At 43.6% G+C, this 71,586-nt stretch overlaps 5 protein-coding genes and 1 pseudogene across 6 annotated transcripts; 4 read left to right on the top strand and 2 right to left on the bottom strand.

The window, feature by feature from the left end:
* The first annotated feature begins 14,833 nt into the window (after positions 1–14,833).
* On the top strand, positions 14,834–15,689 carry lrrc3 (leucine rich repeat containing 3). Its single transcript, XM_029755011.1, has one exon. The coding sequence runs from the start codon at positions 14,844–14,846 to the stop codon at positions 15,576–15,578; it is 735 nt and encodes a 244-aa protein (XP_029610871.1). The 5' UTR covers positions 14,834–14,843; the 3' UTR covers positions 15,579–15,689.
* A 9,799-nt stretch (positions 15,690–25,488) lies between these two features.
* Positions 25,489–25,904, top strand: LOC115195158 (ubiquitin-like protein FUBI pseudogene; annotated as a pseudogene).
* A 13,806-nt stretch (positions 25,905–39,710) lies between these two features.
* Positions 39,711–48,374, top strand: LOC115196313 (protein FAM171B). Its single transcript, XM_029757009.1, has 8 exons — positions 39,711–40,292; positions 41,572–41,805; positions 42,764–42,856; positions 43,007–43,165; positions 43,619–43,789; positions 44,243–44,359; positions 44,534–44,657; positions 44,903–48,374. Exons 1-8 carry the CDS (start codon positions 40,082–40,084, stop codon positions 46,239–46,241), a joined length of 2,448 nt encoding a protein of 815 aa, XP_029612869.1. The 5' UTR covers positions 39,711–40,081; the 3' UTR covers positions 46,242–48,374.
* A 7-nt stretch (positions 48,375–48,381) lies between these two features.
* LOC115196315 (P2Y purinoceptor 8-like) lies at positions 48,382–54,151 on the bottom strand. The gene is made up of 3 exons (XM_029757010.1): positions 54,013–54,151; positions 49,711–50,048; positions 48,382–49,416 (listed from the first exon to the last, which is right to left on the bottom strand). The coding sequence occupies exons 2-3, from the start codon at positions 49,954–49,956 to the stop codon at positions 48,595–48,597; spliced, it is 1,068 nt and encodes a 355-aa protein (XP_029612870.1). The 5' UTR covers positions 49,957–50,048; positions 54,013–54,151; the 3' UTR covers positions 48,382–48,594.
* Positions 54,152–55,164: 1,013 nt separating this feature from the next.
* Positions 55,165–57,897, bottom strand: LOC115196312 (chromosome alignment-maintaining phosphoprotein 1). 2 transcript variants are annotated; one of them, XM_029757007.1, is made up of 2 exons: positions 57,753–57,897; positions 55,165–57,131 (listed from the first exon to the last, which is right to left on the bottom strand). In XM_029757007.1, exons 1-2 carry the CDS (start codon positions 57,791–57,793, stop codon positions 55,895–55,897), a joined length of 1,278 nt encoding a protein of 425 aa, XP_029612867.1. In that variant the 5' UTR covers positions 57,794–57,897; the 3' UTR covers positions 55,165–55,894. The 2 variants fall into 2 exon arrangements, with proteins under 2 accessions (XP_029612867.1, XP_029612868.1); XM_029757008.1 differs by lacking the exon at positions 57,753–57,897 and adding an exon at positions 57,530–57,714.
* Positions 57,898–61,294: 3,397 nt separating this feature from the next.
* Positions 61,295–65,662, top strand: LOC115196311 (F-box only protein 36-like). Its single transcript, XM_029757006.1, has 4 exons — positions 61,295–61,401; positions 64,038–64,146; positions 64,615–64,787; positions 64,970–65,662. The coding sequence occupies exons 1-4, from the start codon at positions 61,306–61,308 to the stop codon at positions 65,156–65,158; spliced, it is 567 nt and encodes a 188-aa protein (XP_029612866.1). The 5' UTR covers positions 61,295–61,305; the 3' UTR covers positions 65,159–65,662.
* The last annotated feature ends 5,924 nt before the right edge of the window (positions 65,663–71,586 follow it).

Raw genomic sequence — 71,586 nt, 5'->3', positions numbered from 1 at the left:
GTCTCATCTTGAATGTCTCATATTGAATGTCTCAACTTGATGGTATCATCTTGAATGTCTCATATTGATGGTATCATCCTGAATGTCTCATCGTGATGGTATCATCCTGAATGTCTCATCTTGAATGTCTCATATTGATGGTATCATCCTGAATGTCTAATCATGATGGTGTCTTCTTGAGTGTCTCATCTTGAATGTATGATCTTGAATGTTTCACCCTGTATGTCTCATGTTGAATATCTCATCTTGATAGTATCATCCTAAATGTCTCATATCGTTGGTATCATCCTGAATGTCTCATCTTGAATGTCTCATATTGAATGTCTCATCTTGATGGTATCATCCTGAATGTCTCATATGGATGGTATCATCCTGAATGTCTCATCTTGAATGTCTCATATTATATGTCTCATCTTGATGGTATCATCCTGAATGTCTCATCTTGATGGTATCATCCTGAATGTCTAATCTTGATGGTATCATCTTGAATGTCTCATCGTGATGGTATCATCCTGAATGTCTCATCTCAATTGTCTCATCTTGATGGTATCATCCTGAATGTCTCATCTTGATGGTATCATCCTGAATGTCTTATCTTGATGGTATCATCCTGAATGTATCATATTGATGGTATCATCCTGAATGTCCCATATTGATTGTATCATCCTGAATGTCTCAACTTGATGGTATCATCCTGAATGTCTCATCGTGATGGTATCATCCTGAATGTCTCATCTCGATTGTCTCATCTTGATGGTATCATCCTGAATGTCTCACCTTGAATGTCTCATTTTGAATGTCTCATTGAATGTCTCATCCTGATGGTATCATCTTGAATGTCTCATCTTGATGGTATCATCCTGAATGTCTCATCTTGAATGTCTCATTGAATGTCTCATCCTGATGGTATCATCCTGAATGTCTCATCTTGAATGTCTCATTGAATGTCTCATCCTGATGCTATCATCTTGAATGTCTCATTGAATGTCTCATCCTGATGGTATCATCTTGAATGTCTCATCTTGATGGTATCATCCTGAATGTCTCAAGTTGAATAATCTCATCTTGAATGTCTCATTGAATGTCTCATCCTGATGGTATCATCTTGAATGTCTCATCTTGATGGTATCATCTTGAATGTCTCAAGTTGAATAATCTCATCTTGAATGTCTCATCTTGAATGTTTCATCTTGTATGTCTAGGAGATACCACTAGAGGGCCTAGCGATGCAGGAGAAGAAGACAGTATCTATCAAATTCATTTATTTCACCATTGAGACCAGGGTCTCATTCTCAAGGGAGCCCTGTGAACATGAACACAATACAATACAGCATAAAGCAAAATAACAACATCAACACAATACAATACAACATATAGCAAAATAACAACATCAACACAATACAATACAACATATAGCAAAATAACAACATCAACACAATACAATACAACATATAGCAAAATAACAACATCAACACAATACAATCAATACAAGACCAATCAAAACAAACACAACTATCACTAGCTGCTGTATGGGATTGAACAGGAAATACAAAAATACAGTATGTCAGTGGTGCAAAAAGTACCCAATTGTCATACTTGAGTAAAAGTAAAGATACCTTAATAGAAAATGACTCAAATAAAAGAGAAAATCACCCAGTAAAATACTACTTGAGTAAAAGTCTAAAAGTATTTGGTTTTAAAAATACTTAAGTGTCAAAAGTAAAAGTATAAATCATTTTAAATTCCTTATATTAAGCAAACCAGACGGCACGATTTTCTTGTTTTTAAAATGTACGGATAGCCAGGGGCACACTCCAACACTCAGACATCATTTACAAACAAAGCATTTGTGTTTAGTGAATCTGTCACAACTTCCGCCGAAGTCGCCCCCTCTCCTTGTTCAGGCGGCGTTCGGCGATCGACGTCACCGGCTTACTAGTTACCACCGATCTATGTTTCCCTGTTCGTTTGATTTTGTCTTAATTATACACTCCTGTTTCATATTCCCTGATTATGTTCATTATTTAACCCTCTGGCTTTCCTGTTTGTCTTGTCCGTGATTGTTTCTGTTTTGTATTGTTGGAGGTGTTTCTCCCAACCATGTTTTATTGCTGTGGGAGAAGTTGGATTATGGTTTTGAGTAAAACGTTTTGTTTGCACTCATCCCTGTGTCCTGCGCCTGACTCCGCTACTTCTCCTACGAAAATCATTACAGAATCTGCCAGATCAGGTAGTAGGGATGACCACGGATGTTCTCTTGATAAGTGCTGAATTGGACCATTTTCCTGTCCTGCTAACCATTCAAAATGTAACAAGTACTTTTGGGTGTCAGGGAAAATGTATGGAGTAAAAAGTACATTATTTTCTTTAGGAATGTAGTGGAGTAAAATAAAAAGTTGTAAAAAAAAAAATTAGTAAAGTACAGATAACAAAAAAAAACTACAGAAGTAGTACTTCAAAGTATATTTACTTAAGTACTTTACATCACTGCAGTATGTCAGAAGTTGAGGTTAATTGATTATTACTTTGGACATCATTACAAGTCAAATATATCAGAAAAACAGTAGAAATGTACCTTAAGTTGTCTTTATACCTGTGTAACAAGACAATTGTAGTATTTTATTAGGATCCCCATTAGCTGCTGCTAAATCAGCACCTACTCTTGCTGGGGTCCATCATGGGTCTTTGTCTCTGGCTAAAATGACAGACAAGGATAGAGGACAGTAGTCCATGATGATTTCATTCCTTTGGGTTTTACAGTAATAGTATTACAGTAATAGGGATATTTTAATATGTCTATAAGCTTAATTGGTGTGAGATGAGTGTCATATAAAAGAGGACAGTTGCACAGGGATAGAGGGCCAGGTGACAGATGCCTGGAGAGAATACACTGTCTGCATGCCAAGGCTCTATATTAACGTCTAGATCAGGGGTATCAAACTCATTCCATGAAGGGTTTAGTGTCTGCAGGTTTTTAGTTTTTCCTTTCAATTAAGACCTAGACAACCAGGTGAGGGGAGTTCCTTATTAATTAGTGATCTTAATTCATCAATCATGTACAAGGGAGGAGTAAACACACGCAGACACTAGGACCTCTGTGGAATGAGTTTGATACGTGTGGTATAAAGAATGGACTCTCCATATACCCTGTGTCATTGGCAAACCAAGCATTGAGGAAAGGTCTCAGTGACCGTTCACACTGAATTAATGACATTTCCTGTGTTCCAACTTTTTTGTCCTTGACTTGGGTTGGCAGGGTAACAGGGAGAACAGGAACTGCCTTGCTTAGTTAAAGCTTTTTGACTGTAAACGATCTAACACAATATTCAAAAGCAGGATAGAAATGAGTTTTCCACACAAGAGTCTTGGCTATCACCCTTCAGTCCCACTCACAGTCCAGGACACTGTTCTACAGGATGCCCTGGACATCTAGCCCTGGGTTCCATCCATGTGATCAAGGCAAGGAAATGAATGCCAGCGGAAGTCTATGGAATGGATCTTACACAAAGCCCTTGGATATATCTTTACCATGTCATAATCCTCTCATCATAACAGGAGTGACACCTTCTCTTGTACAATCAGTGAAAACACACAGCGATGCATTGACTTTTTGAGTGGGTGTTGACCGAGGGAGGAAAGGTTTGTGCTCTGAGCGTGGTGGAAAACATAGAATGGAGGGGGGGTTAAGGGTGTCTTCGACCCAGACAAATGATCAGGTGTTCAGGGAAGCACGTCCAGGCAGGGCCCAGGCAAGGTGGTCTCACTGAAGCTCGATCCACTTTCAGGAGGTGATTGGGGTCTTATTCAATGCAGGCACACATTGTCCAGTCAGTGTCCACCCCCTGCTGTACCACCCACCACTACCAGGCCTATAACTAACCTCTCATCTCTCTGTCTTCCTTTCCTATACCACATCCAAATCACTCCTCTCTCCTGGCTTTGTCTCTCTCGTCCTTTTTCTCCTTCTCTATTTCTCTCGCTCTCATTCTCTCTACTATGCTCACTCAACCATAGCTCATTCACCTCCACTCCTTGCCCTCTCTCTCTCTCTCTCTCTCTCTCTCTCTCTCTCTCCCTCTGCACTGTACCTGGGGCTCTCTCTCTATGGGACATATCATTACTGTCGGTGTCAGGCAGCCAGTGAACTGCAGTAGGATACGCAAAGTCACCAAGTCTCTCTCTGTCCTCTCAGAGCTTAGCCAATCCACTGTACGGAAATGGAGAGTATTTATATAGATTTATAGATGCTTAAGAAACTGTGACATTTTAAATGACGATAAATGTATTTTCAGTGTAAGGTAGACCGATGCAGAGTTTGTAGATGATCATGATTCATGATTATGGGAGAGAAGTGGTATGTTGAGATTGTTTTTGACGCAGGTATCTTTTGATTGGCTTGTGAAAGAATGAGAATGTTATGACTCTGTTTTTTCCCAGGGTGCAGTATGAAGAAATTCCATTACAGGCTACAATCTGTGGTGTCCCCTCACAGTCAGTTGTCAAGGACAATATGAGTATAACTTTAAATAGAACATATTCTATTGTTTGACACATCTATATGCATTACACTCCTCAAAGACAAATAAAGGCTTTAGGAGTAAACCGTCAAGATAAAACTCCAACAACCGACGACTGATTGGGCATATTGAAGAATTGTTGACTGCGCCTCACAGTAGTCTAATGGCTCTGGAACGACCATTTGCAGAACGAGCCCATTTGATGAATACTGAATATAATATGATATCTCATGAGCAGACCTTATAGCTATTTTTCTTTCTGCAACAGCCTTCGTTGACAACAAACATTTTGTTTGTGTGTGTGCATGTGTGTATGTACAGCTGTGTGTGTTTGCGTGCATGCGTGTGTGTGTGTGTGTGAGGTGCAATATGCATGTTTGTATGCTTTCAGATGAGTACATTCTGATTGAAAGATTGTCAACGAAGCTTAATTAGAGGACATAAACATGGGCCCTCCTATAGGGAGTGGGACCACTCTCTGTCTTTGTCTCATCACAGTCATGCTTGAAGAAGAAAACCCAAAGAGAGAAAGGCAGGAAAATCACTCCCGCTGTTCAAGACTCCTGTAAATAGCTTCCTGAGGAGTGAATGCAGGAAGAATAAAGTAATCACCGGTGTATTGAAAACTAAATGGGCTGATCCCAGAAGAAAATTAGACTCTTTATTGTTCAAGCCTAATATCCACAGTCCTTCTATTGGTCCATCCTCGGTTTGGTCCAGCAGCCACTGTCAGTCAGAGACTCTCTCCTTGTGCGATAGCAGCTCCAGTGGGGATTTTAGCATGTAAATCTAAAATCGGCAGATGCATGCCAGCAAAGCCACAACACATCACTAAACAATACATTAATTGCACTATAACGGTGACAAACGGTGCCCGCAAACTGTTAGGGCCTACATAAAGCTGTCCCGACACTGAGCTTTCCTTTCAGCACCATGGAGTGAATCCTTAGCACCGTTACACCTGGCTATCAGCGGAGCCTGGCAGCGAAACAGTTCATTCAGCCTCATTTACTGACTGTTTAAAACCATAGCTGATATGGCTGACTAGCTGAAACAAATGTGGTTTCTAATGAATCCTTGTGGATTTGTGTAAGTCAATAAGAACCGCATTGTCTTTCAATAATAACGAATGCCAACATGAGTTTTAACTTCAGAACCAGACACGAACATTATTACATTTATGTTCAGTAAATTCACAATGTTGGTTCTTATATCATGAACACAGCTCTAAGTAGAAGCAATAGGCAAGCAATCGAGCTGCGACGAGGTAGGCATATTCCTTCAGCACTTTCAAAATGGACACCGACAGAAATTCAGATAGATATTAGTTCAGATAAATTCAGCAAGATGTTGAGGCCTTAACTTCACTCTTCTTTAAGTCACCACAGAGAGAGAAAGAGAGAGAGAGAGAGAGAGAGAGAGAGAGAGAGGTGGTTAGCCAACCATTTGAAGTATTGTATTAGGCCTATGTGGTCTAAAAAGGAAGGAAAATACAATCACGAGGATCCACTTTTAAAGACAATATAGCGACTCACAGACAGCGCATTGCGCAAACAAAACAACCCTCGCCATATCAACTGGAATCACATGGACCTATTACTGAATTCTTTATTGAAGACAAACATTTGAATAAGAAGAAACTTTGACATTGTTACAAACCCAACAACATTATATAGTATCCCCTCCTCGTGAAGAAAAGCACATGAGCTCATTTCTGCAGCAGCATACAAGACATTTTTAGACTCACCATTGTTGTGCTGTGCTCACTTGAACAGGAAGGTGGTGCGGTGGTCCTTCTTGTGGGAACATTTTGTCATCAACTATGCTTTCAATACAACTGGGAACTTGAAAAAAAAAAGTTGAATCATGATGTCAGGGATCTTCAGGTAGGAGCTCTAGAAAGAGGCCTGATTTCTCCACTTGGAAATCCGAGTTGGATGACCGTTCAAAACTTATTTTCCCAATCTGAGGTAATTCTTTTCAGAGTTCCCAGTTGTCTTGAACTTACTGAAGTCTGAGATTTCCCAGTTCCGAGTTTCCAGTTGTTTTGAACTTACTGAAGTCTGAGATTTCCCAGTTCCGAGTTTCCAGTTGTCTTGAACTTACTGAAGTCTGAGATTTCCCAGTTCCGAGTTTCCAGTTGTTTTGAACTTACTGAAGTCTGAGATTTCCCAGTTCCGAGTTTCCAGTTGTCTTGAACTTACTGAAGTCTGAGATTTCCCAGTTCCGAGTTTCCAGTTGTTTTGAACTTACTGAAGTCTGAGATTTCCCAGTTCCGAGTTTCCAGTTGTCTTGAACTTACTGAAGTCTGAGATTTCCCAGTTACGAGTTTCCAGTTGTTTTGAACACGGCAGAAGTCATGCTGGATTGACAGCATGGTCAGTGTCTTCAAGATTTTCTGGACCATGTTATTGTGAGTGAATGTTTATCTTTTTAAGCTTGAAAAAGATACCATTTCAGACAGGTGTTTTAAATCCTTAAACCCAGACTTGGACCACACACCCTCCACCGAATAGCAGGCAGGGAAAGCAAAATAGTGATTGCTTTGCAACGCTTGTAGTTAGCCCCTGATTCCTTCCAAACCAGTCATTGTTGAATTTGCGATTTCCAACTTGTTGTGTAATGTTTATGTCCAATGGCCGATGAGCACTGATACCTTTTATCTATAATTAATCTTCATATGACAAGGATTGATAAGGATTTGCCAGTAGATTGTCGACGTGATTCATGACGATGACCGCTTGCTAGCTAAGATTTTGAAAGTAACATGATCAGTCCAATCAAAGCTACAGTAGATATAATGTGATTTGACGTCATTTTATCTGTGGCCAATGACCTTGAATCGCCTCGGATGGGCACTTCTAATGTAAATATTTGGCAGCACCCAAGGGGGCTTGAACTGCCTAGCTCTCCCTGTAGATTCTGTGGCGATGTAGTGCCCCCATGAGGGACAGAACACTGAGCCAATCACGCCTACGTCTGTATATTCCGCTGGCTGCCCCTCCACCACAGAAAGCACTGAGCTAGGCTGAAACACCTATATTTTGGAGCTGCCTTACTCAGAAAAGAAACCATGTTTGTATGTGGCTTTATTAACTCAATATATATACACTGCTCAAAAAAATAAAGGGAACACTAAAATAACACATCCTAGATCTGAATGAATGAAATAATCTTATTAAATACTTTTTTCATTACATAGTTGAATGTGCTGACAACAAAATCACACAAAAATAATCAATGGAAATCCAATTTATCAACCCATGGGGGTCTGGATTTGGAGTCACACTCAAAATTAAAGTGGAAAACCACACTACAGGCTGATCCAACTTTGATGTAATGTCCTTAAAACAAGTCAAAATGAGGCTCAGTAGTGTGTGTGGCCTCCACGTGCCTGTATGACCTCCCTACAACGCCTGGGCATGCTCCTGATGAGGTGACGGATGGTCTCCTGAGGGATCTCCTCCCAGACCTGGACTAAAGCATCCGCCAACTCCTGGACAGTCTGTGGTGCAACGTGGCGTTGGTGGATGGAGCGAGACATGATGTCCCAGATGTGCTCAATTGGATTCAGGTCTGGGGAACGGGCGCGCCAGTCCATAGCATCAATGCCTTCCTCTTGCAGGAACTGCTGACACACTCCAGCCACATGAGGTCTAGCATTGTCTTGCATTAGGAGGAACCCAGGGCCAACCGCACCAGCATATGGTCTCACAAGGGGTCTGAGGATCTCATCTCGGTACCTAATGGCAGTCAGGCTACCTCTGGCGAGCACATGGAGGGCTGTGCGGCCCCCCAAAGAAATGCCACCCCACACCATGACTGACCCACCGCCAAACCGGTCATGCTGGAGGATTTTGCAGGCAGCAGAACGTTCTCCACGGCGTCTCCAGACTCTGTCACGTCTGTCACATGTGCTCAGTGTGAACCTGCTTTCATCTGTGAAGAGCACAGGGCGCCAGTGGCAAATTTGCCAATCTTGGTGTTCTCTGGCAAATGCCAAACGTCCTGCACGGTGTTGGGCTGTAAGCACAACCCCCACCTGTGGACGTCGGGCCCTCATACCACCCTCATGGAGTCTGTTTCTGACCGTTTGAGCAGACACATGCACATTTGTGGCCTGCTGGAGGTCATTTTGCAGGGCTCTGGCAGTGCTTCTCCTGCTCCTCCTTGCACAAAGGCGGAGGTAGCGGTCCTGCTGCTGGGTTGATGCCCTCCTACGGCCTCCTCCACGTCTCCTGATGTACTGGCCTGTCTCCTGGTAGCGCCTCCATGCTCTGGACACTACACTGACAGACACAGCAAACCTTCTTGCCACAGCTCGCATTGATGTGCCATCCTGGATGAGCTGCACTACCTGAGCCACTTGTGTGGGTTGTAGACTCCGTCTCATGCTACCACTAGAGTGAAAGCACCGCCAGCATTCAAAAGTGACCAAAACATCAGCCAGGAAGCATAGGAACTGAGAAGTGGTCTGTGGTCACCACCTGCAGAACCACTCCTTTATTGGGGGTGTCTTGCTTATTGCCTATAATTTCCACCTGTTGTCTATTCCATTTGCACAACAGCATGTGAAATTTATTGTCAATCAGTGTTGCTTCCTAAGTGGACAGTTTGATTTCACAGAAGTGTGATTGACTTGGAGTTACATTGTGTTGTTTAAGTGTTCCCTTTATTTTTTTGAGCAGTGTATATATTTTTTACATTGCTTGCAAAAGTATATGTGACATTAATTAATGTCAATGCTAAAGAGGTGGGGCTCACCTGCCCTGAATAACGGGTCGCCACTGAGCAGCTCGACTGATCTGATGTGTGCTTCATATTTAAGGTGTGCTCCTTAGCTTCCTACGGCCGTTATAGAGGGAGAGAGGAAGAGTGAGAGAGGGAGAGGTAGAGAGGGAGAGAATGATTGCTAAACTGAATCTAAAGCAATCAAACAGAGGGCTGTGACACACTCTCTCATGTCTTTTTAGCAGCCATTATCAACCTGTCTCCCTCCCTCCCTCCTTCCCTCCCTCCCTCCTTCCTCTGTTCCAGACTCTGGCTGAGGTATTATTTTCCATCACATTACATAGAATGTGAGGAATGGACAGAGGGGGGGGTTCTATGAAGTGCTATTACCAAAGCTCAGGTAGCAAACTTTCCAAATTGAATCCCTCGTCACCTCTGCTTGAGGTGATATGAGTAAAACATGATAAGAAGTGGAGGGGCTTAAAGAGGATTACAGAGGCTCTGGATAGGCATTGTGTTCCTTGATGCAACGTTTTTTGGACCACAAGCGCTCTACCAGGAGATAAGTCCAATGCATAGGGACAAGTCTTAGAAGTCCTCAACAAGTTCTTAGTGGGGGCTGTTTCCAGCACTGCTTTAGGTTGGTATATCACAATGCTTATACGGTCAACATTTTCAGTCTCAGCACTATATTTTTAATACATTTCCATTTGATAATAGACTGTAAAATATCAGAACATAAAAACATAAAAGAACGTATTTATGATAGTAAAAACACACTTACAATACATTCTATAATATCATGAGTGGGTCTCTTTCTCCCAAGTCATGGATTCTCATCAATATCCATCAGCCAAAGGGGCCAGCTGGGACAAAGGTGAAGTAGGGTCTTTCTAAAGTAATTTAATCATTATTGATGTCTGGCATAATAATTCAACTCTTCATGTTTAAAGAGCCAGCTCCCACCCAGTCTAATATCATTACAACCAGCCATAAATCTATCCAAACCCTTAAGGGGAAAAAAACGTTTAATCCATTCAAATTCGCTGAAGAATTTTGATGCGGTCCCAAGGCCCTGTAATAGAATAAGGATCTGCCAATCTTGTTAAATTGCAGAATCTCATGCCTTTTAAATTTAGGTGCACATTTGACATTATTGGATATCTTGCCTTGTAAATTTGGATTTCCTCTCAGTGATTTCATTCCTCAACACTAAGGCTCCATTTAATTACAGATATGTAATCAGTTCCAGCTATGGTCATGTGCCATATCACCAACCAGACATGTGTGAGTGGCCTGGCCTCTGTGTGAGTGTGTGTGAGAGAGAGAGAGAGAGAGAGAGAGAGAGAGAGAGGGGGAGAGAGAGAGAGAGAGAGAGAGAGAGAGAGAGAGAGAGAGAGAGTGAGAGAAAGACAGAAAGAGAGAGAGACAGAAAGACAGAAAGAGAGAGAGAGACAGAGAGAGAGAGAAAAAGACAGTGCAAGAGAGAGAGAGAGAGAGAGAGAGAGAGAGAGAGAGAGAGAGAGAGAGAGAGTTGGGGGGGGTACATTCTCAGATCCTCAGTCATTGTGGATGTGACACCCTGGGTATGGAACCCTTCAGTCAGCGAGAAGAACTAGTCTGGGATATGAGGGATGACACCTGGTGGCACAGGGCACAAACAATCAGCTAGGGATGACTGAGGAGGCTGAGGAGAGGAGTGACAGCAAGCTGCAGTCAGTGGTAGCAGCCATAATGCTGTAACTTAGTTGAGGTGGCTAAAGTAAGAGTTCATAGCAGTAGAAGTAAAGTACTTCTAGCCAACTGGAGTTTACCTTATTTAATCTTGTTCTGAGGGCAGCTCTGCCTCGTGGGCAAAAACATTGATAATTGGTTGGCAGAACAAGACTGAGTAAAGACAGCTCCACTGCCTGTAGTGGCATTGGCATCTGTGTTGTGGTGATCAGTCTATAGAAGTCGGCTATCAGAGGGAGAAGGACGATATCAAAACCTGTTGATCTCGTGAGACAGGTTCTATTATCTGCAACCATGAACTAGATCGGATGTTGCCATTTTTTGATGGTTTCAATTGAATTGAATTGAGGAAATTGTGGCTTTCTAGACAGTCCTCTCATTTCAGTCCTCAAGATGGACAACACTTGCAATCACCTCCAGGAGGTGACTACTGAGGGATTTAGTTCAAGCAAATCCATATTAACAGAGTGATGTGCTTGACATCTCCCTATGGTAGAATGTCTATACAGACTTCACGTTGAAACTCCTCACATTTATTGGATATTTCTGGATGGGGTGGCTCTAAGCAATGCATTCCATATAGACTGAGCGTACAAAACATTAGGAACACCTTCCTAATATTGAGTTGAACCCCCTTTTGCCCTCAGAACGGACTCAATTCATAAGGGAATGGACTCTACAAGGTGTCGAAAGCGTTCAACTAGGATGCTGGCCCATGTTGACTCCAGTGTTTCCCACAGTTGTGTCACACATTTGCAAAAGCATTCAAAAATATTGCAGGGACGATTTACGATGAACTGGGAGAGACACCTCAATATAACGCAAAGAAAGCAAGTGGAGGTCCCAAATGGATCCAAACTGTCCAATATGTGCGCGCGCAAACTGAACGAGGTTCGGAAGTCTTGACGCAACCGGCACACACACACAGTGTAGCGTAGAGGAGAATCAACTTTATAGTACCTTTTATTATGACTGCAACAAGTGGAGGCGGTGCGTTATACCTACTGCGCTCATTCGATGTTCGGTCACTCTCCACTCGATACTGATTCCTTTGTTGGTTTGCATTTTACTTTACGTTGATGAAGCAACGGTATAGCCCTGACTGGACCATACTCTCATTCTGAAAACAAGTCGGGAGAAAAAGACAAGGTAAGTAGTGCTATAGATAGTTGATTTATAAAAGGTCGATATTATTTATAAAAGGTCGATATTATTAAAGATGAGTATTTTTAGATATTTTTATACGTTTTTTTAGGTCATTGAAAAGTACATTCCTGTTACTTTTTAGACTACAGAAATCATCAATTGAGTTGGATGGGAAATTAAGCTCGCAAGTTGAACAATGAAATGGTTTTGTGCATGTAACAATAAAACTTGAACTTGAAATAAATTATACTACATTCGGTTCTTCATTATCATCATTATCACCACCACCAAATGATGACCATTAGACTATATTAACAGTGACACTGATAAAACAGTGCCTCTACCATGCATGAAACGATTCAGAAAGAAAAAGAAAAACGTACTTTCTCCACCTGAATGACCTCATGCATTCTGAAAAGTGAGTCGCCTTGTTAAAACTGCATATGTTTTGCTGCTTGCGGACCACTGGTAGCCTAATTGTACCTATGGAAGTACTGTATGTCATGAGAAGGATAAATCTAACATTTAGGTTTCTGTGTCGCCCTGGGTTACAGAGACAAAGCAGACCCTCTGTCCGCGGGTGATCATAGGCTATATACTGTTTAATGTTTTGGTTTCAGTCGGACATGTGGGCTAACTGGCTAAATCAAGCTGTGGTGTCTAGCTAATAATGTGGTGGTAGACCTGTGAGGATTCATGGACTTCAAACAGGCAGACGGAGAGCAGGACATGTTGGCTGAATGCTATGGTTTCCCATGAGCTTGTTGTGAGGTTAGAAACCACCTTTGACATGAATTAATGCTGCGCAAACATTTGGAGAATGCAAAAAAGTCACTGTCTCAGGAATGTTGTCAGCAAATATTAATCAAATGAAAAGGGAATATTGAGTCACAGTTTCTGTTTGGTCTATGTTAAAGTGTTCAATAGAAAACAAATCACAGGGAAAAATTCCTCAATGATTTAAATTATTGTGGGAACGTTCCTCAAGAGTTTTACAGTAGGCTTGCTGCTGTGAATCTCCATGGTCCGGGATTGGGAGTAACCATCTGGAACTACCAGAGCAATCTATTATTGCTAGGGTAATGTATCTTTTCTATTTATAGTGTCAGGGCAAGGGACTGGAGACTGGAGATACTCTCTTTGCGTTCAGCACCGTAAGAAATGGGAGAACAGGCGCCCACCATACAGTACAGTATCAATCAAATTCAAATAGACCACATTGTCGTGTAGTTATTTTTTAGCTTTGGAAAATTGGTGCTCAAATTGGATAAACAATGTTTCCCCTTAATGCATTATCAATACCTATTTTTAACAGATCAAAATAGTTTTTTGTTTTGCAGTGTCATTGACGAAGGATTTTTTTAAAGGATGCTTTTTCAATGTACTGTTTTTCAAAGCCTTTTGTGCATCAAGAAATCAATAGATATGATTTCTACCAGATGGAATTACTGAAGATATAAGCACTGGCTTGTCTCACTACTACAGCTCAAACACTGGCTTGTTTCACTACTACAGCTCAAACACTGGCTTGTCTCACTACTACAGCTCAAACACTGGCTTGTTTCACTACTACAGCTCAAACACTGGCTTGTCTCACTACTACAGCTCAAACACTGGCTTGTCTCACTACTACAGCTCAAACACTGGCTTGTTTCACTACTACAGCTCAAACACTGGCTTGTCTCACTACTACAGCTCAAACACTGGCTTGTCTCACTACTACAGCTCAAACACTGGCTTGTTTCACTACTACAGCTCAAACACTGGCTTGTTTCACTACTACAGCTCAAACACTGGCTTGTCTCACTACTACAGCTCAAACACTGGCTTGTTTCACTACTACAGCTCAAACACTGGCTTGTTTCACTACTACAGCTCAAACACTGGCTTGTTTCACTACTACAGCTCAAACACTGGCTTGTTTCACTACTACAGCTCAAACACTGGCTTGTCTCACTACTACAGCTCAAACACTGGCTTGTTTCACTACTACAGCTCAAACACTGGCTTGTCTCACTACTACAGCTCAAACACTGGATTGTCTCACTACTACAGCTCAAACATGCTTTGTTATGTTCATCTACCCAGGACTTCACAGACTTACAACAAAAACGATTTTCCACTAAATGGATCATTAAAGAAACAGCCATGGCCTGTTTCTCTCTTTTAATCTCTCTCTCTCTCTCTCTCTCTCTCTCTCTCTCTCTCTCTCTCTCTCTCTCTCTCTCTCTCTCTCTCTCTCTCTCTCTCTCTCTCTCTCTCTCTCTCTCTCTCTCTCTCTCTCTCTCTCTCTCTCTCTCTCTCTCTCTCTCTCTCTCTCTATTTCAGATCCCTTGCCTTCAGAGGACTGAGTGAAAGGCTGTCCTGAAACATGTGCTACAGTATGTCTGGATCGACATGATATGCCCACTCCTTTCCTCTTCTGTCTAGTTGGAACCCATCTTTTGTATTCCTCCGGACTGTCTTTGGTCAAACTCTACGGTCGCTTCACTGGACTCCAATGGATGGATATGGGGATGAAGACAGAGGGTTATTAAGCTGGTACAGGATCAAATGATATGTATATGAGTAGCTGCTGTGTACCATCAATAATCATTGAAACCTGTTCAGGAACCGCGGGGATAGTCAGGTCTTTTACCGGCTGAGCTAATGGGGCCTCCTCAGCCACGTTGGCAAGCCCTGTTCCCTTCTTCTTTCTGTGTCTCCACTTCCCCCATGAGGACGTTGTGTCTCGTGGTGGCCCTCATGGTTGTCATGGCGACAGCGTGCCCCAAGAGCTGCCACTGCTCAGAGAGGAATGGTGTGGTGGTGCAGTGCGTCTCCCGGAGCCTTGACCAGATCCCCCCGGACCTACCGGAAGACACCGTCACCCTCCTGCTCTCGTCCAACCGGATCAGCCACATCCCCAACCAGGCCTTCAAGGACCTCCGCCGCCTCAAGGAGCTGGACCTGTCGCATAACCACATCGAGAGTATCGACGCAGGGGCCTTCCTTGGGGTCTCCGAGGGACTCCGCTCCCTGGACCTCTCCAACAACCAGCTCCGCAGCGTCCCCAAGGAGGCCTTCACCAAGCTGAGTGCCCGTATAAGACTCTCCAACAATCCCTGGCACTGCGAGTGTTCCCTCCAGGAGGTACTGAGGGAGCTGAGGCTGGACCCTGAGACGGTCAACGAGGTGAGCTGCCACACCTCTGTCCAGGACGAGTACGCCGGCCAGCCCGTCATTCAGGTCCTGGACTCTGGCATCAACTTCTGTAACTTCCACCACAAGACCACCGACGTGGCCATGTTCGTGACCATGTTCTGCTGGTTCGCCATGGTGATCGCCTACGTCATCTACTACGTCAGGCACAACCAGGAGGACGCGAGGAGACACATGGAGTACCTCAAGTCTCTACCCAGCTCCTCCCAGATCAGCAAGGACTTTGACACAGCCAGCACCGTACTCTAGCAGTGGGCTATGTGTGGTGGCAGTGACAGCGGTGGGGGTTCTTACATGTCCATGGGATAGTTCACACAGTGGCAAACTTGCAAGGTGTATGTAACTATTTTGAATGTGAAGACGGGCCTCTGGACGAGCCACTGGACTGCACCTGCCCATCTGCACGTGCCGGACCGGCTCGCAGTGGGCCTCGGGTTCGTCAGTCCAGTCAACGTGCCCCTTTTTGTGTCGACTGTTTATGAAGTCATGGGGTCAATACCTTTTGAGATTTCTGACTCAATTCCGACCTACTTTTTTGTCGACTGTTGTCATTTTTATTTTACAGTATTTATTGTTTATTGGAAAGAAACATGACTTCTATTTCTCATCGTCACATGTTTTCCCAACAGTAGGATTTAATGAGAAATATATTGTATAAGTCTCTGAGAGTGTCTCCATATTGATTTGGTTGTTGTGATTGGTTGTAGTGCTGTACAGTACTATCGATCTAGTCATTATGATTGGCTGTTACACTGGACTGAATGTTCATCTTGTGTCTTCAAGTGCCTAGAAACAGTAAACAGTAGCTCAACCAAGGCACTGTGAAAGCAAACGTCAAACTACAAAATCCCTTTAAAGCTAGAATCCTTACCCACTGGACACAGATGTCATTTCAACGTCTAGTTTTGTTCTAATTTTGGTTGAGTTGTCAGCTAACGTCAATTCGATGTGAAATCAACAAAACATTTCACCATGTCATTGGATTTAGGTTAAAAGTTTTGGGGAAAAAATACGACATTCCCTTACGTTGATGACTTTTTTCAAATCGAATCAGTTTTCCACATTGATTCAACATCATCACATAGATTTTTGATTTTAAAGGATGGTGGAAACAACGTTGATTCAATCCATTTTTGCCCAGTGGGAGTTTTTTTACTTTTAAATGAATGACACATACCCATTGATTCTTAAAGAATATAATGTATAAATGCCTCATGAGCTTAGTTCAACTGTTGTACCCAATCAGAACCCCAGATATGTGCTTTTTTTGCTTCAATGTTTGCAAACAAGGTCAATGTAAACAAATACTGTATAGCTTTAAAACATGGTTAAAACTGTCGTTTGTTTGTTTATGTCCATAGCTATGTCTATGAATTTGACAGTGGTTGCATTTCTCCAGGCTTTTTATTAAACAGAGGAGGGGTACCACTTTGTTATTGTTTTAACTGAAGATTCTAGCTGTAATATGTCGTGTTAAATATTTTAGTTGTTGTTGTCAAGGTTGTTATGAATCATTTAACATTACTCATTTTGGTAATCAATGTGATGCCACATTCAGGACATAAATCTTTACATACTCATATCGGATTTAGTTCCCAAACTGTCAAACACCCTTCTACAGACTTTGATCGATGCTGATGTTGCGTCCGAAAGTCTATGATGACCAACAGTTCGAAGTAGTCTATACTTCCTCAATAGTGTATGTGTTCTGTATTGTTTTGTCTCTATTGGTTTGTGTGTTTGTCCCCTTTAATGGTATGGGATGTAGTTTATGTTTAGGAGAGAGAAACTAATGAAAGGAAAGTGAGAAAAGGAGACATTCTATTGTTTTATTGAGACTTGTGTTGAAACGGAGAAACGTTGACCACGAAAACTGTCTGTCTGTCGTGTAGCCCCGGGGATATGTCTTGATTTTGTTGCGCTCGTCTCTGTTTCTAATTGTTCTTAGCAAAATGGTTGTGAATCAAGCGTTGTAATTCTTATATCTGAAATAAAAAGGGCTCTAACTACTAGTAATCCTGTTTTGTTTCCGTCAGAAACAGAAAGGTAGTCGTTTCTGAATACCTTGACTTTTTATTTTGCATATGGAAGAGAATTCCTACACCTCCTTTTTATGACTGAATTCATGATGAGGTTGTCCAATCTTCTTTCTCTCTTTCCGAGGACATGGTTGAGTGCACTTTATTGTGGTGTGTGGTTTCTATTGGTCTCTCATCTCTGTGTCTCTCTCTTCTCTGTCTCTCTTTCTTCTCTGTCTCTCTCTCTTCTCATATGTACTGTGCCTGATTGAGCTCTTACGCTTGTATTATATTCATCTCTGCAACTGCAGTTTGCGCTACTACTTTGCCTTCTCCCATTTCAGAGAAATCGTGTTATTATTCATAAGGCCTGTACCCCAAATGGCACCCTATGCCCTATGTAGTGCACTACTTTTGACCAGAGCCATAGGTCACTATATAGGGGATAGGGTGCCATTTTCTAGGAAACAGGTGTGGTTATAAAAATGAGATGTGGTGGAATGCCTCAAAAGGAAATCTCAGTACTCTGACCCTATCTGACCTGCAGAGGCTAAACTAAAATCTGAAGTATGGCTTTATAATGAGATTTCCTATTTATTCCCACAGAACATACATCATTATGAATTATACAGCACATGCTGAACATGGAATACATTTTTCCCCCCATTTATTATAGGAGCAAGACATGGAACAAAGAATGACTCAAACCCAAAACAGGTTAACCCCCTCACTGATGCGATCCAAATCTGGACCAAATCTCACCCAACAAATGTTGTTTATTGGTTTTACCCAAACAGTATATAAAGGTAAAATGTATATATCTGGTATAATCCTAATAGTATAATTAAATTCACTAGTGTACAGGACATATGTTGAGGCACCGTTATTTATTGATCAATGATGTGCCATTTCACCAACATTCACTGATGTGATCTAAGTTATATTATAAACTGGGTGGTTCGAGTCCTGAATTCTGATTGGCTGACAGCCATGGTATATCCGCATTGCGTCATGCCTAAGAACAGCCCTTAGCCGTGGTATGTTGGCCATATACCACACCCCCTTATTGCTTAACTATAAATCTTGAGAGGATTCTCACTATCATTTGTATAACCTATTAGTTGTAGCCCAACAGTACAGAAACGTCAAACTGAGTTATGTATATCTTGTTTACTGTTATCACTAAATGCACTAGAGAATACACAAAACATTCACAGCAAATCCTGTATGTTGAGGGACAATTATTTATTGATCAACGATGTGACATTTTACCAACATGATTGCTCTGTCCCATCTTTGATATTCTAAGTATATCTGAGCCAATGTATATCTCAGTTGGACTTTTACGTGAGAGATTCGACTGCAGACTCTGTGTTTCCCTGAATGAGAATAACGTTACCTAATAAGAAAATACATACTGTTTATGGATTGAGTCATAAATGTGGAATTGGAGTGCGCAGTAGGAAACCTCTGCAGTGCGTCCCAAATGGGACCCTATTCCCTACATAGTGCACTACTTTTGACCAGAGCCCTATGGCTCATTAGTTTATCATGACAAACTCAGTGACCTGGTGTCTGGTGCTTCTAAAAGGAAAGTATAACATGCCGAATAATAGAAATATCAACAGAGAGAAATGAACGATTAGCCTACATCAAGATTCATTGTAGTTCAGTGAATTGGTGTAAATGACTCTGGCCAAAGCAATATAAACGTTTGTATTAATCATTTGGGGCATTTTAATCAATATTTCGTTTACATTTGACTTATCTGCATAATGTGTGATTTTAGCTAGATTTACACACACTGTCTATGACTCAATGCAGAGTAGCTTAACTTATATTACTTATAAGATTCAAATAAGAACTTTAAGGGCAATCAATCAATTTTTTCTGCATATGAAAGAAGTGGAAGTGCATACTTAAATTCTAGTCCTTATGGTAATTGTGACATTTCTTGAAATTGCAACTATTGTCTATGATGATAGCCCAATGGGAAATTATACCATTTGTCCATCTCCAAATCTAAAGGTCGTTTTCTTAGGTCATTTTCCAAAATAGCTTTTCCAATGACACAATCAGAACTTAATAAAGGATCTTCTGTCTGCATATCCATTAGACCAGACAATTAGAATAGCTAGAGTGTTATGAGCTGTCCTAATAGCTGCTTCAATTTGTCTCCTCAGCTTTTTTGTCTTTTCCATTCTTCCCCCTTGATCTCAGAGCCAAGTAGTTTAGGAATGATGGGCCTATAGTACTAAATGTAAACTAAATAAAGTAAGTAAACTAAATGCATGCTCTTCAGCCGATCGCTGCCTGCACCTGCCCGCCTGTCCAGCATCACTTCTCTGGACGGTTCTAACTTAGAATTTGTGGACAACTACAAATACCTAGGTGTCTGGTTAGACTGTAAACTCTCCTTCCAGACTCACATCAATCATCTCCAATCCAAAGTGAAATCTAGAATTGGCTTCCTATTTCGCAACAAAGCATCCTTCACTCATGCTGCCAAACATACCCTCGTAAAACTGACCATCCTACCAATCCTCGACTTCGGCGATGTCATTTACAAAATAGCCTCCAATACCCTACTCAACAAGCTGGATGCAGTCTATCACAGTGCCATCCGTTTTGTCACCAAAGCCCCATATACTACCCACCACTGCGACCTGTACTCTCTCGTTGGCTGGCCTTCGCTTCATAATCGTCGCCAAACACATTCGCTCCAGGTCATCTACAAGACCCTGCTAGGTAAAGTCCCCCCTTATCTCCGCTCACTGGTCACCATAGCAGCACCCACCTGTAGCACGCGCTCCAGCAGGTATATCTCTCTGGTCACCCCTAAAGCCAACTCCTCCTTTGGTCGTCTCTCCTTCCAGTTCTCTGCTGCCAATGACTGGAACGAACTACAAAAATCTCTGAAACTGGAAACACTTGTCTCCCTCACTAGCTTTAAGCACCAGCTGTCAGAGCAGCTCACAGATCACTGCACCTGTACATAGCCCATTTATAATTTAGCCCAAACTACTACCTCTTCCCCTACTGTATTTATTTATTTTATTTATTTTGCTCCTTTGCACCATATTATTTATATTTTAACTTTGAACTTTCTTCAAACTACAAATCTACCATTCCAGTGTTTTTCTTGCTATACTTTATTTACTTTGCCACCATGGCATTTTTTGCCTTTACCTCCCTTATCTCACATAATTTGCTCACATTGTATATAGTCTTATTTTTTTCTACTGCATCATTGATTGTATGTTGTTTTACTCCATGTGTAACTCTGTGTTTTTTGTATGTTGTTGAACTGCTTTGCTTTATCTTGGCCAGGTCGCAATTGTAAATGAGAACTTGTTCTCAACTTGCCTACCTGGTTAAATAAAGGTGAAATAAATAAATAAAATAAAAATAGTGTGTGTATAAGCACGGTGCAATATAGTAGCACCATGTGTAGGTTATAATGCAGTTTCTGGAGGACGACTCAGCTAATCCACAACAGGAACTTCCATATATGGTCATTGTCTTCCATATTGAAATGCAGCTTTAGAGCAGGAATTCCATATATGGGCACATACTTTCATATTGGAATGTGGTTTTGAGCAGGAACTCCATACATGGGCACCGACACCCATATTGGAACGCTGCCTATTAGCAAAGAACTCCATATATGGACATAGAGCTGTGACCATGCCAATTTGTACACCTGCATCCAATCTTCATTAGCCACAAGCCCACCTCAGTCACCTGAATCCCCTTGCTTAATCAATCCCCCTCATAGTATTTAAACGTAATCCATCATCATTCCTTTGTACATCTAACTAACAAACACTCTGTGCTGCAAGGCCCTCGGGCAACAACTGTAAGATGTGGACTGTTTTGCCTTGGGAGGAATTTTCTGACACAGCTGTCCCAGAAACAATCTGGTCCCTGTCTGCTGGACAAGTGACCCTTGCTGTGGCCCTTGCCTCGGCCCCCACACGTGTTTGGGGCAGATCTCCAGCCATCCTCAGACTGCTCCCACCTAATGATTTGTCACAGAGTGCAAATTAAAGTAATGTTTAAAATGCTTTCTCCACAGCCCCCCCCCCCTCCATGGTGTGCCTACACGGTACACCCCCTGCCTCCTCATGGCGCCCCTGGCGACCCTCCCTGACCTATCTCCACGGCGACCCACCACACTGCTCCTTCCCTGCAGCCCCTCTTGCCTTCTGGCAGTTCACTGCTCCTCCAGATGAGCAATTTTGGCAGCCATGACCTGTACCCTTTGTCTGCCTGGATCTTTTTTGGGGGACAACCAACGAACATTTTAAACCTTTGTGAGAGTCTTAAAACTCATTCCACCAACATGGTAATCCATTGAAAGATGCACAAAACTGGGGGACATGAACCCACAGTTACGAAGACAACCCAGCACAAGATGATGCTAAAGAGTTAGCCCCAGAGGATAACCTGACAAAAGACTGCGGATATTCGCCGGCTCCTGGATCAACTACCAGAAGAACTACCATACCTCCCACTCCACATCTACCTTTCCTTGCGCTGGCCAGTCCAGCACAACCTTGGTCCAGGACCAGGGCCTTTCCTTGCACTGGCCAGTCCAGCACAACCTTGGTCCAGGACCAGGGCCTTTCCCTGCACTGGCCAGTCCAGCACAACCTTGGTCCATGTCCAAGGCCTTTCCCTGTGCTGGGTGGTCTGGCACAACCCCAGTCAACAACTGGGGGTTGACCCTACTATGAAGGGTGTTCAGCACAACCTTGGTCCAGGACTGGGGGTTGGGGCTTCCTTTCTCTAACTACTTGCCCCTTCCACTCTTTTCAGGTCCTCAGTTGCTAAACGCAGCATCTGACATTCGATGTGCTCCACTCTAGTGCATGTCTGCAAGCAAAACTTCAACCAGGTCCAGTGGATGACTCGGTTCCTTCACCAAAGTGCAACTTGGTCAGTCCATCTTGGTGCCCTACTGGAGCTCTGGCACCTTGCCTGGACCAAACCCTGCACCTCCTGAAATTCCTCCCTGCACTCCACACCTCCGGTGTCTCGTCTCACTACACTGAGACGGACAGAGCCTCCACCTCCACCAGGCAGCCATCACACAGCCTTCCTCAGACGCGCTTCGCCCATCTTCTCTCTAGCAGTTGGGACCATGCTCCCACGCAGTGTTTCCACGCAGTGACTGAACTCGAACCTGAAAAGTGGTGACTTGGACTAGTGGCGACTTGTTGTCAAAGTCTCTCTCTTGCATAATTTAACAGCAAATGTTCACTAGCTATTGCATTACCAAGCTAGCCTTGAATTGTATCTTAAATTATTAGACCACAGCTTTAGCGCTACCATGGGCTTGCAGTCTAGTGACTTGATCACGGCTTCCCCACAGCCATTGCATGGCTTTCTCCATGTCAAGATTGGACAGAGCCTAGGCCGTGAGTCCTGCATGCACCTTTTCTCTAGCAGCCCAAGCTCCCTTTCCACTTCACACCCACTTAGGATTAGGCCCTTTCTCTCACTTTCTCTCCTGCAGCCGGGATTCATCTCCACCCCACAGCCATTACCTGAAAAAAAACTAATTCTGATTGGCTGGGCCTGGCTCCCCAGTGGGTGGGCCTGGCTCCCCAGTGGGTGGGCCTATGCCCTCCCAGGCCCACCCATGGCTGCGCACCTGTGAAATCCATAGATTAGGGCCTAATGAATTTATTTTGATTGACTGATTTCCTTATATGAACTGTTACGTAGTAAAATCGTTAAAATTGTTGCATGTTGTGTTTATATTTTTCTTCAGCATATAAATAAAATATTGTATACGCTACAAATGTCACATTACAGTACTTTGACGTAGCATACAAACGTCAATGGAAAAGGTGAACCGTCTGTTCAACCGTTAAACTGCGCTTCGGATCGGATCGCATAGAGCAAAATAGGAATTCTTGAAATAGCTTAACTTTTACTACTGTGACGTGGGTCCGATTAAATGAGAGATGAAGAATGGTAGTCTGTCCCAACTTGTTGTAGGCCTATAGGCTACAATCAATCAGAAAAGGTAAGACATTTATTCTGCAATAAATAATTGGAAATATATGTCTATTTCTAATTATTTTAGAACGCAAAGATAAATAAATGTTTCGCTTTTCTCACTATGGCAAATGATTGCATATTGTTATTATATTTAGCTAGGCCTACATGTTTTTTGTTGTTGTTATGAATAAGAGTGACATCATATATTTATTCCCGATTTGTAAAAGTCTACTACTACTAGAATACTTTTGCTATCTTGCAATGCAAGACTTCAACCAATAGGAACTGTGCGTATGCATGGTCTAAAGTTTGCGGGAGGATAAGAACATTGTCACGTCAAGTTCAGTTTTTATAAATACAAACTTTGGGGTGAAAACTGTCGCATGCATGTATGCTCCAAAAAATGATGAGGCCCCTAGTGAGTAGATTCGGGATGGAACTAAAAAGTGACGAAAATAGCTCTACTAACATTTACAGAGCCTTCTAGAAGCCAGTGCAGTCAGGTGTGCTGATGGTGTAGTGATCGAGAGAGGAGAATGTCTTCAGACCACAGATTACATTTAGGGGATGCTTGAGAGGCTTGGGAATGATTGACATCTCTCTCATTCTCTCTCTCTCTCTCTCTCTCTCTCTCTCTCTCTCTCTCTTTCTCTCTCCCTATCTCTCTCTGTCATGCATATACACACACATTCACACATTTACACATTCAAAGTAATGTGTAAAATCCTCAACGTTCAAACGTTAATTACCATCATTACCAGAACCCACGTTCAAAACAACTGGGAACTCTGAAAAAAATGAGCTCCGACTGGGAAAAATAGTTTGAATGGTCATCTAACTTGGAATTCCAAGTCAGGAACTCTGGCCTCTTTCTAGAGCTCCGACTTTCCAACCTGAAGATCACTGACGTCATGATATGACCTCGTATTTTTCTGAGTTCCCAGTTGTCTTGAACGCACCAATACAATATGTCGGGACCTGACGACTTGGACTGGTTCCCATGACTTTGACTATAGTTTATTAGGTTACCCTCAGTAGCACCTGACAGCCAAAGACAAACAACCCGCCTGTGTCTGTCAGAACTCTTAACCACTGTTTTATTTCTGGGCTCGCTCTCAGATACTTTGTCCTACTAGCCCTGGAGGATAAATGGAGGATGAAACACGGAGAAGGGAGAGAATAGACAATTATTAATGGAATATTATTAATTTGCCTGATCTACCAGCGGTCGTTGAGGCTCTCACAGTCAGATGAATGGCCTGTCAGTAGTCTAACATGGGTGCTACAGCTGTGCCGGCCGGGGCTAAATAAGGAGCAATGTTGGGATCTAATCAATATCTCAGCTCAGCTCGACGGACGGACGTTGTGGCTACATTCCAATTGGATAACTTGCTCCCTCTCTTCCTTTCCTCTGACCTTGAATTTCCCTCCTTGTTGATCTCAGAGGGCCTGGATAGTGGCTGGGTAGAGTTTGCAACCCATTGCTTTCACCTCTCCGGTCTGATTTAGACGGAAAAAGGTGAGTTATTCGATGATAATCCAGAGTTTGTGTCTAAATGTTGACGGTTCCCCCAACTGATAGCCAAGCAAATGTGCTGCAACACCATAAAATGGGACTATGTGCCTAATGATATCTAACTAAGTTGATTTGGGCACCAGGCAGGCACACCAGAGTTGGGTTTGATGTTAGATGTGGACCCCTGAGGCAATGTGGACCCCACACACGTATAGAGACTGGTTGATAGAGGGAGGGAGGAAGACAGGAGGAGGGTTACGTGGTAAACGATAGACCGCTAATTCACAATGCTCCCTTGATGTTCTTGCCTGCAACCGATCTTAATTCAATCTAACCATCTGTTATGTGCATGTTTACCGCATGAACCACAACAACACACCAACGCCTGCTTGGCTTGATCTAATTGATTAGGTTATGTTCAGGCAAAGGAGAAACCTGTCTGTATATTTTATAAGCAATAGCCCGGCCCCCGAGAGAACATTGTCGTGTGTTTAGCTCTAATCATGAATGCTGAATAGCTGAGTTGATTGAATTAGACCTTTCGTGTTCTTGCCACTTCCTGTTTTCATTCTACAGACGAAACACACGCTTGTTGCACTGCGACTGTGAGACTTTGGTTGACCATGCAGCTATTTGTGCGTGCTCAGACTCTCCACACCTTTGAGGTGTCTCGGCTTGAGACTGTCGCCCACATCAAGGCTCATATTAAGACATTGGAGGGACTGTCCTGTGATGACCAGGTGGTTTTGCTGTGTGGGGTACCCCTGCAGGACGATGATGTGATTGGCCAGTCTGCACTGGAGTTCAGCACTCTTGAGGTTACCACCGACTGTTGGGAGGCAAAGTCAATGGCTCCTTGGCCAGAGTGGGGAAGGTCAGGGGACAGACCTCCAAGGTGGACAAGCAGGAGAAGAAGAAAAAGAAGACTGGCTTAAAGGAGGATCCAATATAACAGGTACTTTGTGAATGTTGGTACCAACATTTGGCAAGAAGAAGGGACCCAACGCCTCTTGTCTGCTGTGTTTATGACAGTGGAGCAATGGACTGTCTGCCATTTGTAATTATATTGGGCTGATGTTCACTGTGATGAAACACAATAAAACTTAGTGAGGAAAGAAAGTGGTAATCGGCACCAATTTGATGTTTCTATTACAGTGGGTGAATTGAGCAGTTGTATGATTGTCTGGGAAGAAATGGACTCCGGCATGAAGACAAGTAGGCCTAGTTGAAGTGCACATTTTATTTCCTGTATTAGACAGCGTTTACAAGTCAAGACCTTGGGACTATACAAACCCTCATTGGTTTGAAAGGTGTCAGCGATTTTTATCTAGTATTATTTTTAATTTAACAACACAAATTGGGGTATTTAGACTCCTGTATAGGTAGAGAACGTTGAACAGAACAAGGCTGTTTCAATAACTACATGTTGACTAAAATGCAGATAGAACCTTATAGTCCCAAACTCTTGAAGTCATCTGGCATTTCCAGGTCTGTCACATGATATGAGAATAGTCTTTGGCATGTTCTCATCCAGTATGCCCAGATCACTCAGGATTTGGTGTCTTGACAATACATGACTTTTCATTTTGATGTAATAATATCTTATGTTGTTCTTGTCCAGAACTGTTCGGTACTCTATCATGTATTTTATGTTTTATGTGGACGGATTCCTGTTTTATGTGGACTGATTCATGTTTTATGTGGACTGATTCCTGTTTTATGTGGACTGATTCATGTTTTATGTGGACTGATTCCTGTTATATGTGGACTGATTCCTGTTATATGTGGACTGATTCCTGTTATATGTGGACTGATTCCTGTTATATGTGGACTGATTCCTGTTATATGTGGACTGATTCCTGTTTTATGTGGACTGATTCCTGTTTTATGTGGACTGATTCCTGTTTTATGTGGACTGATTCCTGTTTTATGTGGACGGATTCCTGTTTTATGTGGACTGATTCCTGTTTTATGTGGACTGATTCCTGTTTTATGTGGACTGATTCCTGTTATATGTGGACTGATTCCTGTTTTATGTGGACTGATTCCTGTTATATGTGGACTGATTCCTGTTTTATGTGGACTGATTCCTGTTATATGTGGACTGATTCCTGTTTTATGTGGACTGATTCATGTTTTATGTGGACTGATTCCTGTTTTATGTGGACTGATTCCTGTTATATGTGGACTGATTCCTGTTATATGTGGACTGATTCCTGTTTTATGTGGACTGATTCCTGTTTTATGTGGACTGATTCCTGTTTTATGTGGACGGATTCCTGTTTTATGTGGACTGATTCCTGTTTTATGTGGACTGATTCCTCTTTATGTGGACTGATTCCTGTTTTATGTGGACTGATTCCTGTTTTATGTGGACTGATTCCTGTTTTATGTGGACTGATTCTTGTTTTATGTGGACTGATTCCTGTTTTATGTGGACTGATTCCTGTTTTATGTGGACTGATTCCTGTTTTATATGGACTGATTCATGTTTTACGTGGATGGATTCCTGTTTTATGTGGACTGATTCCTGTTATATGTGGACTGATTCCTGTTATATGTGGACTGATTCCTGTTTTATGTGGACTGATTCCTGTTATATGTGGACTGATTCCTGTTATATGTGGACTGTTTCCTGTTTTATGTGGACTGATTCCTGTTATATGTGGACTGATTCCTGTTTTATGTGGACTGATTCCTGTTTTATGTGGACTGATTCCTGTTTTATGTGGACTGATTCCTGTTTTATGTGGACTGATTCATGTTTTATGTGGTCTGATTCCTGTTTATGTGGACTGATTCCTGTTTTATGTGGACTGATTCATGTTTTATGTGGTCTGATTCCTGTTTATGTGGACTGATTCATGTTTTATGTGGACTGATTCATGTTTTATGTGGTCTGATTCCTGTTTATGTGGACTGATTCATGTTTTATGTGGTCTGATTCCTGTTTATGTGGACTGATTCCTGTTTTATGTGGACTGATTCCTATTAAGCTTCAGGGGTCTGATGAAAAGACATGATGAAAGGTCTGTCTTTGTGTGTGTGTGTGTGTGTGTGTGTGTGTGTGTGTGTGTGTGTGTGTGTGTGTGTGTGTGTGTGTGTGTGTGTCTGTCTGTGCACGTGCATATGTCTGCTTCCTAATGGCTAGGCCCTATACACTGTTAGAAAAAAAGGTTCCAAAAGGGTTCTTCGGCTGTCCCCATAGGAGAACACTTTTTAGTTCCAGGTTAAACCCTTTTTGGTTCCAAGAAGAACTACCTCTGTGGAAAGGGTTCTACATGGAACTCAAAACGGTTCTACCTGGAACCAAAAAGGGTTCTTCAAAGGCTTCTCCTATGGGGACAGCTGAATAACCCTTTTAGGTTCTAGATAGCACTTTTTTTCTAAGAGTGTAGACCTGCATTGAGTATTAGTACAAAACACCCCCACAAATTCACTGGTTAAATTGCGTGGGAGCGGAGCCGTTACTCATGTATTTGAACTAGCATCTAAGGCTGCATTAGCCAGTGCATGGGAGTAAACAGCTACAAACAAGTTGCTATGGCTGCTATTAGAAGATACTGATGAGGCCAATGGGAACATGTCTTCTTGGTCCATTAGCATCAATCCACTACCAAACCCCTTTCGTTACAACAACAACAGATTGTAGCTATAAAAGGGCCGATTAGTTCCATTGCTCAGCTTCATGGCAGGTACAACGGCAAAATGACTGATACATACTGCTGCTTTACCATATTAGTCTCTCCTTATGGTATATTAATCAAGGTGGCCCTGACCTGTCTATCCAAGCCCACAGTAAAAGGTTCTAAGTAGAGAGATGCTTAAAGCCTCAGAATATTGATTGGAACACTAAAGCAAATGACTCAATCAATTACTGAATCAATGACTGTATAAGAACAACAGTAAGCACCCTCTGCTGAACCAAGTAGGTAAACTGGACAGATGATTAGGATATCAACATGCAGTTTGCTTTTTTCCTGGTGTAACCATGGAGAAGAGTGTTTGGATGAGCATGTGATGAATGACATTCCTAGTCTCCGCCCACTCACTCCCCCACATATGTTCTCTCTCACCTATGAGCAGTGACCTTGGTGGAAATAAACACAGGAAACAGGAAGCAAACCTACTTCCTAGTCAACACCAGGCACCCTACAGGGGCAGTGGGTTTACACTTTACTGGTAGACTGTAATGTTATATTCCGGTGGCAATGCTACAGTTACATGCTAAATCCAATACACAAAAAGCACATACAGGATTATAAATGGTTCAGGGCAAAAATGTGTCAAAAACAACTGGAGTCTACCTCTTCCAATGCATTGTGAGGTCTGGTATCAGACTGACAAAGCATGCATCAGTGACCTGCACTCTCATCTGAAATGAATGGGATGTTACAACACTGCAGCGCCATAGTGAACATTAGTCCTGTCCTCCTGGTTCATCCTAGAACAGATAGACAGGGCCAGACCCAAATGCCCATCTGGCATTTCCAGGTATACAGACCTCTGCGCTCCATCCTCCATGTTGGACATCTGCTACAGATGGTTGGGAACACTCGTGTCGTTTCACAGTAGCCAAGTGCATTTCTCCCTGTCGGGGCTCCATCTGTTTCTGTCGGTAACGTGGAAGGGTGCCCCTATCTTTTTTTAAGTTGAATTCTGCTAGCTTCATAGGTGGTTTGGGGCCTTAGAATGGACAACGTACTGTATTTTAAGGTGCCGTTTTCATAGAATTCCCACAGGGCACGCATATGTAGACACACACACACACACACTAATGAGGCCTGTGTTCCACATAATAGACTTTCCGCCAAATACTGAAGACATGTTTATGTACTTTTGCTCAGGAGAGAGTAAAGAGATGATATATTGATTTAGAAGACCCTTTCTGAATACTAAGTGTTGTATGTCGACATTGATAAAGGGCTGCACCTTGGTGTAAAATGGCTTTAAGAATGTTTCAATTGAGATAAACTAAGTGTTAGCTGTGTAGAGACGTATCATAAATCTGCAGGTTTCTAGCATAACGATATCAACAGTAGATCAGGAGAGTTCAAGGTGTGTTCTCCAAAAAATATTATCTCCATTGCAGCCGACGTGGATGATTTAAGATATGCATTTCATCTCGTTGCCCGAGCTAAATCACAGAGAAAGGTGGGATCATTCCTCCTTACAGTGAATTCCAGCTTTGTCTGGCTCGCCTCTGAAAGATTGTGCAGTGTCTCTAATTCACTCCAGAACAGCCACTCCCAATCCCACATTCACACCCATATGAGCAATAACCTTCACTGAATGGAAAACACCAAGACGTTAACCTTATTCATTTAGGTAGCAGGCTAGCGGCGCAGAGCACGGAATACCACAATGCCACAATGAGGATGTTCATTTTATTTAAGTTCTGTTGCACTCAAATTATTGCCACTAGCCCAGGGTCCTAAAATAAAACTAAAAAATTGTGTCCATTGATTGTTGCTCCATTCACTGGCAAGCAATGAGGTTTTCCATCAGCATCCTTGCTTTCATGAATGTAGATGAACTTGGCAGACTACACATCGCAGGTAAAGTTCAGAGACCTACTTGAGTACACTCTTAGAAAAAAGGTTTCCAAAAGGGTTGTTCGGCTGTCCCCATAGGAGAACCCTTTTTGGTTCCAGGTAGAACTATTTTGGGTTCCATGTAGAAGCCTCTGTCTAAAGGGATCTACATGAAGCTCAAAAAGGTTCTACCTGGAACCAAAAAGGGTTCTTCAAAGGGTTATCCTATGGGGACAGCTGAATAACCTTTTTTTAGGTTCTAGATAGCACCTGTTTTTTCTAAGAGTGATATGAGAGAGAGAGAGAGAGAGAGAGAGAGAGAGAGAGAGAGAGAGAGAGAGAGATGGAGGCTTGTTGCACAGCTACTTACACGACTAGACCCTGAAGCAGTAGCCTGAAGCAGTACAGAGCCACTTATCACTGGGGATCTAATGATCTGTCTCTTATTGCTATCAGGTCCATATTTCAACCTGGTCATGATGTCTCTCCATTTCCTTAAGACACAGGATAGTGGATAGACCCCTAGGAGAGAGCAGAGGACAAAGTCCACAGGGAGAGCAGTATGCTATCATTATAATAGAAGCAAGCTATTCCACCTTTGTTGAACCTATTTCAGGTTTAGTACGTCATTCACAACCAGTCTGTCAACAGTCAACCATATAGGCCTGCACACGCATGACAGATGGTAAAAGTGACGTGTTATGATGCAGGCTTTACTCTATTGTCCATCACCTAAAGCAGGCCAGTAAATAATGACAGTGAATATTCTAGATTTTCTCTGATGTCATGGTAACCCAACATCCTCCATACCTGGTACAGAACCACAAGAGACCAGAGGCGCGTTCAACAAGGCTTTTGTTTGCGCGCGAACATGTTGCTAGAGTAATAATTTCATGAACATTCCAATATGTTCCAGTGAAACATCACACAGCTACTTTTTTAAGGATTACTGTGGCTTTTAGAGTCAATATTCAAACTGGAAATGACTTAGCTATTCCTACTAAATATAGTAGAAAGTCTACATGGCCACTTGATTCTTTTTAGCGGCAGTTTAGACCTGAAACAGACACTTCCGTTCGCTGCACACTACCTTCTCTGACGGTCGCTGCTAGCACAAAACAAATGGAATATGTTAGCTAATGTTAGCCAGCTTTCGCAAACTATTTCCCTTGTTGAACGCACCCCCCCCCCCTCTCTCTCTGTCCCTCTGTCTACCTGTCTCTGTCTCTCTCTCTGTCCCTCTGTCTTCCTGTCTCTGTCTCTGTCTCTCTCTCTCTCTCTCTGTCCCTCTGTCTTCCTGTCTCTGTCTCTCTCTGTCCCTCTGTCTTCCTGTCTCTGTCTCTCTCTCTCTCTGTCCCTCTGTCTTCCTGTCTCTCTCTCTCTCTCTCTCTCTCTGTCCCTCTGTCTCTCTCTCTCTCTCTGTCCCTCTGTCTTCCTGTCTCTCTCTCTCTCTGTCCCTCTGTCTTCCTGTCTCTGTCTCTCTCTCTCTGTCCCTCTGTCTTCCTGTCTCTGTCTCTCTCTCTCTCTGTCCCTCTGTCTTCCTGTCTCTCTCTCTCTCTCTCTCTCTCTCTCTCTCTCTCTGTCCCTCTGTCTCTCTCTCTCTCTGTCCCTCTGTCTTCCTGTCTCTCTCTCTCTCTCTCTCTCTCTCTCTCTCTCTCTCTCTCTCTCTCTCCTCTCTGTCTCTCTCTCTCTCTCTCTGTCCCTCTGTCTTCCTGTCTCTGTCTCTGTCTCTGTCTCTCTCTCTCTGTCCCTCTGTCTTCCTGTCTCTGTCTCTCTCTCTCTCTGTCCCTCTGTCTTCCTGTCTCTGTCTCTCTCTCTCTGTCCCTCTGTCTTCCTGTCTCTGTCTCTCTCTCTCTGTCCCTCTGTCTTCCTGTCTCTGTCTCTCTCTCTCTCTCTGTCCCTCTAACTTCCTGTCTCTCTCTCTCTCTCTCTCTCTCTGTCCCTCTGTCTCTCTCTCTCTCTGTCCCTCTGTTTTCCTGTCTCTCTCTCTCTCTGTCCCTCTGTCTTCCTGTCTCTGTCTCTCTCTCTCTGTCCCTCTGTCTTCCTGTCTCTGTCTCTCTCTCTCTCTCTCTCTCTCTCTCTCTGTCCCTCTGTCTCTCTCTCTCTCTGTCCCTCTGTCTTCCTGTCTCTCTCTCTCTCTGTCCCTCTGTCTTCCTGTCTCTGTCTCTCTCTCTCTGTCCCTCTGTCTTCCTGTCTCTCTCTCTCTCTCTCTCTCTCTCTCTCTGTCCCTCTGTCTCTCTCTCTCTCTGTCCCTCTGTCTTCCTGTCTCTCTCTCTCTCTCTCTCTCTCTCTCTCTCTCTCTCTGTCCCTCTGTCTTCCTGTCTCTGTCTCTCTCTGTCCCTCTGTCTTCCTGTCTCTGTCTCTCTCTCTCTCTGTCCCTCTGTCTTCCTGTCTCTCTCTCTCTCTCTCTCTCTGTCCCTCTGTCTCTCTCTCTCTCTGTCCCTCTGTCTTCCTGTCTCTCTCTCTCTCTGTCCCTCTGTCTTCCTATCTCTGTCTCTCTCTCAGTTCAATTCGAAGGGGCTTTATTGGCATGGGAAACATCTGTTTACATTGCCAAAGCAAGTGAATTAAATAACAAACAAAAGTGAGAAGAAACAAATTTAACAACAAAACATTTGAAAGTAAAGATTGCACTCAAAAGGTTTCAAAAAGATAAAGACATTCCAAGTGTTATGTTATCAGTTACGAACAGTGTTTTAGCAATGTGCAGATAGTTTAAGTATGAATAGTGGGGGAAGATAAACAGATAAATATTGGTGGTATTTAAAATGTTGTTTGTGCTCCACTTCCTGTCCTTTTCTCATGGCAACGGGCCACACATCGCACTGCTGTGATTGCACATTGCAATATTTCACCTAACAGATATCAGAGTTTATCAATGTTTGATTTGTTTTCAAATTCTTTGTGGGCCTGTGTGATCTGTGGGAAATATGTGTCTCTAATTTGGTCATACATTTGTCAGAAGGTTAGGAAGAGCAACTCAGTTTCCACCTCATTTTGTGGGCAGTGTGCACATATCCTGTCTTCTCTCGAGAGCCAGCTCTGCATATGCTGTCCTCTATCAATATAAAGGCTATGCTCACTGAGTCTGTACATAGTCAAGGATTTTGGGTCAGTCACAGTGGTCAGGTATTCTGCCACTGTGTACTCTCTGTTTAGGACCAGGTAGCATTCCAATTTGCTCAGTTTTTTGGTTGACTCTTTTCAGTGTGTCAAATAGTTATTTTTTTGTTGCCTTGTCATAATTTGGTTGGGTCTAATGGTGCTGCTGTCCTGGGCCTCTGTGGGGTCTGTTTGTGTTGTGAACAGAGCCTGTTCTGTTTCTGTATATAGCCCATCCAGTTAGGAACATGATGAACCATCATGATGAGCTGATGAACTGGCTATGTTAATGTGACCAGATATCAGCCAGGATTTCCCTCATCGTTACAGTTGTTAGTTAACTAGCTAGCACATTTTTTGCCGTTTTAGCATAGACATGACAGGAGTCAAAACACCTCAAAACAAGACATGGTATCAAGAACAAGATGAAACTAGCTGAAAAGAGCCACCTACGATTCCCCACATGGCAGCTTCTTGTCATTGTTGCTACAGCTATCTGACCACATGGCCTTCTGCCTCATTGCTGCGTGCACATCATTTCCGTGACGTTGTCAGCCAACCCGTCTATACTGTGACTCCTGGCTGATTTTGAAAATGTGGATTTATTTGCAGGTATAGACCTCTAGACTTCATAGAAGTGGAATAAGCCCTGAGCGGAAACCGGTTGGTCCCATGAGTACATGCATATGGGATCATGAGTGGCGCAGCAGTCTAAGGTACTGCATCGCAGTGCTAGAGGCGTCACTACAGACTCGGGTTCGATATCACAACCGGCTGTGATCGGGAGTCCCATAGGGTGACGCACAATTGGCCCAGCGTCGTCCGGGTTAGGGGAGGGTTTGGCCGGTGTAGGCCGTCATTGTAAATGCGAATTTGTTCTTAACTGACTTGCCTAGTTAAATAAAAATCAGGAAATAAGTAATAGGTAACCACACCCTGCTGAATGCTCCCATTGTTTGTGCAAAGTCTTGACCCAAAGGTCATCATCAGGCTTCATCAGGGATACATGTTTTCAGCACAAGGAAAGTTCTACAGTACTTTCATTGCTACACCAGAGCAGGTGCAAAAGTGGCCTGGAAAGGCAATGATGCTTTTGTGCAAAAAAAAAGTCATGCTTGTCATATCTATTTGGTCTGACAGCTGTGACCAACCTGATTTTCTGCTTGTCCTACCCGTTGTGGACTTATGTTCAGATAAGCTTAATTTGTGCACGTCCTTTTTGTCCTCACCAGATATTCAAATTCCCCTGTTTTGGGCATTTCAAAATAGTTCACAAAGACAAGAAATACATTTTCTTTTCATAATCTGTCACCTCTAGATCTGCGTTACTTTGGGAGGTGAATGGTTCTCTCTGGGCAGCGTCTGTGATTGAAGTCACCTCTGAGGCTAACCTCTGACCTCTGCTATGAGTCACACACAGTCCATTCTTTATGAACTATTGTGGTCACAGTTCATACACCACCATAGGCTCAAGGTTACTCATTTAATTCAATGACTCCTCCTATACTCCTCCTCTCCTGTCACCTGGAGAACAGGAGTGGAGTGGAGGGAAAGTGGAATGCTTTCATAGCGCTCTCCCCTGTAGTTATTCACAGCCAGTGGTTCTTCATCTCATCCACAAGCCGGCTCTCTCTTTCTCTGGTCGGACTTGAACCAAGTCCGACCAGGGTACAAAGGTTAAGCGTTTCTTAGCACAGGTGTGTTACAGTATGTTTACCTCATTTGAGGTGACAGTCTGGGACTTTTCACAAGGTTACAGTAAACCCTAGCGGTTAAGAGCGTTGGGCCAGTGACCGAAAGGTCGCTGGTTAAAATCCCGAGCTGACTAGGTGAAAAATCTGTGCATATAGACTTGAGCAAGGTACCTTAACCCCAATTGCTCCTGTCAGTTGCTCTGGATAACAGCGTCTGCTAAATGACTTAAATGTAAGACACAGTATATGGTCAGACTGAGTGTTTATTTAGTTTAGCATTGACTGAGGCCTGTACACCCTGTCCAGGTTTGTTAGGGTGTATCTCCCTGACAACGTGTCACAAATGCTTGTCTCATATTGCAGACACAATCCCAGACAACTGACAGCAACAAGCGATCCTGACCTTTAACTGGTCTGTGTTCACACCGGCACTACGCTCCTACACTGATAACTTGACCTTCTCTCTCTCTCTCTCTCACGCTCTGTCTTTCTCTATCTCTTTATCTCTTCATCTCTGTCTCTCGTCCTCTCTCTTGTCTTTCTATTTCTCTTTCTCTCTAGTCTTTCTTTCTCTCTCTCTCTGTTCCTGTCTCTCTTTCTCTTTCTCTCTCTCTCTGTCCCTGTCTCTCTTTCTCTTTCTCTCTCTCACTGTCCCTGTCTCTTTCTCTCTCTGTCTCTCTCTTTCTCTCTAGTCTATGTATCTTTCTCTCTCTGTCCCTGTCTGTCTCTCTCTCTCGCTCTCTCTCTCTCTCTGTCCCTGTCTCTCTCTTTCTGTCTCTCTCATCTTCATCAGTCAGAGTTATTCCATAACGCCTCACCTTCACGGATCACTGTGACGGGTTCAATCCTCGCCAAGATTAAAATGTGTTCTCTCTCCCACTTGAGTAAAAGTGGACCTTGTTTTGATTGGATGACTTCCTGCCCAGAGAGGTGAGGAGCAGTGTTCATTGGTCTTAAGTGGTGACAGGACCCAGTCCAGAGAGACTGAAACAGCCTAATCCCTCTCTCTTTCCAGATCTTTTTATTTCTGTCTATTTAACATATTTCTTCTAAAAACTTCTGATAATAACAAGATTCATGAACAGGTGTTCTCTCAAACACTTATTTGAAAAGCCTGCCAAAGTTTGACAGATGGGATGAATCTAAAATGTACATTTCAGTTTTCTATAACCGCCAATCAACTCTTGTCGTATTCAATCCACTAATACGTCGATAAGACAGCGTTCATTACCATTCCATTCCCCCAGCATGACTCACTTCAACGCACATTAACGCACATCAACAGATAGGATTAATCAACATCTAAAATGTCAAATGGGATTTGTGTCGGCTCTGATCTGAAAGAGGACAACTGACTTTTTAGTTCCCCTCCTGCTGTGAGACTGGATTGTCAGTTATTCAGCACTGTGGTGAGACTGTTGTCAGTTATTCAGCACTGTGGTGAGACTGGGTTGTCAGTTATTCAGCACTGTGGTGAGACTGGGTTGTCAGTTATTCAGCACTGCTGTGAGACTGGGTTGTCAGTTATTCACCACTGTGGTGAGACTGGGTTGTCAGTTATTCAGCACTGTGGTGAGACTGGGTTGTCAGTTATTCAGCACTGCTGTGAGACTGGGTTGTCAGTTATTCGGCGCTGTAGTGAGACTGGGTTGTCAGTTATTCAGCACTGCTGTGAGACTGGGTTGTCAGTTATGCGGCGCTGTAGTGAGACTGGGTTGTCAGTTATTCGGCGCTGTAGTGAGACTGGGTTGTCAGTTATTCGGCGCTGTAGTGAGACTGGGTTGTCAGTTATTCAGCACTGTGGTGAGACTGGGTTGTCAGTTATTCAGCACTGTGGTGAGACTGGGTTGTCAGTTATTCACCACTGTGGTGACATCCGTATTGATCAACCCTTTATTTATCATCCAATACACAGTCTGTAACGACTCAGCCTCTGGCTTTCCAAGAGAGGAAATAACAAGATACCACTATGGTATATTAAGGACTGGCACCTCTAGAACACACACATACATACACACACACACATACAAAATCGTATTATTTTAACCAACCTCAAATCCAGTATGATACACCCAATGGTAAATCCAAACATGGTGGTGACCAGCATGACTTTAAGATGATTCATGACAGACAACTTCCATCTGTAACACTATAGCCTAAAGGTAATAATGGGTAATGTGGGGTGCTTTTTCTTTATCAATATTCAGGTTACGTGCCTGTATCCATCGTCTAAACAGCCATTTAGATTCTCTGCAGCACAGATAAGAGGACACGTAGCGTTGGCCTCAGAGCCTCAGAGCCTGGGCCCAGTCTGGACTGCAGCAGGCCCACAGCAACCCATTAAAGCCAGTGGAGGGGAAAGCCATTCATCAGACAAATATAGAGGGGAGGTGAAGCAGAGGCAGCTTGGATTTGTTCAATGGGGATAAAGGCGTGGTTAGGAGTTAAGGGAGGGAGATTGTGGGTGGGGGGAGGGGGGGCATGGGGAGAATATTGATGTGGTTGGTGACAGTCCTGGCTTTCTTTTGAGAGTGTCAGGGTCAAACATCATGGACCATGAACCATGCACACACTATAGACCTACACAATGTTGCAGCATGTTGTACTGGAAAACCCTTTTTGAACTGATGTAAGTTCCGTTAACACTGTCATTTAGTCTAAAGGACCTGAACTGTATGAGCAAATCATTTTTTGTTAATAGTAGCATAACATTTATAGTCCAAGTCATAGCCCATAAATATCATGTCCTCACTGCTGAATGGGCTAAAAAAAGTTCCAATGTCCCCAACAACAACAATATCAGCAACAGCAGAACTACCTTGATGCTATTTATCAAACAGGACCGTGTTTCCACAATAATGACAGAGTCCCGCTGTCTCTGCTATTCTATGCATTGTTTAGTAAATACAAATAGCCCCCCTGGATAGTCCATATCTGGAAGAAATGTATTTGATTTAATGTGTCCCATTCAAAGCAATTTGCAACTGGGAGAGAGGGACATCACAAACATGAATCACTGAGCCATTTGGAGAGGCTATTCATTTAACCCATCATACTTGTTTAACTGCCATCCTCTTCACTGATTAGGCTACTGTCGTGGACGGACATGACACTCCCTGGTTCTGTCGTAAATGGCACACTGTTGGCACCCTATTCCCTATATAGTGCACTACATATGGAACCCTATGTGGCCTGGTCAAAAGTAGTGCACTATATAGGGAACAGGGCGCCATTTGGGACACATTCCCTCAATCAGAAGAGGAAGGCAGCACACTGGGAGAGATTCTAAAAGGAGAAGATACTGGGATTTTGTGGATGTTCATCCAGTCTACCTCCCTCTAGTGGGCTGTCTCCTTAAGATGGAAGGTAGCCTAGCAGTTAAGAGTGCTGGGCCAATAACTGAAAAGTCGCTGATTCGAATCCCCGAGCCGACTAGGGGGGAAATCTATCGATGTGCCCTTGAGCAAGGCACTTAAACCTAATTGCTCCTGTAATTCGCTCTGGATAAGATCGTCTGCTAAATGACAACAACAACAAAGCAACACACAGAATATTAGAATAGACTTCTTTTAAATGTTAACTGGTTCCATATATGAGGAGAGGGTGACATTGGCCATAGTTCTGATCACTGATTGAGATGGTCTCACCTTTTCTAGGCCTACTAGTTGCACATAGCTTATGACTTCCGTTCAAAGATTCCACAGCCATATAGACTACCAATAGAAATATCCATTATTGAAAAAGAAAAGATTCCAATGCGGCTTTTTCTCGTTGAGCTTGACCCTGCTCTGTTGTGAAGATTGATATGGAATTCAAGTTCAACCATCTTGCTTGCCTCTGTGTTGGGAAACGATACAATGTCGCCACTTAGTGGTCAATTCTTCAACTGTCACCAGGCTAAACCAAGAGAGTTAAATACAGGTTATCTTTCTAGAATTTATAAGTGGTGCTTCAAATAAAATATTAATGGCCACTTTCGATTTCCCCCACAGATATGAACACATTTTTTTCTTAGACTCAGTGCTGAGAAAAGGCATCAGAAAATGAAGGACCTAGACTATTGTTATGTAACCTTTATTTAACTAGGCAAGTCAGTTAAGAACAAACGCTTATTTACAATGATGGCCTACACAGGCCAAACCCGGACAACACTAGGCCAATTGTGCGCAGCTCTATGGGACTCCCAATCACGGCCGGTAGTGATACAGCCTGGAATTGAACCAGGGTGTTTGTAGTGACGCCTCAAGCACTGAGATCCAATACTGCCTTAGACCGCTGCGTCACTCGGGAGCCCCTACTCCATTGTTTAGGGATATGTTTTTCCTCGTAAAATAACTTTGTATACAATGTAGGTTAGGATATATCTTCAAATAATATTGTTTTAAAGTAATGTTGCCGTCATGGAAAGTCATTCCATGAGCAATAGAGACATTACATATAAATATTCTGCTATTTGCATGTGAAAATGTCATGGGATGTATTTGCTCTATTTAAATTGTTCCGCTCGTTGGGCACAATTTGATTGTGCACATGTGACAGAGTGTGGCTTTAATTGGCATCAATTTATAACATGTGTATGCTACCTTCTTTTTGTTTATGTACAAAAAGACATTTCCGACAGAGGGCATTGTAGAGTTGTATCTATGATGTAACAGCACCATCTCCCGTCTCTGTTGTTGTACGCCCCGAAAACACAGCATCAGCACCAGCGCGTCAACACCACCAGCCTGCCTGCTTTCTGTGCTTACTTAGGTTACCTGCCTCCGTTCCACCATGAGGTTTCCATGACAAAGAAAGCGGCGAGACTAGGCCTCCATTCCTCCTTCTCTGTCTCATTTCGCGCAGTTATGTCTTTGGTTCGCGGCTCCCTCTCGCCATGCCTGCGGACCGCCTGTACCTGCTTTTCTCGCTGGTTGTGATCTCCTGCGGGGATGGTGTCGTGAGGGCGGCGCCGGAGGGTGGTGTCCTCGGCGGCCAACCCACGCTGCTGGCCGCGGAGGACAATGCCATCGCCACTGTCCCAGACGGATCCATCACCGGCCAGACGGCCCTTTATCAGGTTCAGACTCGGTCTGCCCTAACACCAGGTACAGGACGTTTGCGGTATATTTGGGTTGGGCTGCGGGTTTGAGGGCCTGTCCAGCATGTTAAAATGGTGGGGAGAAAATGTTCAGTGTGGAGAGAATAAAACAGTGGGCATGATAACGGAACTGATAATAATTTCTCATTGATAATATCATATAGGACGATATAGGATGATGATATTAACCTATATGATATATTGTGTATTTATCTCACTCAACATAGGCTACAACAATAATACATACAAATGCCTCGCAGAAATACAATGACGTTTTAAAATAATGTACACAATGATTGAACCGTTATCAGTAAACCTGTGCACACTGGTTTTACCAACGTTGTCTTCACGTATTGTAGAGCATCCTACACATTCAATATAAATCTTACTAAGATTTATGACTTTCACTGCAATCTAATAGTCTGTCCCCTCGACAGATTCCCCTGGCAGCTAATCGGATTTAGTGTTATGATTTCATTTGAAGGTTTTCGAGATTAGGGGATTATCACTATGGCCAGTGTGAAACTGTGCTTGTAATGATCAAGGTTTTAATCCTTTAGTACAGCACGCTCACACCATATCTGTTCCACCATTGCCTTGCTTCAGAAGTCCTTTATTTAATTGACTAAGCCTCATCAAATTAGTTCGAGTTATTATCATGATGATTAGATTAGTAAAACAGATTGTAGTCTATAAATAGGATACATTCGCTCATTGTTGCTGTTGTGAAGCAGTTTTGTCGGGGCAGCCTTGTATGCTAAATAGGGCCTGGCCTATAGCGTGTGTGTGTGTGTGTGTGTGTGTGTGGAGGGAACGTAGTCTGACACTGCACAAGGCCTCTCACAGATGCTACAGCACTTTGATCTATTTTTCATTACCTCTCACAGATTCAGCTCTCATCACATTTTCATGTGCAGTTAAAGGTTCCTGAGATAATTCATAGAGCTGCCACTGAATCTGAGGAGAGACTGTTTAAATGGGATCCCTGCATTCACAAAGCCACACACCGGCATACACCTTCAGATAAACCTTCGAAAACACCTTTAAATGCTCCTCCTTGATCTTTTAGTGTAGTCTTGTCTCTTTGTATGTGGCTTTGTAAATGAGTTGTTCCACCACACAGGTTGTGTTCTGCACTGGTACATTCTATGAACATACATTAGTGTTCTGCAATTCTAGTGTAGAAAATCAGCCATACAAACAAAGGTTTAATATTACTTTGTCATTGCAATACACAAACAGCCTCACTTCCTGCGTCTCACTTCCTGTCTCCTGTGTCTCCCCAGAGCCGCCCTTTGCCCTGAGGGTCCTGGTGAAGGATCAGGTGACCCGGCGGCGCCTGAGAGGGGCCCAGGTGGAGGTGTTTGTCAACCACACCCTGAGTAGCCAGGCCCTGACTGGGGAGAGGGGAGAGGTGCTGCTCAGGGTCCCCTACAGCCTGGGCCTCAGCCTCACCATTGTAGCTAGCATGGAGGGATACGTCCTCACCCCGCTGCCCTGGAGGACCACCAAGAGACCCAGTGAGTAGCACTGTGACAGTCTGGCCCCACCTGGAGGAGTCCCTGAGAAGCACCCAACCAGCTGGGTGTCGGGTGTGGCTAAATTCTAGAGTTTAAACTGGGATAGTTCACCCAAGCTACTAAATGATATAGCTGTTTGTTTCCTTTCCTTTAAAGCATTGATTTGACACAATGAGCAAAATAAGGTGTTCACCTACTGTGTCACATAGCACATTAGCATCAGTGTTTTGTTTTGTTTTTGCGTTGGAGCAAAGCACAATTTAATGCTGTACACTACTTTAATTGTATTGATTTCTTACTCTCAGAAGCAGGATGCACTCACTATCTATAGCACGTGAAGCCGGCGAGTCTGAGGCAAGCGTTTTGGGCTGAAATGTAACACCATAATGCCATGTCATATCTAGTGTCAGCTAATTGCAGCTGTATTGAATAAGATGTTAAGGGGACTCTGACCACCATTTTGACATGCTGTATTTAGTAAGAGGAGACTGCTGCTCTTAGGGCTGCTCTCTCTCTCTCTCTCTCTCTCTCTCTCTCTCTCTCTCTCTCTCTCTCTCTCTCGCTCTCTGTCTCTCTGTCTCTCTCTCTCTCTCTCTCTCTCTCTCTCTCTCTCTCTCTCTCTCTCTCTCTCTCTCTCTCTCTTGAATAAGGCAGAGCAAAGGAGAGAAAGAAAGAGAGAGACCAGAGAAAGATAAAGAGAGAGGGGGCAAGGAAAGAACTGAGAGAGAGGTGACTGGTGGTACAAGCTATGCTCTGCATCATCTAAAGCCACCTCCCTTCTCTCTCTAATCTTACACGCAGGACCATAAAAAATCCCTTTTCAATGACGCCATCTACTGGTGGCTTTATAGAAGTACAGGATCATGACAACAAAGGGACCCTTTTGAAGGGTGCATCTCAATAGTGTAGTGATTTCCTGATGGGAATGTCACCTGACCTGATCTCATGTGTGTTACAGTATTCTCCTCAGTGACCTTATCGCTGCTCCCTCAAAACCAAGGCAACATCTGGCTGTTTGACGACTCCGTGCTCATCACTGGGAAGTTACCTGGTATGTGCACGCATCTGGAAACTGTCACTTGAACGTAACCCTAAATGTGATGCAACATCTTACTCTTTAAACAGTTTTAGTCTACTGTGGCAGAAGTGCTTTGGTAGAGGGAATGAACTCCATCTTGTCCTTTTGTTCTTATTTTCACAGATATCTCCTACCAGCCCAGCGTTCAGTTCCCCAAGAGTCACCTGATGCTCTCAGATGGCAGTAACACCTCCACAGTGATGGCCTACCTGACCGTGCCACAGCGCCACCTAGGCAAGGACTGTGTCAACTGCACCCCAGGCATCATTCACAACAAGTCAGGTGGGCTCAGCAAATCAAATACATGGTGTACAGTGCACCAACTAATGGAAATGAGAGGTGGTATTGATACATGAAAGTAATCATTGAACACTTCCAAGATTGAGGAATACTTCAAGATTCTGAGCTGAATTAGCCCTCGGAAAACGATTCATTTGCTGAAAACTATTCCTCTTTAACGTTGTAGTGTTTGTAGAGCCTGTGTATTTTTAAACGTTGGACATGTTGTAATTCTCTCCCGTGTGTTTGTACGTCACAGGAGGTTGGTGGCAATTTAATTGGGGAGGACGGGCTCGTGGTAATGGCTGGAGCGGAATTAGTGGAATGGTATCAAATTCATCAAACACTTGGTTTCCATGGTTTCCATGTGTTTGATGTCATTCCATTTGCTCCCTTCCAGCCATTATTATGAGCCGTCCTCCCCTCAGCAGCCCCCACTGTTGTATGTGTGTTCAGTGTTCAGGAGTGTTGAGTTGCGGGCGATGGCAGCGGTCAGCACTCTGCTGTACTCTGGTGGTCAGGAGGTCCAGGTGAAAGGCCCCATCCAGATCTCCCTGCCCCTGGCACACACCACCAACCTGAGGCCCTCGGACACCCTCCCTGCCTGGGACTTCAACACCAAGACAGGTGGGGAATATAGCTATTAGAGAAGTTTGTGGTCATACGCACATCCTTAAAAACATACAGTAGGTGCTGGTTTAATAAAGAATACTTGTAAAAAACAGGAAGGCCAGCACACTGTTTATGCTCCCATTTCACCTCTTTATTGACAATGTTTCGATCCAAACTGGATCTTCGTCTGGTCAAAACGAAGATGAAGATCCGGTTTGGATCGAAACGTTGTCAATAAATAGGTGAGAATTGGGAGCATAAACAGTGTGCTGGCCTTCCTGTTCTTTACGAATAAAGCTATTAGCGCAACAGGACTAGGACTGGAACTCAACCTACCTTAGCAACTTGTTCAAAGGCTTTGTTTACAAAATACTTCCTGTGTTCACTTACTTTGTGGAACTGGAAGTATCTGCCTGTGTCTTCTAAGTTTTACTTCATACATTTTCCTCACAATGTTTCGTCCTCCAGGTGCTTGGGAGAACCAGGGTCTGGGGATAGTGAAGATGGTTGGAGATCATCTGGTCTGGACCTACATTGCTTCTCACCTGGGTTACTGGATCGCTGCACCCCTACCCTCCTCCAACGGTATAACGATTGTAACGGTCCAAAATGAAGTTTTCATGAATTAATGTTACAAATGAACTAAATGATGGAGTCTCACTCTCAGTATTGTCTTCAAACATGTCTTACTCTCCTGGAGAACATATTGACCACGGTCAACATAATATAATCAACTCATCTCTGTCTGTACCTGTCTAGGTTATATGGGCCATGCCAGTTCAATGGAATTCCTCTCCTACCACACCTACCTGCTCATAGGAATACTGGGTGGGACTCTGGTTATAGTCTTGGGGTTTCTGGCTGTGCTGCTGTGTCAATGTGGGTAAGAGACCAACCTAATTAACTAACGTTACTGATCGTGTGTCAACTGCAGCTGGAAATATCACAGGTGTGGGGCGAAGGGGGTTGTACAAAATATTTACAGTAAGTTATACAATTTAAAACATTTGAATGGCCAGGATTGTTCTACTAATTGTTGACACAAATGCTGATTTATATGAAGTTAAACGTGTATTGACTACCTTCTCTGCTTCTCAATCAACCTGCTGTGTTGACTGTTATCTGCAGAGGTTCAGGTTCCTCTCGTGGGCCGAGGAGGAGAGCACGGTTCTCTAAGCTGTCCGTTCTGAAGAAGGACCAGACCACCTCCACCCACATGGAGGAGGGCCATGCCATGATGTCCTTCCACCCCGGAGACAGAGCCCACGGCCTGGCCTCGCGCAGCGTCCAGTGTGACCCCTCCACCCCCAGGCACAACAAAGCCAACTACAACATCTATGTGGAAGACCCTGGGCGTGGGTCCGCCACCCTCCTGTATGAAAATGTGGGGAGTGGGGCCAAGGGACCCCAGGCATCACACCACTACGTCAACAGTGAGGAGGTGGCCAGGCTGAGGGAGAGGTCCAGAGAGGAGCAGAATAGAGCCCACCTGGGTGGAGGTGCTCAGCTGCTCCACCTTTACAACCAGCCTGTGGCCATCCTCCAGGCCCCGGAGCGCTTCAGCAGCCAGGGTGGGGAACAGCAAGGATCAGGCTGCAAGTCGGCCACCTTCCCCCGCAACGGAGGAGCCTATGACACCCACTCCCACTCTGAGCAGGGCGGTCAGGACAGCTACACCCAGACCCTCCCTAAGAACCCCCACCATGCCCAGGGAGCCAACCCCCAGCAGGGCAGCCAGGACCAGCCCCAGGCCCTGGAGACCACTCCCCAAGGCCCAGCCTCTAATCCTGGGGCGTGGGGCCGTTACAGCAGCCTCCCGGAGTCCTCCGTTTCCGTCCCCGGTACTCTGAACGAGGCGGCTGGAATGAGGGCATTCAGCAGTGGGATGGGGGGCCCCAGTGAACTTCAGGGGATATCAGAGCGTACACTCCTGGAGCTGACCCGAGGCAAGGCCTCGTCGCCTCACCCCAGGGCCTGGTTCGTCTCCCTGGATGGGAAACCAGCCGCCTCGGTCCGCCACTCCATCATAGAGCTCCAGGGACGCCACCCACGGCCCCCCAGCAGCAACGACACCAGCCTGGACTCTGGCGTGGACATGAATGAGCCCCAGCAGAGTGTGAGGGAGGCGGAGCGAGAGAGGCCTTCCATCCGGGGCTCGTTCCCCCACCACAGCAGAGGGCGCTACAGCGAGGAGCAGGACCTGAGCAGCAGTGAGAGCGGCACCACCGCCACCTGCACCCCTGAAGACCCCTACCTGAGGAACATTCTGGACGGGAGCAGCGGGGCCATTCCCAATATCCCGGAGGAGCGGGACGGAATGGACACGTCCAGTGCACAGGAGGACAGTGAGTCGAGGGGGACACCGCCCCCACGCAGGCTGAGGAAGGTGAGGGAGAAGGGGAGGGCCGAGAAGAGAAGCGCCAGGCACCATGTCAGAGAAGAGAGGCCTCTGGTCAAACGGAGCTAAGGCACTGCTCACCAGAGATGGACTGGGAAAGAACTTAGTACATTACCAGTCAATTCTGGAAGTGTATTGACATTATTGGCATTCAGTAGTTAATGGGCTTTTTTCATGTCCAGTTGCATGGTCAGTGCTTCTTCCTTAATTGGCTGCGATGGTTACAGGAACGTTGAATCTGTCAAGAAGGGATTGAGTTTATTGTTTTCCTATAGGGGTTGTACATTGACGGACGGCTGAGACAATGTACGGCGATGTTAAAGCGTTTTCTGTGGTTTGATGGATGTGTATGCTCCAGTCCTTCTAAAAGGAATAGTTAGATAGATGCTAGTGCGACACAGCAGTAGTATGGCTTCAGATCGTCTCATTCCTGGCATCTGCATCAAAGAAGATGCGTTCTTTACGCTGCCTGCGATGAGGAATTAGAGATACTGTATAGAGAGATAATGAAGGGTAATTAGAGAGGATAGAGGGCTGTATTGGGCTGAGCCGATGAGATCTGGCAGCAGAGACGGACAGTGATACAGTCCTCCTGTACCGAACACTGACACTTACCCACCGTGATTGCCTGCCTTTAAAGGAAATCAATATTAACACCATTGCCTGCTCTGCTCACAGTGTTTAAGACTGGCTGTACCCAGCCATCTGTCTATCGCTCTGTTTATAAACTAGACACTGATTCACAGCTGTCACTTTTAGAGGTCATCTTTACACTTCTATTAAGGGGAAAATACCATATTTCTTTGAGAATGCATGAAAGGTAAAAAGTAAAATGTTGTGTATGAAAAAGAGGAAAGTATGTGTATTTGACTTGTAGTGTGAAGACAATGGAAAGGATGTCTCTTCTTAGGGACATTAAGTCTGAGGGATACTAATCCAGTCATGTATTACTTTAACGTATTCTTCTTCAAATAGTTACTGTTGATGTTCAATGATTCCTGTTCCACGAGCAGATCTTACACAACACATCTCTGTTCTTACATACAGATGGAGTATGGAGAGGTGGTCAGTCTAAAAAGCACAGAACACTTTCATTTGCCTGTTTGTGATGCATTGGAGCACAATTGGGAACGATACACATAATATAATTTGATGGGTTAGAACCCACTGCAATGAGAACGTAATAAGCGTAACATAAAACACTCAAATAAATGAAAGCACTCAAATTTATGTTTTTTTTTTGTTGTTGTAAGAAGTGAGGTGGTATTTCAAATGAACACAAACTATATTACTGTGATGGACTGATACATTTGGAGAAACACACAATCTCCTCCTGAAAATGATCTGACAAGCGATATCAGTCGTCCTGCTGCTAAATTTGAAACATCATTCATATTTTGCCCATATTTAGTCTTCCTCATGGTGTGACATCACACAAGCCAGTCCTTCAGTGTGTATGAAGATGTACATGAATAGCTGGATTTGGTATGTACATACTCAAGCATATGATCTAGTATGTGTGATAGTGTATTTTTATGTATGTATGCATACATCGTCCTATCCTTTCTCGGCAACTGCGAAGAAAAATGTTCTGAGAGAATGCTTCTCAGAGTGAAGAAGAAAGATACGCTTTTTTGAGCCATCATCACTATTCATAAACCCAAGCTTTAGTGTATGTGCTTTACTTCGGGGGTTTGTTACATTATTGTATGTTCGCTTTGGTGCGATGAATAGGTTCAAATGTGATCTGGAGTGTAAAAAGCTTGACGACGTAGCAACTTGTACCTTCTAAATGTAGCAGCGCAAGTTATACACCTGACGAATGCAGTGATGATTTATGAAGCTTCAAATGATTGAATGCTGAACATTTTGTTGTTGTCGCCACTGATGAAGGTTATGAAAAACAAGCTGTTTCAACCATTGGAGAGTTGTATAAAGTATAGTATGTAATAATATTACTCAGAGACAAAACAGACCCCACTGGCCCATTCTTTTCAAAGTGGCCTTCACTGAATGTATTTCCTTGTATTTATTTCATTGTAATGTAGTGTATTTCTACTGTCCGTATTCATTTAACATTAACTGGCATTCAGGCTTTTGAAACGGGCATTTCTTGTGTTGATTACGTCAGTATGTTACAGTAGTGTGATTAGTCTGCCTTTTTGTGCACTTATCAATGCCTAAGTAATAAACTCACTTGATACCAAGATGATGCATGTCTAAGATTTATTCAATAATAAATGTCAACGGAATGAAGTCAGAATAACTATAAAAATTAGCATTGACAACAATTGCATAAACAGCTTTATAATGAAGACCGCACAGGGTCTGTCCATAAAATAACAAAATAGATTTTTTTGTATTTACAGTTTGGGTCATTTGCTATGGCATCTGCATACTTTGTCCATTCCAGCATGACTATCTAGTGATCAACTACGGCCTCGTAGTGGCCCTTAGATTCCCTAGGCTCCCCAGTCATGGACACCAGCTCAGAGGTCCCAAGCTCCTCCCCCACTCCCAGTGGGACACACCGCCCCAGCAGCCTCCTCAGAGCCAGCCGGAACTCCCTCGACGCAAAGTAGTACACAAACGGGTCAAAGCAGCAGTTGAGGCTGTTGATGCTCAGCGCTAGTTTATAGTATCTGTACAGGCTCTTGCCCTGGGCGTGGAAGACTACGTGCAGGCCATGAAGGGTGATGGTTGGTAGGTAACACACCACAAAGCACAGGGTTGCCAAGGCGACTGTGGTCTGAGCCCGTCGCCTTGACAACACTTCCCTCTTACCGTCACTGCCTTCAGCTGCCGTCGGCAACGACCTGTGCAGGCCTCTCGCCACGGCAACGTAACAGCTGACCAGGACGGCTAACGGCAACACGTAGAACATCAGCAGAACCACTAGGAAGTAGAGATAGGCTACTGATTGGTGAAGGAACAGTTTACGCGGAAGCACGTCGAAGCAGGTCGTGATGTTTAGCTCGACGACCCGGAGGGTGAGGTCATGGTGGAGCAAGGGCGTCTCAGTAATCAGAACAAATGCCCAGATGAGGACGCAGGCAATGGCGGCTCTCCGGGCGGTGCGCCAGTGTTTGGTGCGTAGCGGGCGTATGACACCGCAGTAGCGCTCGAGCGCGATGGCACAGGTGGTGAGGACGGAGCAATGCATGTTGCAGTTGAGGGCTGTGGTGGTGAGGCCACAGAGGGCAGCGCCCCATGGCCAGTCATTACCCCACAGGTGGTACAACACCTGAGAGAGAGAGAGGGAGAGAGAGAGAGAAAGAGAGGGAGCGAGAGAGAGAAAGAGAGGGAGAGACAGAGAGAGGGAGAGAGAGAGAGAGAGAGAGAGAGAGAGAGAGGGAGAGAGATGGGCTTAGTGGTCATCAAATATTAGCAATGTCCAACTAGAAGGGAAAAGTTTCTGTAGAAACGTAGTGACGTGACAGCAATAACAGTGCAGATTAGCTGTAACCGGTGTCAAAGACAACCTTGTACATGGCACTTATGACTGTGCTGTGTGTTACCTGTAGTGGCAGTGACTCACCTGTAGGGGCAGGAAGGCGCTGTAGAGCAGGTCTGCCAGTGACAGGTTGATGGCAAACACAGACGTGGGAGTGTGGCGTTTGTAATGGACGTTCAGCAGCGCTACCAGAGACAGCAGGTTGCAGGGGGTACTGCACACAAACACAGACAGGTAAATAACAGGCACAGCCACGGTCATCACAGGACTGACCAGCATCTCCAGGGTGGCGTTGTTGACCCCTCTGGCCACCGCTACTGAGATGTTCATTGTGACTGACCACAACAGTAACTTGACCACAGCAACAGGGGGAGTCGACCAGGGTGACCGGTCCTGTCACTTAGGTTGGGGTACAAGCATTACTGGGAATGATAAGGGAAGAAAAGAGAGTGTTATACATTTCATTTGAATACACCAAAATCACACTATGTTAGAGGAAGTGAAAGATATTGGTTAGGTAACGAGATAGTAGTGTTGTTGAATGCAGAAACAGTGTGATGCAAATTCATCCATGTGAAAGACGAACAATGTCTTCCCCTCACACTATACTAACGTTACACTAGTTTCACTATTCACACTGTGACTAAAACTGGAGAAAGCCCCTGATGTTCCTCTTAAGGGGTGAAGTTATTGTAATGCTCACATGGGAATTTCCATCATGCCTATTTCACATCTGTGTATGTGGAAATACAAATTTGAACAGGAAATGTACTGTCATAAACAGCTTGAGGTGAAGTTACTACTTCCTTACTACTTTTTCCTATTGACATATTATTTGTATTTTGCATTCATGCCTTCTACACGCTATTGACCTATTGCTCATTACAGGGTTTCCAAAACTCGTTCCAGGGGGGCCGTGTAGTTTTCGCACTGCACAGCTGATTCAAATAATCAAAGCTTGATGATTAATTGGTTATTTGAATCAGCTGTGTAGTGCTAGGCAAAAAAATCTATGTCCACCCAGGGGGCCAGGAACAAGTTTGGGAAACCCTGATCTAGTACAGGGGCTCTCCAACCCTGTTCTTGGAGAACAACCCTTGAAAGGTTTTCACTCCAACCCCATTTGTAACTAAACTTATTTAGTTTATCAACTAGCTAATTGTTATAATCAGGTGCGCTAGGTTAGGGTTGGAGTGAAAACCTACAAGACGGTAGCTCTCCGGGAACAGGGTTGGAGTGAAAACCTACAAGACGGTAGCTCTCCGGGAACAGGGTTGGAGTGAAAACCTACAAGACGGTAGCTCTCCGGGAACAGGGTTGGAGTGAAAACCTACAAGACGGTAGCTCTCCGGGAACAGGGTTGGAGTGAAAACCTACAAGACGGTAGCTCTCCGGGAACAGGGTTGGAGTGAAAACCTACAAGACGGTAGCTCTCCGGGAACAGGGTTGGAGTGAAAACCTACAAGACGGTAGCTCTTCAGGAACAGGGTTGGAGTGAAAACCTACAAGACGGTAGCTCTTCAGGAACATTGTTGGAGTGAAAACCTACAAGACGGTAGCTCTCCGGGAACAGGGTTGGAGTGAACCTACAGGAGAGTAGCTCTCCAGTAACAGGGTTGGACTAAAAACCTACAGGACGGTAGCTCTACAGAAACCTGGTGGGAGAGAAAACCAACAGGACGGTAGCACACTCTTTGCACACTCTTGGCATTCTCTCAACCAGCTTCATGAAGTAGTCACCTGGAATGCATTTAAATTAACAGGTGTGCCTTGTTAAATGTTAATTTGTGGAATTTCTTTCCTTCTTAATGCATCTGAGCCAATCAGTTGTGGTAGAGGTGATATACAGAAGATAGCCCTGTTTGGTAAAAGACCAAGTCCATATTATGGCAAGAACAGCTCAAATAAGCAAAGAGAAACGGCAGTCCATCATTACTTTAAGACATGAAGGTCAGCCAATGCGGAATATTTCAAGAACTTTGAAAGTTTCTTAAAGTGCAGTCGCAAAAACCATCAAGCGCTATGATGAAACAGGCTCTCATGAGGACCGCCACAGGAAAGGAAGACCCAGAGGATAAGTTTATTGGAGTTAACTGCACCTCAGATTGCAGCCCAAATAAATGCTTCAGAGTTCAAGTATCTAAATCAAATTAAATCAACGTTTTTTGTTGTTGTCATATGCACAGGGTGCAGTGTTTCGCTACACCTGCAATAACATCTGCTAAACACGTGTATGCGTGTTTAGAGAGAGAATGCCAACAGTGTGCAAAGCTGTCATCAAGCTGTCATCAAGGCAAAGGGTGGCTACTTTGAAGTCTAAAATATAAAATACATCTTTATTTGTTTAACACTTTTTTTGGTTAATAAATTATTCCATATGTGCTATTTCATAGTTTTGATGTCTTCACTATTATTCTACAATGTAGAAAATAGAAGGAAAAAAATACAATTTAAATAAAACTTGAGTAGGTGTGTCCAAACTTTTGACTAGTACTGTAGTATTTTACTTTTTAGCATTTTTTTTACTATTGAGGAAGCTTGCTGATAAGAATTTGCACCACTTACGCTGCACCCTGTGCATATGTCAACAACAAAGAAACGATTTAATTTGATTTAGATAGCTTGAAGTAGGTGTAGAGCTGTGAAGCAGCATTGTGAAGCTTATGAATTGTTATTAAAAAATCTCCCAGGCTATGTATGCGGTCATTGAGATGAAACCTCACTCTGATTTTCCACTCTGATTTCAATAGCTAGGTTTCCATCCAATTGGCAACATATTTTCATACTAGTATTCTCAAACCCGCATAAAGAAAAGACGCTCATTTTCCCACCAGTGGAGTTTCCACAAAAGGGACTTCTTGGCGGATATAAATCAGTGCGTGATGACGTAGATGATCTAGAGTTTGTAATAGATCTTAAAGCAGCATGATACACTGTCAAGAGTTTTTAATGTACTTGCTGCCTGCATATAGACAATTTCACCATAATCCAGCACCGATGGGTTTTTTTTTTTTTAAAGTGCATTGAACATGATCCTTTCTGCCGTTTGACAAATAATCGAGATTTTTTTTTGTCCATAATAATCTCACCATGTAGGCTATACATGCTCTGTAGACAACAGGCTATACATGCTCTGTAGACAACAGGCTATACATGCTCTCTAGACAACAGGCTATACATGTTCTGTAGACAACAGGCTATACATGCTCTCTAGACAACAGGCTATACATGCTCTCTGGACAACAGGCTATACATGCTCTCTAGACAACAGGCTATTCATGCTCTCTAGACAACAGGCTATTCATGCTCTCTAGACAACAGGCTATACATGCTCTCTGGACATCAGGCTATACATGCTCTCTGGACAACAGGCTATACATGCTCTCTAGACAACAGGCTATACATGCTCTCTGGACAACAGCGCTATACATGCTCTCTGGACAACAGGCTATACATGCTCCCTAGACAACAGGCAATACATGCTCTCTGGACAACAGGCTATACATGCTCTCTGGACAACAGGCTATACATGCTCTCTAGACAACAGGCTATACATGCTCTCTAGACAACAGGCTATACATGCTCTCTGGACAACAGCGCTATACATGCTCTCTGGACAACAGGCTATACATGCTCCCTAGACAACAGGCAATACATGCTCTCTGGACAACAGGCTATACATGCTCTCTGGACAACAGGCTATACATGCTCTCTAGACAACAGGCTATACATGCTATCTGGACAACAGCGCTATACATGCTCTCTGGACAACAGGCTATACATGCTCTCTAGACAACAGGCTATACATGCTATCTGGACAACAGCGCTATACATGCTATCTGGACAACAGCGCTATACATGCTCTCTAGACAACAGGCTATACATGCTCTCTGGACAACAGGCTATACATGCTCTCTAGACAACAGGCTATACATGATCTCTGGACAACAGCGCTATCTGCGCACAGCTTGCTGTTGGATAGAGCGCATGTGCCTATACCAGAGCGAGCACACTCGCTATATAGGGCAAACAATTGTGTGAGAAGCCCACCAGTAGTTAAAAATGTGATGGAAACCCATTTAACTTGTATTTTTTATTCGGTACATGGGAATTTAACCGAAAATTGTATTTTTATGTGCACCACGTCATGACGCAAAGCCTTTTATCTGCAACAAGTCAATATGTTTTTTATGCGCAGTTTCGAACATTCACATGAAAATCTGTCGCCAATCGGATGGAAAACTAGCTAGTATCAGTGATTTAACAACCATAGAAATAAAACTGTGACCAATAATTAAAAATAACACTTACAGCTAACATCTCCATGGAAGAACATTGATTTGTAAAATCTAAACTGATTAATGAAATGTATTGCTGGTGACTTACCTTTATGCACATGTGATGCGCACTGTCATTGCTGCTACATTCAAGTGTGTAATCAGCAATACCACACAGGAAATGTGGTAGAAATTATATGTTCTGTGTCTTGCCCAATGCTGTTAGTTCGCTATCCCTCACAACTAAGGAACTGAACATGTGCCTGTAGTGTACAGGGAGCATGCTGTTGACACGTGTGGTGAAAAAGCACTATCTTTGTCACTGCAAAAGTTAATACTGTAGCTGAACACAACAGTTGGTGGAGACAGAAAGTGTATCAGAAACTGTACTGTACCTTTACTTCCTGTTCTTAAATGAATACACATTTTACTACTATGCAAAAGTAGTTTCCTCTCATATCACCAATCTAGTACTGTTCAATACAAAATATATACTGAACAAAAATATATTTGCAACATGCAACAATTTCAAATATTTTACTGAGTTACAGTTCATATAAGAAAATCAGTCAATTGAAATAAATGTATTAGGCCCTAATCTATGGATTTCACATGACTGGGCAAGGGCACAGCCATGGGTGGTCCTGGGAGGGCATAGGCCCACCACTTGGCAGCCAGGCCAACCCACTGGGGAGCCAAGCTCAAGCCAATCAGAATGAGTTTTTCCCCACAAAAGGGCTTTATTACAGACAGAAATACTCCTCAGCACCCCCCACACACCCCTTCAGACCATCCCGCAGGTGAAGATGTCAGATTTGAAGGTCCTGGGCTGGTGTGGTTACACGTGGTCTGCGGTTGTGAGGTCGGTTGGACATACTGCCAACTTCTCTAAAACGACATTGGAGGCAGCTTATGGTAGAGAAATTACCATTCCTTTCTCTGGAAAAAAGCTCTGGTGGACATTCCTGCAGTCAGCATGCTAATTGTACGCTCCATCAAAACTTGAGACATTTGTGGTATTGTGTTGTGTGACAGAACTGGCCTTTTATTGTCCCCAGCAGAAGGTGCACCTGTGTAATAATCATGCTGTTTAATCAGCTTCTTGATATGCCACACCTGTCAGGTGGATGGATAATCTTGGCAAAGGAGAAATAGTCACTAACAGGGATGTAAACAAATTTGTGCACAAAATCTGAGAGAAATACACTTTTTGTGCATATGGAACATTTAAGAATTTTTTATTTTAGCACATGAAACCAAACACTTAACATGTGGCGTTTATTTTTGTTCAGTGTATGAAATACAATAATGGGTTGTGAGACACTGCTGTAGCCTACTCACAACAAAAAGCTGTTGTTAGTTCAGAAAACCAGTGGAGGTGTAAGGAACAGCCCAAAATCACACACACACACCTGCAGCACAGGATGCAAACTGTTTGTTTCACATCTCCTGTGGTGCAGGTGTGGGTGTGTGTCTAGACTTCTATGACAGAGGAAGTCGGCTAAATTGTACCTAAAATTGATGTATTCTTTTTATTGTATTGTTTTCCAAGATACAAACACATCCCAGGTAATAAAGATAATACAAAGGCAGGTAAAAAAAACACACAAAAAACACATTTTGTCAGTTGATAGTTTCATTGTGTAGCATTATGAGTCATCAACTGCTGTCATGTACATATTACGGCTGTTTGCGAGTTCACAAAGTACATATTCTACATTTGAGTCCATCTGCTCCACAGAAGTATATCAGGAAAAGTCAACAGAATGACAAAGTACATCATTCTTCATCAGTGTGTGTACAGAGGAAGTAAATACATACTTCACTGAGAATCTAGACCTCCGTGACAGTGGAATCTACTGTACCTAGGGTTACTAGCCTAGTAGATGCACAATGCAAAGAGATTCTACAACCTAGATAATGTAGGCCTGGCTGTAGAGTCCCTTCTCCTGATTACCAAGGTACAGTATGTGTTAGCAACCATTAACCAATCACTCTTCTCCATTGCTGCCCTCCCCCTCCTCCCCCTCCCCGCTTCGGGCATTGCAGCGGTTGCCATGGCGTTTTATGCCCCACACCACGTCAGAGCTGAAGGGGCAGAAGAGGCAGCGGTACATGCCCTGTCTGTGGTTGTGGTAGATATGGTTGAGTAGTGAATACTCTAGTATGAAGGCCTTGCTACACTCTTTACAGCAGTAAGGTTTGGGCACGTCGTGCTTGTAGCTCACGTGGTAGATGGCATGGCCCTTCATCTTGGAGCGCTTGCCACACAGGCGACAGTTGTAGCGACCCCCCTGGCGCTGGATATATTTGGTCAGGAAGGCCTCTTCCTGCTTTTTGTGTTTGTCACTTTTTTTGTTGTTGTTGGTCTGTAGCTCCTCCTCTTCCTCTTCATCATGATCATCTTCCTCACTGCCTGCCGTAGAGCTTCTCTTTCGTTTCATGGGGCTGCCGGCTGAGCGGGAGTCCTCTTCGTTGTCCTCACCTCCCTCCATCTCCTCTAGTCCTCTTTTCCTACCTTCCTCCTCTTGCTTCACTTCTCCTTTGTCCTCATCCTCCTCTTCTGCCTTGGGCTCACTGGGAGGATGACTACTGTCTTTTGACAGCACGTCTACACTGACACCTTCCTGTTCTTCTCCCCCCTCCCCCCTACGCTCATCCCCTTCTCCCTCCTCACCGCCCTCTTCTCCCCCCTCTCCCTGGCCCTTCCCAGAGAGGCAGTGGCAGGTGAGCAGGTGGTCGTAGAGGCGAGGGAACTCCCTGGCTGTGTGGAAACACACGCTGCAGTGGAACAGCCGTGCCGTGCGCTGGTAGAAGATGGCGTTGCCCAGGCGACCCACAGGCGTGTCATCCAGGCGGCTTGGGTGGATCTTAGCGATGTGGATGAGGTAGCTGCAGTGGCTCTTACACTGGAGCAGACAGTGGGGACACTGGAGGTGCTGGAGATAGCTGTCCGACTCCCGGTCTCTGTCCCGCCCCTGGCCGCCAGAGGAGGAAGACGGCCTCTTGAGCTCCATAACAGCTCCCTGTGACTCCCTAATGTCCACAACGGCTTCTTTTGACTCTGACTCATTAACTTCCATCATGGCTGACATGGACTCCTTCACGTCCATTGCGGCTGAAATTGACTCCTTAACGCCCATTGTGGCTTCCGTTGACTCTTTAAAACCCATCATGGCCGTCTCTGACTCCTTAACCTCCATCACGGCTTCCATTGACTGGAGCTCACTGGACACAAAGGGGAGTGAAAAACTTGCCGTTTTAATTATTGATTGTTGTTTATTTGAATAAGACTGAATGTAATACATAAGTGTTGTTTGTAATACATTAGTAATGACAACGTAACTTAACAGTTGTCCCAAATGCATACAAATTTACAAGCTAGCATTGTAGCCCATCTGTACATCAGGAAATCTATGTCACTAACAAGGTTGAGTGTGCAGGTGTCAACATTTGACACTAACTTAATCTAGATTCACATCCGACATTGTAGAGGCATAATTCCAGCCATGTTCACATAATGAAAGTATACTAGTTCATTCTAAAATAGATTTAGCCTAACTCAAGCTAGCTTACTGTGTAAACAATAGCACATAGTTCGTTCGAAAATATACATTTTAACTCACCTATCAATTCTCAAAAAGCCAATGAAACACACATTCCATATTTCCGTGAATAGATAGACTATGCCTGATTGCTGTTCGTTTACGTTTTGCGGAATAATTTGATGAAATAGCAAAGATCTGCTATAATGTAACAGTTTTTCCTCGGGAGCCTTTCCTTGGCTTATCAGAAGTGACGCTCAGTACGTTGAAGTGACGTAGCCTCCATCATTAACTCTCTACTTACCGTTTCGGCTCCCTGCTGTTCTGTATAACAGAATAATCCATGCGTGTTCTATCCTGAACTTCTTGGTTCGGTCTGTGTTGCTTCTTCTCGTCCTTTTGGCTAACATAAGGTGAAGAAGCATCGGTTCTGCTCGGGCTATCGCTGAGACAAATCGTGGGAACCGCGTCATCCCACAACAATCTATTTTACGGTGTATGGAGTCGAAAACATTCTTTGCTGAAATGAGCCTCGCATATCCGAGTGCCGTTCAATACGCCATTCTCGTGTAAGGAGGCGAATTCCACCAATTTTCGGAATAAGATGTAGTCTTTTGGAAAAGAGTGGAAACTGGTGGTTTGCAGCCCAGGACAATGCACCTTGTCGGCGTTTTGTAAATAGATTAAACTGGGGCAAGCACCAAAGCTGTGATCGAAAACCCATACTAACATACTGTGTACTACATACTTAATTAGTATATACTATTAGTTCATTTTAGCATACTGTAAACGAACAGTATCCTTTCAATTGAGCGTACTAGTTCTTCGCCTGTCTACCGGAAGTTGATGCTGTTGCTATGCAACCGCTAGCTAGCCAAAAGGACGCTCTGGATAACATGAACACTGCCGAACCAGGTCTGCTAGGGCGAATAAAATGGTCGAAGTGGTTTCATTTGTGTCTGGAAGTAGCTAGCAAGCTAGCCAACGTTAGCTTGGGTGCCGTTGTAAGGTCAGAACGCTCAAATCAACCCTACTCCTTGGCCCGAGCATCTAGTGTGCGCTCCAAGAGCAAAAAACGCTCTGAATTTACAAACGGACAATCTGACAACGCTCTGAATTTACAAGCACACTCTGGCACTCCAGATTGAATTTAAGAACACACCCGAATTCGTAAAATGTCTAACTAGTCATTTGTTATGCTAGCTAGCTAGCTTGCTAGCTACTTCCAGACACAAATGAAACCACTTTGACCATTTTATTCGCCCTAGCAGACCTGGTTCGGCAGTGTTCATGTTATCCAGAGCGTTGGTGACTGTAATAGGCTGGACACATGACATTTTTAACAATGCTTTTTTTCCTGATAAAAACTAGTTCATCACCTCCGTCATGGAGCCCAGTTTCATAGTATTACCATATGTCCCAGCTGCTTGCCGTAGTTTTGAAGTAATCACGAAAAAACAGGCCTTATTTTAGGGCATTTTTCAACCTGCCAGCTCCTATTAGTTTTATTGAGCACCAATTCGCCTTCCGAACGTTCTACGTCACAATGCCTGCTTTGCTATTGTTGGCAATGAGACACGTTGTTTGTAGTTAAAATGTAAAAAACAACAAAATATTACTCATGGAACTCTGAGGTCGTCCCATTGTTTCCTATAGGGAAATATAGGTATGTCTGTCTATTTCGTCAAATATCTCGTAATGTGTATATTTAGATATTTTTTTAAATTGGACACCATTTTAATCATGAGAATCTCTTTCTAATTATGTGAGGCTGAGCAGTGTATTCCGTTGTCATCAAACGCTAGACCAGAAGTAGTCCGAGGTTGCAAATTTTTCCTACTTCCTCGTTATGCAGACATAAGCACACTAGGCACCACTCAGAAGGGATCCTTCTAGATAGCCAGAGCGAATTTATGAAAGCACCGAATGTCCATTGAGAATGCACAACGACTGTACCATATAGCTAAGCTAAGAATGACGGGAATAATCAAGTCAATAAACATTGGGTAGTTAGCCTATAGTTAATATACTGGCAAGTTTGATATATAAGTTAGTAGCCAACTAACGTTAGGTAGGTAGCTAACATACTGCTGTAATGATATGGAATGTGGTTCGTAAGGACAGTGTAGCTAACAAATTGTCAGCCAACATAACGTGTAAAGTAACTTATTTGAAAAATAATTACTTTATTACATTGCTCTCCATTTTCTTAACGTTTGTCTTAATTACTTAAAGCAATGAATTTGTATCCGCTCTCGTACTTCGGCTGCATATTTTCCGCCATTTTCTTCATATCGGAAAATGATGTGAAGCCACGCCCATTTCCTGAAGAACTGCATTATGGGCCCTAAAGTACGGAAATAGTGTCCTCTGCGTGTATACTTCATATTTTGGCGAATTTAGTACGACATCCGGGAACTTTTGGCATACTAACTATATCCATACTATGATCAATAAGCATACTATATACTCAATTCACGTCACAAATAGTACGGTTAATGCGGTTATTATGAGTATTCAAACACATGGAGGTAGAAAATCTTTGACTCATCTTTATATATGTGCACTAATGGCTGCTTTGACACACCACTGAGGTATAATAAGAACAGGTCAGGCCATTGAGGGCTTTCTCATAGAGATAGATAGAGGACTCTAGTGCCCAAAAGCTGTTTTAGCATGTGCAGCGGCATTCAGTATTTTAGACATTTTGAAATAGTCAACTGTGCAAAGCAAAGGATAGAGGGACGAACAGAGGGGACAGGTTTTCGGAATGAAATGCAGCTTTGATTTTGGCTTGTGATTCCTTTTGCTCCAAATGTGTAAATCTCCAATAAAAGTTGTATCAATTAAACATCACAAAAAATCAAACAGGGTGGACATTTTGTAGTCTTTGGTATTTCTCAGCCTCTTATTTCCCCATCACTTCCTCTCAAATGTGAGAAACGACCCAGATACAGAGTAAAAATGTGTTAAAGGCGGAACAGAAAGAGTTGAGGTTGAGAGACTGGTTAGGAGAAGTTGAACAGAAGGAGCATGGTGCCTTGACATTATTGTAAACAATGAGTGCTGGGCAATATCACACATTTAAGCTTTAGATTTCTCAGCTTACCCCTCAACCACACATACACACACACATCTACACACACTTTCAAGCCTAGACAAACCCATGGCCATTTAATGTACCTCGTAACTCAGCAAAGAGTTGAACTGGCAAACAGGTCCTGAAAACAGTGTTGACACATATGACACCCACTATGACCAGAAGCCTCTTATTTCCCCCTCACTTCCCCCCAAACCGTAGAAATGGCCCAGGTGGTGTGAAAATTTGTCTTTGGCTTTAATACTCTGATTGGTTAGAGATGATACAATCACTGACGACTTTGTTTTGTGCATAACCTTTCATGATTGGTTAGAGATGATACAATCACTGACGACTTTGTTTTGTACATAACCTTTCATTTCGACGTCACCACTAACGACTTCAATGATGGCAGTCTCAGATTGAAGTATGTAGCGAACATAGAACAGTGGAAGAATTCAGTTTGAGTCGTCAGGAAATGAGTGCTGGGTAATATCACACTTTTACTCTCCATATTTCTCATCCTTCCCCTCAACCACACACACACACACACATCTACTCACACTCTCAATCCTAGACAAACCCATGGCTATGTACTTATTGTACCTCGTAACTCAGCAAAGAGTTGAACTGGCAAACGGTAGGTCCTGAAAACAGTGTTGGCACACATGACACCCACTCCCACACCCTCCCTGTCTGCCAGCACCTTCACACACACACACACACACAAAATATCATATGAAAGTTTCTGAGGCTGTGTGTTAGTAGTATAGAGATCATGTCTACTCTCCTCTCAGAGTGTTTGTATGAGATCAGTCAACAGGCTGCACCTCCCTGTAAGGATTACCACCAACTCACAGTCACCCAGACACAGGTACAGTACAGACAACTACAGGTACAGTACAGACACCTACAGGTACAGTACAGACAACTACAGGTACAGGTACAGTACAGACAACTACAGGTACAGTACAGACAACTACAGGTACAGTACAGACACCTACAAATACAGTACAGACACCTACAGGTACAGTACAGACAACTACAGGTACAGGTACAGTACAGACAACTACAGGTACAGTACAGACAACTACAGGTACAGTACAGACACCTACAAATACAGTACAGACACCTACAGGTACAGTACAGACAACCACAGACACAGTACAGACACCTACATGTACAGACAACTACAGGTACAGTACAGACACCTACAGGTACAGTACAGACACCTACAAGTACAGTAGAGACACCCACAGGTATAGTACAGACAACTACAGGTACAGGACAGACACCTACAAGTACAGTACAGACACCCACAGGTACAGTACAGACACCTACAAGTACAGTACAGACACCTACAGGTACAGTAGAGACAACTACAGGTACAGGACAGACACCTACAGGTACAGTACAGACACCCACAGGTACAGTACAGACACCTACAAGTGCAGTACAGACACCTACGGGTACAGTACAGACATCTACAGGTACAGGACAGACACCTACAGGAACAGTACAGACACCTACAGGAACAGTACAGACAACTACAGGAACAGTATAGACACCTACAGGTACAGCACAGACAACTACAGGTACAGTACAGACACCTACAGGTACAGTACAGACACCCACAGACACAGAAACAGTACAGACACCTACAGACACAGGTACAGTACAGACACCTACGGGTACAGTACAGGCACCTACAGGTACAGGACAGACACCCAAAGGTACAGTACAGACAACTACAGGAACAGTACAGACACCTACAGGTACAGTACAGACACCTACAGGTACAGGACAGACACCAACAGGTACAGTACAGACACCCAAAGGTACAGTACAGACATCTACAGGAACAGTACAGACACCTACAGGTACAGACAACTACAGGTACAGTACAGACACCTACGGGTACAGTACAGACACCTACAGGTACAGTACAGACACCTACAGGAACAGTACAGACAACTACAGGAACAGTACAGACAACTACAGGAACAGTACAGCACAGACAACTACAGGTACAGTACAGACACCTACAGGTACAGTACAGACACAGAAACAGTACAGACACCTACGGGTACAGTACAGACACCTACAGGTACAGTACAGACACCTACAGACACAGAAACAGTACCGACACCTACAGACACGGGTACAGTACAGACACCTACAGGTACAGTACAGACACATACAGACACAGAAACAGTACAGACACCTACGGGTACAGTACAGACACCTACAGGTATAGTACAGACACCTACAGACACAGAAACAGTACAGACACCTACAGACACGGGTACAGTACCGACACCTACAGGTACAGTACAGACACTTACAGACACAGGTACAGACACATACAGGTACAGTACAGACACCTACAGGTACAGTGCAGACACATACAGGAACAGTACAGACACCTACAGACACAGGTACAGTACAGACAACTACTGGAACAGTACAGACACCTACAGATACAGGTACAGTACAGACAACTACTGGAACAGTACAGACACATACAGGAACAGTACAGACACCTACAGACACAGGTACAGTACAGACAACTACTGGAACAGTACAGACACCTACAGATACAGGTACAGTACAGACAACTACTGGAACAGTACAGATAACTACAGGAACAGTACAGACACCTACAGATACAGGTACAGTACAGACAAATACTGGAACAGTACAGACACCTACAGACACATGTACAGTACAGACACCTACAGATACAGGTACAGTACAGACAAATACTGGAACAGTACAGACACCTACAGACACATGTACAGTACAGACACCTACAGGTACAGGTACAGTACAGACACCTACAGGAACAGTACAGACAACTACAGGAACAGTACAGACACCTACAGGAACAGTACAGACACCTACAGGAACAGTACAGACACCTACAGGAAAAGTACAGACACCTACAGGAACAGTACAGACACATACAGGAACAGTACAGACACCTACAGGAACAGTACAGACACCTACAGGAACAGTACAGACACCTACAGGAACAGTACAGACACCTACAGGAACAGTACAGACACCTACAGGAACAGTACAGACACCTACAGGAACAGTACAGACACCTACAGGAACAGTACAGACACCTACAGGAACAGTACAGACACATACAGGAACAGTACAGACACCTAGCTTAGTCTATTCCACTGGCTTTTGGATGTCTTTTAGGTGCGGCATTTAGAAGCTGTTTCATAAAGTTTGTCAACCGAGGGGAGGGAGGGAATGCAACCCTGGAAATCTCATCAGCTTTAGGGCTCTGCTACAGATGTGAATCAGTCTCCGGGCTAGACATTTAATGAAATATTGAATGAAATATAAAAAACGATGACACAGTAAATGGGGAATAGTCATTTACACAGTCAAGCGAATTGTGTGTTTTGTAACAAACTGGCTACATTTGTACACTGTGAACTGTTAGGCTATTGTGTATTTACTTGTAATCATGTAGACCTGGTTTGGTCGTAGGTGGTTTTCAAGGTGTGGAGTGTGTCCTGTCCTCTACGATGCGAGAAACCACAACCTGCAGAAAACAAGAAATCACACACAGACTTCCTACAGGATAGTCACACACAAGGTAGTGTGTGTGTGTGTGTGTGTGTGTGTGTGTGTGTGTGTGTGTGTGTGTGTGTGTGTGTGTGTGTGTGTTTGTGTGTGTGTGTGTGTGTGTGTGTGTGTGTGTGTGTGTGTGTGTGTGTGTGTGTGTGTGTGTGTGTGTGTGTGTGTGTGTGTTAGAGATAAAGTGCTATTTTAGGTCACACAAATGCATACCCTCCATATATAATTAGGTCATTTATAACCAAACAATCAATCTGTCAACAACCCGACCATGGGCAAGTCTAGACATGGAAGGAGAGAGCCTACTCCCACAATATCCTTTTAATGGTCCATTGCAAGAATACACATTCAAATACTTTTATTGTCCAATTTCAAGGATTATATGATTTATTTAGAAAGTTACCAATAAACTATTACTATTTAAAATAACATTTTATTGAAAGAGAATGTGTGTGTGTGTGGGGGGGGGGGCGGTGTTCCTTCACAGGTCACATAGGGCGAGTGTTTGGTCCACACACTCTCGACTATGTGGTGAACCTGTGCTGGCATCGCTATGACTACCTGGTCCGGCTCCCTGATTGGCTGCTCCTGAACATCCTGTCCTTCCTGGACTGGGCGGATATTAAGACTATCTCCCAGACCTGCAAGAGGCTCCAACAGGTAGGCTAACCATGATGACATCATTGTAATGATTTATAGTAATAGTTTGAGTTATTAGGCTGGTAGTACTTTTCTCAGACTTAAAAATGCTCAACATTTATGAGCGCTCCCCCTCCCTCTGCTGCTCCTCTCCTTTCTCCCTCTCTCCCCCCTCCCATCCTCCTCTTTCTCCTTCTCCCTAGCTATGCTGCAGTGAGGGGTTTTGGGCGCATGGGACAGCAGGGGCCAGGTACGGGCAGAGTGAGGTCACTATGGAGGGTGTGAGCCCTACTCTACAGCGCCATCTGGTGGTGTTTCACAGAAGACAGGAGCTCTTCCGTCTGGCCCAGCAGCAGCACAGCAAGAGGAAGAACAGTGTCTGGCACCTGTGAGAGAGTTAGCCTGGTCACGCAGCGCTCTTACTTCAACAGAATGTGAGCTATCGCACGATCAGCCAGATTTCACCAGAATACATGTGTGAGAGAGACGAGCAAAGTATGTCGGTCAGTCTGTCTGTCTATCTGTTAGTCTGTCTGTCTGTCTCTCTCTCAAACACTTTCAAGATATTTTACTATTATCTATTACATTTCCATGACCTGGAAAATAATTACGTTAGGCACATAGGGCAGAGTTAGTTTATATAGGCAGTGTAGCTGCCTGTCAGTGTTTTGAATGGCCAGCAGGTGGTGATATTAAGCAGAAATCAGACAGCCTCATAACCTCTTTGATTCACTAATAGGTGTTTGGTAGCCTGCTGTAGAAAGTGTGTGCTCAACTAGGGGAAGAGGTATTGCTACTCCAAAACCTTTTAATGGTTATAATGATACATAGCTAATGTTGTTTGTGTTTTTGGTCTCAAATGATAGAATAAAGAACCTATGGCACAATCACCTAAACATTGTGTCTGTGATGAATCAAACATCAAACAAGTAGTTCAATCAAACAAGTAGTTCATCAATAGAAGGAACATCTTGTATTCTCCAATGTACTGCAGGCAGATCGGAAGTCCTAATCCAATGCATGTGACTGAATATACTGGTCGCACATCTGAGAGCTCTAGTCTTCTCTACCCACCAGAAGCTAAAGACTATAGTACTGTAGAGGCTTTCTGCTTGGGCTTTATCATGTCAGAGACCCTCCTCTTGTGTGTAGACCCAGCTGTAATAAAATTCCATTCACTGAGGGATGCAGCACACACACACACACACACACACACACACACACACACACACACACACACACACACACACACACACACACACACACACACCCCACCACAGTTCTCTTTGGGCATATTGACTATTGATGGACCACAATGATTGTATAGAGTAAAGCAATTACCACAGTTATCCAAGGTTGAGTTTAGTTGTTCTGTTGCCATGGGGATGTGCCCATCTTTGAATTGTTTTTGGAATGTAATATGTGTTCTTTTCAAAGACTTGAAAATAAGTAAAAGGTGGTGTCTGAGAGAAGAGCGAGAGAGAAAGATAGAGAGAGAAAGGTAGAGAGATAATGAGCAAGGAAATGGGGGGGTTATTTCATATACTAGTGCACTATGTAAGGAGAAGTGTGCCATTTAGGAAGCAGACAGTATCTGAAAGGGCCAGTACAAGCCTGGTCTGTCATTGAGAGCTATTTAATGGTGGCTGACAGAGCAGCCATATGATAGTCCCAGGAGTGGCCTGCCCATTCAGTACTGTGACAAAGATCAATGAATGAGGAGCACTCTCTCACACACACACACCCTCTGGTATTATTTTTCCAACTTAATTGAGGAAAATAAGAACAATCCGAAATTTCTTTTTGACACTGTCGCAAAGCTAACTAAAAAGCAGCATTCGCAAATGGAGGATGGCTTTCACTTCAGCAGTAATAAATTTATGAACTTTTTTGAGGAAAAGATCATGATCATTAGAAAGCAAATTACGGACTCATCTTTAAATCTGGGTATTCCTCCAGGGCTTCATTGTCCAGAGTCTGCACAACTCTGCCAGGACCTTGGCTCAAGGGAGATACTAAAGTGTTTTAGTACTATATCTCTTGACACAATGATGAAAATAATCATGGCCTCCAAACCCTCAAGCTGCATACTGGACCCTATTCCAACTAAACTACTGAAAGAGCTGCTTCCTGTGCTTGGCCCTCCTATGTTGAACATAATAAACGGCTCTCTATCCACCGGATGTGTACCAAGCTCACTAAAAGTGCCAGTAATAAAGCCTCTCTTGAAAAAGCCGAATCTTGACCCAGAAATTATAAAAAACTATCGGCCTATATCGAATCTTCCATTCCTCTCAAAAATTTTAGAAAAAGTTGTTGCGCAGCAACTCACTGCCTTCCTGAAGACAAACAATGTATACGAAACGCTTCAGTCTGGTTTTAGACCCCATCATAGCACTGAGACTGCACTTGTGAAGGTGGTAAATGACCTTTTAATGACGTCAGACCGAGGCTCTGCATCTGTCCTCGTGCTCCTAGATCTTAGTGCCGCTTTTGATACCATCGATCACCACATTCTTTTGGAGAGATTGGAAACCCAAATTGGTCTACATGGACAAGTTCTGGCCTGGTTTAGATCTTATCTGTCGGAAAGATATCAGTTTGTCTCTGTGAATGGTTCGTCCTCTGACAAATCAATTGTAAATTTCGGTGTTCCTCAAGGTTCCGTTCTAGGACCACTATTGTTTTCACTATATATTTTACCTCTTGGGGATGTCATTCGAAAACATAATGTTAAATTTCACTGCTATGCGGACGACACACAGCTGTACATTTCAATGAAACATGGTGAAGCCCCAAAATTGCCCTCGCTAGAAGCCTGTGTTTCAGACATAAGGAAGTGGATGGCTGCAAATGTTCTACTTTTAAACTCGGACAAAACAGAGATGCTTGTCCTAGGTCCCAAGAAACAAAGAGATCTTCTGTTGAATCTGACAATTAATCTGGATGGTTGTACAGTCGTCTCAAATAAAACTGTGAAGGACCTCGGCGTTACTCTGGACCCTGATCTCTCTTTTGAAGAACATATCAAGACTGCTTCAAGGACAGCTTTTTTCCATCTACGTAACATTGCAAAAATCAGAAACTTTCTGTCCAAAAATGACGCAGAAAAATTAATCCATGCTTTTGTTACTTCTAGGCTCGACTACTGCAATGCTCTACTTTCCGGCTACCCGGATAAAGCACTAAACAAACTTCAGTTAGTGCTAAATACGGCTGCTAGAATCCTGACTAGAACCAAAAAATTTGATCATATTACTCCAGTGCTAGCTTCCCTACACTGGCTTCCTGTTAAGGCAAGGGCTGATTTCAAGGTTCTACTGCTAACCTACAAAGCATTACATGGGCTTGCTCCTACCTATCTTTCCGATTTGGTCCTGCCGTACATACCTACACGTACGCTACGGTCACAAGACGCAGGCCTCCTAATTGTCCCTAGAATTTCTAAGCAAACGGCTGGAGGTAGGGCTTTCTCCTATAGAGCTCCATTTTTATGGAATGGTCTGCCTACCCATGTGAGAGACGCAGACTCAGTCTCAACCTTTAAGTCTTTACTGAAGACTTATCTCTTCAGTAGGTCCTATGATTAAGTATAGTCTGGCCCAGGAGTGTGAAGGTGAACGGAAAGGCTGGAGCAACGAACCGCCCTTGCTGTCTCTGCCTTGTCGGTTCCCCTCTTCCCACTGGGATTCTCTGCCTCTAACCCTTTTACAGGGGCTGAGTCACTGACTTACTGGTGTTCTTCCATGCCGTCCATGGGAGGGGTGCGTCACTTGAGTAGGTTGAGCCACTGACGTGGTCCTCCTGTCTGGGCTGGCGCCCCCCCCTTGGGTTGTGCCGTGGCGGACATCTTTGTGGGCTATACTCGGCCTTGTCTTCGGACGGTAAGTTGGTGGTTGTAGATATCCCTCTAGTGGTGTGGGGGCTGTGCTTTGGCAAAGTGGGTGGGGTTATATCCTGCCTGTTTGGCCCTGTCCGGGGGTATCATCGGATGGGGCCACAGTGTCTTCTGATCCCTCCTGTCTCAGCCTCCAGTATTTATGCTGCAGTAGTTTATGTGTCGGGGGGCTAGGGTCAGTCTGTTACATCTGGAGTATTCTCTTGTCTTATCCAGTGTCCTGTGTGAATGTAAATATGCTCTCTCTAATTCTCTCTTTCTTTCTTTCTTTCTTTCTCTCGGAGGACCTGAGCCCTAGGACTACCTGGCATGATGACTCCTTGCTGTCCCCAGTCCACCTGGCCATGCTGCTGCTCCAGTTTCAACTGTTCTGCCTGCGGCTACGGAACCCTGACCTGTTCACCGGACGTGCTTGTTGCACCCTCGACAATTACTATGATTATTATTATTTGACCATGCTGGTCATTTACGAACATTTTAACATCTTGACCATGTTCTGTTATAATATCCACCCGGCACAGCCAGAAGAGGACTGGCCACCCCTCATAGCCTGGTTCCTCTCTAGGTTTCTTCCTAGGTTTTTGGCCTTTCTCAGGAGTTTTTCCTAGGGAGTTTTTCCCAGCCACCGTGCTTCTTTCACATGCATTGCTTGCTGTTTGGGGTTTTAGGCTGGGTTTCTGTACAGCACTTTGAGATTTCAGCTGATGTACGAAGGGCTATATAAATAAATTTGATTTGATTTGATTTGGTAGAGGGTTGCAGAATTCCATTCTGAAAACTGAGGTAGATCAGGGTGGAATTTCATTGTGAAAAACTAGCCTTCTCTCTCTGGCAAGGAGAGTCGAAGGGAAAATGATTTTGGAATGGAATGCAGAAAGTAGCATTGGTTTTACAGCCTGGGCGTAGCCTATGACAAATCACAAATAAATAATAATAATAAAATATATATATACAGACACACCTACTCATTCAAGGGTTTTTCTTTATTTTTACTATTTTCTACATGGTAGAATAATAATGAAGACATCAAAACTATGAAATAACACATATGGAATCATGTAGTAACCAAAAATGTGTTAAACAAATCAAAATATATTTGAAATTCTTCAAAGTAGCCACATTTTGCCTTGATGACAGCTTTGCATACTCTTGGCATCCTCTTAACCAGCTTCATGAGGTAGTCACGTGGAATGCATTTCAATTAACAGGTGTGCCTTGTTAAAAGTACATTTGTGGAATTTATTTCCTTCTTAATGCGTTTGAGACAATCAGTTGTGTTGTGACAAGGTAGGGGTGATATACAAAAGATAGCCCTATTTGGTAAAAGACCAAGTCCATGTTATGGCAAGAACAGGTCAAATAAGCAAAGAGAAACAACAGTCCATCATTACTTTAAGACATGAAGGTCAGTCAATGTGGAGAATTTCAAGTACTTCGAAACTTTCTTCAAGTGCAGTTGCAAAAACCATCAAGCACTGTGATGAAACTGGCTCTCATGAGGACCGTCACAGGAAAGGAAGACCCAGAGTTACCTCTGCTGCAGAGGATAAGTTCATTAGAGTTACCAGCCTCAGAAATTGCAGGCCAAATAAATGCTTCACAGAGTTCAAGCAACCGACTCATCTCAACATCAACTGTTCAGAGGAGACTGCTTGAATCAGGCCTTCATGGTTGAATTGCTGCAAAGAAACCACTACTTAAGGACACCAATAATAAGAAGAGACTTGCTTGGGCCAAGAAACACGAGCACTTGACATTAGACCGGTGGAAATCTGTCCTTTGGTCTGATGAGTCCAAATTTGCGATTTTTGGTTGGAACCACCGTGTCTTTGTGAGACGCAGAGTAGGTGAATGGATGTTCTCTGCGTGTGTGGTTCCCACCGTGAAGCATGGAGGAGGAGGTGTGATGGTGTGGGGGTGCTTTGCAAGTGACACTGTCTGTGATTTATTTAGAATTCAAGGCACACTTGATCAACATGGCTACCACAGCATTCTGCAGCGATACGCCATCCCATCTGGTTTGCTCTTAGTGGGACATTGACCCAACACACCTCCAGGCTGTGTAAGGGCTATTTGACCAAGAAGGAGAGTGATGGAGTGCTGCATCAGATGATCTGGCCTCCACAATCACCTGACCTCAACCAAATTGAGATGGTTTGGGATGAGTTGGACCACAGAGTGAAGGAAAAGTAGCCAACAAGTGCTCAGCGTATGTGGGAACTCCTTCAAGATTGTTGGAAAAGCATTCCAGGTGAAGCTGGTTGAGAGAATGCTAAGAGTGTGCAAGGCTGTTATCAAGGCAAAGGGTGGTTACTTTGAAGAACACTTTTTTGGTTACTACATGATTCCATGTGTTATTTCATAGTTTTGATGTCTTCACTATTATTCTACAATGTAGAAAATAGTACATATAAAGAAAAACCCTTGAATGAGTAGGTGTGTCCAAACTTTCAACTGGTACTGTATGTATATTAAAAATATATATATTCAAAAAATATATACAGTGCCTTCTGAAAGTATTCAGACCTCTTGACTTTTTCCACAATTTGTTAGGGTACTGACTTATTCTAAAATGTATAAAATCTTCGTTTTTTATCAATCTACACACAATACCCCATAATGACAAAGCAAAATCTGGTTTCTATTAGTATTTGCAAAAAAACAAAAATTTTTTTTAACTATACAGAAATATTACATTTACATAAGTATTCAGACCCTTTACTCAGTATTTTGTTGAAGCATCTTTGGCAGAAATTACAGCCTCGAGTCTTCTTGGGTATGACGCTACAAGCTTGGTACACCTGAATTTGGGGAGTTTCTCCCATTTTCCTATGCAGATCCTCTCAAGCTCTGTCAGGTGGGATGGGGAGCATTGCTCCACACCTATTTTCAGGTCTCTCCAGACATGGGTTCAAGTCCGGG

Source organism: Salmo trutta, chromosome 6 (assembly GCF_901001165.1).
Source record: "Salmo trutta chromosome 6, fSalTru1.1, whole genome shotgun sequence".
Taxonomy (NCBI): domain Eukaryota; kingdom Metazoa; phylum Chordata; class Actinopteri; order Salmoniformes; family Salmonidae; genus Salmo; species Salmo trutta.
The sequence above is the reverse complement of the archived record's forward strand: the minus strand, read 5'-3'. Positions and strand labels throughout refer to the sequence as shown.

Coding starts and splice junctions, on each gene's coding strand:
- LOC115196313 (XM_029757009.1), top strand. CDS start 40,082: ATGCCTGCGGACCGCCTGTACCTGCTTTTCTCGCTGGTTGTGATCTCC. Junction 43,790..44,242: donor GGACTTCAACACCAAGACAG/GTGGGGAATATA, acceptor TTCGTCCTCCAG/GTGCTTGGGAGAACCAGGGT. Junction 44,658..44,902: donor GTGCTGCTGTGTCAATGTGG/GTAAGAGACCAA, acceptor TGTTATCTGCAG/AGGTTCAGGTTCCTCTCGTG.
- LOC115196311 (XM_029757006.1), top strand. CDS start 61,306: ATGTCTACTCTCCTCTCAGAGTGTTTGTATGAGATCAGTCAACAGGCT. Junction 64,147..64,614: donor ACAGGATAGTCACACACAAG/GTAGTGTGTGTG, acceptor GTTCCTTCACAG/GTCACATAGGGCGAGTGTTT. Junction 64,788..64,969: donor CCTGCAAGAGGCTCCAACAG/GTAGGCTAACCA, acceptor CCTTCTCCCTAG/CTATGCTGCAGTGAGGGGTT.
- LOC115196312 (XM_029757007.1), bottom strand. CDS start 57,793: ATGGATTATTCTGTTATACAGAACAGCAGGGAGCCGAAACG. Junction 57,132..57,752: donor AACAGCAGGGAGCCGAAACG/GTAAGTAGAGAG, acceptor CTTTGTGTCCAG/TGAGCTCCAGTCAATGGAAG.
- lrrc3 (XM_029755011.1), top strand. CDS start 14,844: ATGAGGACGTTGTGTCTCGTGGTGGCCCTCATGGTTGTCATGGCGACA.
- LOC115196315 (XM_029757010.1), bottom strand. CDS start 49,956: ATGAACATCTCAGTAGCGGTGGCCAGAGGGGTCAACAACGCCACCCTG. Junction 49,417..49,710: donor GCGCCTTCCTGCCCCTACAG/GTGAGTCACTGC, acceptor TCTCTCTCTCAG/GTGTTGTACCACCTGTGGGG.